This window comes from Mirounga leonina, unplaced genomic scaffold, assembly GCF_011800145.1.
Source record: "Mirounga leonina isolate KUSES-001 unplaced genomic scaffold, KU_Mleo_1.0 Mir_82, whole genome shotgun sequence".
Taxonomy (NCBI): Eukaryota; Metazoa; Chordata; class Mammalia; order Carnivora; family Phocidae; genus Mirounga; species Mirounga leonina.
This window is the reverse complement of record NW_023270825.1, coordinates 38,986,527-39,058,615: the sequence shown is the minus strand read 5'-3', so window position 1 is coordinate 39,058,615 and position 72,089 is coordinate 38,986,527.

The window sequence follows — 72,089 nt, the reverse complement described above, 5'->3', positions numbered from 1 at the left end:
CATAAGTTACTCTTAACTCTAGGAAACCAACTGACGGTTGCTGGAGGGGAGGCAGGTGGGGGGATGGGGTAACAGGGTGTTGGGCATTAAGGAGGGCCTGTGATGTGATGAGCACTGGGTGTTATATGCAACTTATGAATCACTAAGTTCTATCCCTGAGATTAATAATACAGTGTATGTTAGCTAAATTGAATTTAAATAAAGAAAAAAAAGATTAACAAATTTATTTAGGACAATGGCTTTTTCTTCCTGCCTCACCTGACACTGGGCATAGGCTGGAGACAGAAAGCTTACAAACTGCTTCTTCTCCCTGGCTGGTGAGGATCAACCCCAATTTCTACAGTAAAAACTGCACTTATGGTCCCCATTTAAAATTCCCTGATTAGCAGAGATGAATGGATCTGTTGTTCTTGCTACTAGCAATTAGCCTTTACATGCCTGTCTTCTCCATGAGGCTGGTAGATGGCTCTGAGAATTGTTGACGTGTATACAAAACACCTACCACAGTGCCCACCACATAGCGGACAGATCAGTCAGGGCTCTTCCTTTCCAGGCCATAGATCCTGACTTTAGATAACTTAAGCAAAAAGTGAAATTTATAGCAACGCTCTCAGCAGCTCACAGACCTACAAGAAGCTAGAAAACCAGGCTTGGAAATGGGTGGAAACCAAGGTAATTAGAGGAAAGATCTATCATCTTAGCTTCATAGTAAGGCAGATGCCAAAATTTAGATGCACCAAGACCATACATAAGGCTGTAGAGGAGATTCCCTAAAGGAAACAGAGCCCAGGACGGGGAGTGAATATTGGGCCGCTACTGACAGCAACCGTCTGCTAGAAATCATCTTGCTGGTCTCCCAACATCCACATCCACGTCCCTTTCACTCCTATATTTCTCCAAATGCTCCTGGCCTTACATAATGCAATTTTCAAAAAATGCAGTAGCCCTGAATACCTACCATTTGCATCAACATGGATGGAACTGGAAGGTATTATGCTAAGTGAAATAAGTCAAGCAGAGAAAGACAATTATCATATGGTTTCATTAATATGTGGAATATAAGAAATAGCACAGAGGACCATAGGGGAAGTGAAGGAAAACTGAATGGGAAGAAATCAGAGGGGGGGACAAACCGTGAGAAACTCTTCACTCCAGGAAACAAATTGAGGGTTACAGAAGGGAGAGGGCTGGGGGGATGAGGTAACCATGTGATGGGCATTAAGGAGGGCACGGAATGTGATGAGCACTGGGTGTTATACACAACTGATGAATCATTGAACACTACATCAAAAACTAATGATGTACTATAGGTTGGCTAATTGAACTAAATAAAAAGAAAAAGAAAAGAAAAGAAAAGAAATGCATTAGCCCTTCCCCAGAGGGAGACAATACAAAGAGTCATCAGTCACTGTTCCAGGTCCAGGAAATCTCTGTGATCTCTACTCTTTAGTCCTCGCCTGTGGTACCTGACATACTCAATGGTGAATTTGACCAACAACCGGCAAGAGCGTGTGGGCCAACAGTGGCGCCATTTGTCGTAGCAGCAATGCTGCTTTCTGAGCTGAGAATGAGCTGCAAACGCTGAGCGTCTTCTGAATACACACACACACCTCTGAATACTTCCTCATGTGTTTCCTGAGAACGAGGATGTTTCCTTACAGAATCACAGCCCAATTCTCACCATCAGGTAATGTCACATTCCTAAAATACAGTTCCCTAACGCACAGTCCATATTCGAATTTCATCACTTACACCAAAATGTCTTTCTAGCTATTCTTCCCACCCCAGGGCTCAAGCGGGGATCACGCATGGCCATCAGCTCTCTTGTCGCTTTCATTGCCTCCTTAGCCTGCCTTTGTCTCTAGTGACTTTGCCACTTTTGAGGAATAGAAGCCAGTTGTTCTGAGAATATCCCTCAGCTTGGGTTTTTCTAGTGTTTTCTCATTACTAGGTTCAGATATTATCTCTGATCCCTCAATTAAGGTGGTATCTGCTGGTTTTCTCCACTGTGAAGTCATTGTTTTTCCCTTTGTAATTAATGTGTACTTGGTGGGGAGATTATCTGAGACTGTGTAAATTGTCTATTGCTCATCTAACTCCACCCACCAGTTCTAGCATCAGCTGATTTTAGAACTCCATACTTTCTATATTCTACTATGAGGAAAGGCTTTCTCCAATCTCTCCGACTTTTAGCTTTTTAAAAAATTAATACACACGTGTATTACCAGCATATTCTCACTGCAGCCTTGATTTCCTTATCCTGAGCTCCAGCCCACAGTTAGTCCCTGCCCCAGTCCTGAGCTTGGTCTTTGACTGCCATCCCATCCTGCCTCCTTCCTCATCTCTGAGCTAGCCCATCCCCAAGCCATCCCCCTCCCCCCACCCTATGTTCGGTCTTGAGTCTGGATAATGTGCCCTGGAGAGTAGACTGGACATTGATAATGTGCTATTAAAAGCATTTATCTCAGAGAGCACATTACGTCAATCTTTACCTCAAGATTGTATTCCCTCTCTTACATCTTGCAGATTTCTACTATTTTCCATCAGTCCTAAACGTTTTAGACATACTTTCATTGCTAATCTTTGTCTCACTGGCTGTTCTAAAAGTCAAAACTAGAATTTTTTTTCTCAAAACATGAGTCCTGGTTTGGCGATTTGTTTTTGCCTTATTCTCAAAGGTAGTTTTCAAAACTATACCAATGACTTTAAGAGAAAGATTGGGGATTAGGGAAAATACAATGGGCTAAATGTTCAAATGTCTCATATGTTCATAAATAAAAATGCATATGTTGAAACCCTAATCTCCAATGTCATGGTATTTGGAGGTGGGACCTTTAAAAGGTGATGAGGTCATGAGGGTGGAGCCCTCAGGAGTGGGATTCATGCCCTTAAGAGAAGAGGCCAGAGAGCTGGCTCCTTCTCTTTCGACCATGTGAAGATACAGGAAGTTGGCAGTGTATACCCTACAAGAGAGCCCTCACCAGAACCCAACCATTCTGGCACCTTGACTGCAGACTTCCAACCTCCAGATTCGTGAGCAATACATTTCTGTTCTTTATCAGCCATCCAGCCTATTGTACTTTTGTATGGCAGCCCCAACTAGGACAGGAAGCAAGAATAGCAAAAGTAAGATTAAGCCTGGAGCAAGGCTAGTAATATAGAATGCATGTCATAGGGGCTTTGCTTGGTTTGGGGCTTTTCAGTAGCCAGGCAAAAGGGAGATTTATCATTACCTAGTCATCTCCATTCATCAAATAGAGGGTGATACTTTTTAAATTCTCTACACCCAAGTCACATTCAGTTGCTCAGAAGACAGTGGTTCCTGAAATATGGAATATGTGGAATACTTATACATTATCCAGTGCTGGGTGGTTCTGTAGCTGACTTCTGTGGTTTCCTCACATGGCTGTGCTGGTTGGAGCTCAGCTGGAGACTTGCAGGAGCCTCTGTTGCTCCCTAGAGCCCTTTCTCTTCAGGTTTCTCAGAGACTCTCTCCTGAGAACTCCTGAGCTCCCCCGACTACAAACTCTGTCTGCCCGGTGCAGAGGGGTCACCAGGCTCCACCTCGTTCCCCTCCCTGTGATGTAGCCTCTTCCCAGGCAATGAGCTGGCATTCATGGGCTCATGTTTTATGTTTCCCTTCTCTCAGGGATCCCTGTGCCTTCCTGCCCAATTGTCCAATGTCCTGAAAGGCTTTGTTGCATATATTTTGTCGATGTCCTTAATGGTTTCACGTGGAAGGATAAATCTGGTCCCCAATACTCCATCTTGACCAGAATCTGAAGTCCCTTGCTTCTTGACAACCCTGCATTTTAAAGTCCTAGCCTGGATACACCAACCTGTGATCAGAACTTTCAGGAACCACTGTCTTCTAAGCAACATTTATATAAAAATATCCTAACAGAAACTCCATGACATTTTATTTCCTCTAACTGCATTCAGGTGGGATGTCCTCACATCCACAATGAGTTGGGAAAAGAGATTTTGTAGTCTTACAAAATCACATTATGTTATATAGACTTGCCAGACTGTACGTCTGGAACTAATGTAACATTGCATGTCAAGTATACTTCAATTTTAAATAAAAGACAATGCAAAAGCAATGGATGCATGCATTGTCTATGGGTAGGAAATTCACAGGAGAAATATGAATTTCCAGTGATGATGGAAATATTCTGATCTTGAAGCTAAAGTCAAGTCTCAGCTCCAAATCTGTTTTCAACTGTTTTCAACTCCACCTTGTGATGCTAGGGCTCCAGTCCCTTCGACTACTTTTCTCCTTTGCCAGCAGATTTTGTTTTGTTTTGAAGTTACTTCATACAAATGATAGGAGATGGACTAGAAAGTGGGAGTACATTTTCCATTTTCCTGACTGGACTATGACTGATAAATCTACCACCCATTAGGAAAGGGACAACTAATGGCTGCTCCGAAGGGGCTCTTTGTCACCTCTCAGATCAGCAAAAACAAAAAGGAGTAAGATCCTGTGTTGGTCAGTGTGTGAGAACATATGAACTTATACACTCTTGAGTGTAGGTTAATATAGCCATGATTTTTGTGGACAATTGGCAATACATGTTGGCAATGTGTATGTGTTTTGACCAATATATTTTACTTCATGGCAAAAAAAATCATGTTATGTTATTAGCTGGTCATGTTATTAGCTGAACCCCACACTTATTTTCTAGAATGTAGTTATTATTGTTGGTTATCATGTCACATTTGTTGGTAACGCCCATCATGTAAACATGTCTGCATCTTACATGGATGTATATGGATATATGTAGATTTACTGAGAATACTCAATTCCCCGCTATCCAGAGACAAGTAAACTATAATGAGGATAGAAAAAGACAATGCACATTGGAAAAATAAAATAAAATTACCTAGAAATTGACAAAAAGCACCTACTAGTTGGAAGGCATCTATTGTTTGGTACTACACGGGAACAGCAGACCCCAAGCGAGATCTACCACATCCTGGGAATGCCCCTCCCTGGCCAGCCAGAAACACAGCAGTCAGGCAGTCTGATTTCTCAACCCACAGCCCCTCTGGAGAACAAGACGGTGACCCACAGTCTGGGCACAGCAGCCCGCGTGGCCAGAGACCCCATTCCAGTTAGCCACGTGAGGCCACGGAGCTGCGCAAGGAAGGGGGGCAAGAAAGCAACTGCAGATGCTGGGCAGCGCTTGGCCTCGTCCTGAATTTCTAGACAATGGGCTCAGCTAAGAAACTGGCTGTTTTTCATTTCAGCTTATAGTTCCAAACTCTTTTACAATATTCATATGTTGGGATGGTGGTTGTAGAACAGTAAACATGTTCCTAAGTACAGGATTTAATTTTAGCTAGACCTAGCCTCCGACACCATCATCTGAGGACATACCAGCTCTAGCCCCTGACACGCGGGCAGCCATCGCTGCTCACTTCCAGGATTCCACCGTGTGTGTGACTCAACTTGTTTCTACTACTTTTGCTACCACCAATTGATGAACTCCATAGACCTTTCATCCAAACTCCCCAGGAGAGGATCTGACGGGCTGGCTAGTCAGCATCCATTCTCAAGAGTTGGGTTGGGCTGGGCCCCCTCTCTGGGCCAGCCCTTCAGAGACCACAGCCAGCCTGTGAGACAGGGGACTTCCACTCAGGTGCCGACCTCTGACCTAGGACAGTAGAGTCATGAGGGGTAGGGCAAGGTCATCTGTGGGTATGGCAGGCACTCGGTAGATGACCTCCAGTACATAAGTGGAGGATTTTAACATTTCCAAAGGTACATGCCAGCCCCTGAGCTGGTCTCTGTGGGAGATAAAAATGTGAGAAAGACTTGATTCTTGTCACTGAGAAACAGTGATGGATGCTGCTCACATTTATGAATGAACAGGGGAGTGGAAGAATGCAGCATTCAGCTGATGCATAATGTTGGCTCCCCCCTGAGTCGAGCATGTAGGTCAATTGCTTAACTCGGATGCTTCCTAATGACAACTCAGTGAGTGACAGCTATTACTAGGGAGACAGCAGATAAAGCCCTATCCTGGAGGCTCCCAGGCATGTGCTTGTGTCCTACCCAGCTCTGCTGGACCAGGAACAGTTGGGGAGCGGGCACAGCCAGTCTGTGGGGGTGCAGCTGCTTTTGCAAATGGGAGAGAGCAGGACAGGGGCAGAGACCACGGGGCCTGCCACTATCATTCCAGAAAGCTCCTAACTGTTGCCTCAGGGCTGCCCTGAGGTTGGCGGGGAGGCACCTGGACAGGGCTAATGGGAGGAGCTCACCTGGGACCTGAGGAAGCTTCGAGTACATACAGTTCTGTAGTCCCCACACCCTACCCCTGGCTTGTCAGCAGGCAGCTCCTTTCGTGGGCACAGCTCCGATGTCTGTCTTGGAGTTTGTGTATTCAGATAAATTTCTGCCAGGTTTGTTGGGGCACCTTCAACTTCCTCAAAGCCATAAACCACAGCAGTTGGCTGGAGGTTCCTCCTGAACAGCAAGTGACTGTGTTTCCCTGGGTGTCCGCTGCCCCTACAGAGCCAGCCCTGCGGTTCCCCACTGGCAGGATGAAGGTTCACATGGGGGCTCCCACCGACCACTTCGCAGGCAGGGTGAGCTCTTGGTTTCAGATGCATGCTTCCCATGCAGAGTGAGTTGAGTTTCATGAATAATAAGGAATACTTCATGGAGCACTGCAGACACTGCTTGTAAATTCCATTTGGGTGTTACCCTCAAATTGGCCAATTATTAATCCTTTCACCACAAAAACTCAAGATCACGACATAAGCATGACTTTTGAAAAATCACCTTTGAAATATATTTAGGCAGGATCTCAGCCTTTGGGAAGCACAGGGGCCAGCCCTGGGGTCTCCCACCCTGATGGAACTGGGAGGTGAGAGGTGGGCTAGCAGCCATCCAAAGTGACTGCCCTCATGGGCAGCTTTTCAAGGGCCACAAATATGAATTGTATACCTATGACTAAATTTGGCCTAATTTCTAACTTGTGAGCCATGATTATTTGTTTTTTAAGTGTTTTTAAAAGTCTTTCCGGCTGTTGCCAAGGGTTCAGATGAAGTCTAGTTCAGGAAGGGGGTTGGGGCTGATGATCATCATGCTTCTCATCTGTGAGCAGGTGTCTGCTCCTTCCTCATGGCCTCTCCTTCCCATGTGTCCCACATCATTACTCCACCTTATTCCTAAATCCTTGCCTTGCTAAATTCTTCCTAAGTCTCTCTCAGAGAAATGAAGATGCCTGTAGAACTGGTATTCCCATAAACCCCTCAAAGGCAATCTAGCCCACAGAAGAGCTGACGGGAAGGGGTGGTAAGGAAACCTGGTTACCAAAATAAGATTTTAAATCCTCCAGAATTAGCTCCTTAGAGAATGCATTGGTCTGGAAAAGACTGGAGGTGCTACCTGGGACCCTTGGGGTTTGTACCTTCTTCTCCCACCCTCTGGGAAACCCCAAAGCAGGGAGACACGCTGAACACACAGCTTAGAGTCCCTTGTATTTGAGTCACAATCTGTAATTCGTTCCTCCGTCATCCAAGATGGAAGTTATTTACCAATGGCTCTTTTATCTCTTTTAGTTCACTGGAGCAGACTTCCCAACCTCTCAGTCTGGAGCAGTAGGTCTCCGGAGCCAGGTAAAGACCTGAAAGGAGGAAGAGTCTCTGTCAGTCTGCCTTCCTAAGGAAAGAGACTTACATACAGGCCCATAGAAGCAAGAGATACACAAAACAATGCATCATTCTCTTCTTCAAGACACCGAATATGATAGGCGTTGAGGGAGATGCCCCCAAAACACGGCCTCTGTCTTAGGACTACTCTGCATGGGGCTGGGCAAAGCAAATCCGACTAGCACCACCACATGGTTGACACTACTGTGTGTGTATTCTGTCAGGTACTGTGCTAAGTGCTTCCCATGCAACATCTCCCTTTAGTCCTTAGAACACCACCATGACAGAGGCAGGATAATTGTCCTCGCACTCCGACGAGCAACTGAGGCTCAGAGAAGGTGCCTGACTTGTACGAGGGTGCACCACTACTAACTGGCCAAGCCCCGGTTGGAAACCAGGAAGTCTGCCTTCCAGTCCAGCCCCCTAACTACTCTGTGGTCTTCACTGGCAGTCTGTTGAGTGGATAAACCACAGCCTTTGGCTTCCTTGCCTTAATCTCATTTTGGCATCAGGGCAAATGCCTCCCTCGGAGTTACTCAGCACCAACCCCAGGAGCTCCTCCCGCCACAACCCCTTCCTGTTCTGAGTGCAGTCTCCGTTCTCCCAGAGCCCTGCAGCCAATCCCACAGTGTTGTCTAGGCCTAAAGAGAAGTGAGCTGCAGACTGCTTTGTTCCCTGGGTAAATTCCATTTCCTTTTCTTTTGTCTAAGGATTCTTAGTGATGAAACATTATACCCAGGGTATTCTGCTTTTAAAAAGAAACTTCCATGGAGGTGGGCAAATGACCACTCGAAGCTCTGCAAACGATAAAGTCACAGGGGATGAGGGGAAGCAGTGCACCTGGTGTCAGTAATTATAGGCTTGGACAGGGAGGAAAGAAGGGATGAGGGCAGGCCAAATGCAGCTGGGTGTGGAGACAGGCTCTGGAAGGTTTTCAGAGTGCTGTGGGAGGGGAAGCAGGCATCCCAGGAGGTTATATCATCTCCCCCCCACTACCCCCGCCCCAACCTTGCTTCTCCACCTTTTCTTCTCACCTTGGGTTTCTTTTTTGATCTGTGTGTTTTCCTCATCTCAGATCTCTTTGTCCATCTTCCCACACCAGTTCCAGATGGCCTGTGAAGATCAAAATACAAGCTCTTGAGGCATCTCATGTCAAACAATCTGTGTTTTGCTTCTTCATTTGGGTTCTCTAATCTGTATTATGTGTGAGAACGTGCCAGGAACACTCTAGGAATTTAATCCATTGACAAAACTGGAGGGATTAGAAAACAGACATCACAATGTCTACTAGCCCCCAAACTGGATTTCTTCAGTGACTCCTTTTACTTTTTACCTGGAAGATAATCTAATCTCTTAGACCTGAACTGTGGCTATTTAAACTATAACATAAATTAATAAATATCAGATGCAAGTAAAAAAAATCAGTTCTTCATTTGCACAGCCATACTTCAAGCACTCGATAGCCACATGTGGTTCGTGGCTGCCATATTGGACGGTGCGATATAGAATATTTCCACTACAGCAGAAAGTTCTGCGGAACAGTCCTGTCTTAGACACCACTATTATTGTCCTAATGCTGACGACATTTCATTGGGGCAGAACTTCTGACGAAGGAGCTAAAAGCTACTGCTAACAGCGGGAGCCCACTGCCTTCCAGGCAGCCCACTCACTTTTTGGGAACCACTTAGACCATGATCCTAGCTTCTATCTCTTTCTGTCCAAGGAATAATCTGAGTTCTGAGGGTGAATTAGGGGCTCCAAGAATTATGCTGGCATTAAGGGTGAGGCATCTAGGACATGTAACATCCTCTGTCCTTGGTAGCATTTGGATATTGGCTCAGTCTCTAAGCAGGCTTTAGTCCTGCTGGGGTCTCCAACATATTTGGTCCAGTTCATTTGTTGATGGCATGCCCATGTCATAACTGAGAGACATCATCCAGGCTATCAGCCCTCTCAGTCACCTCCAAGCCCTTTTTAGGAGACACAGGACACTTCTGGAAACTCCCATAGACCACTCGGTATTGAGGTTGCTGCCAGACCCTTCATGGGGTCACCTGCAGGCAAAAGTTTCTCTGCTTCCAATTCAATCTGTGGTTTTTATTTCCCACTCCCTCTTTTGGACTTTAGCTCAGGATGGTGGGCTCTGTGCCCAGTCCACGGGGCCCAGAAGTCTCTAAGCTCTAGTGATCCATCCTTAAATTTCTCCCTTCCTCCTGCAGGTCAAATCCTTATCTCGTTTGGCACGGAGAAAACACCACCTCTTCTTATATTCTTCCTCCTTTTATGGTTTATGCAGAGGTCAGCAAATTTTCTGAAAAGGGCCAGATAGTAAGTAACGATTTTAGGCTTTGTGTTCCATACAGTCTCTGTTGCAATCACAACTCTGCTGTTCTAGAACAAAAGTAGCTATAGACAATTCATAAAGAAATGGGTGTGACTGTTTCAATAAACCTTTATTTATAAAAGCTTTACCCCTGCAGGCCATAGCTTGCTGACCTCTGGTTTAGAGAATAAAGTCTGGACTCTGGGTACTCTTGTCTTTGGCCCTTAGTTTGGAAACAAGATTTTAGAATTAAAGACAAAAATTAAAAAGTACCTGGCTCTTACATTTGAAAGTCTGATATTTGCTGTAAGTTTTTAAAAATCTACCTTTGAACTCAAACAGCAAGAATTTTCTTCTTTCTGCTAGGATTTTAGTCCTATCCATATAGAAAGTCCCCATGGATGCTTGAATAATAAGAGAAAGGATATGGGTAAAGGATCAGAAAATAGTTAAAATCATAGTATTTCTCAGCTCCATTACAAAATGAACTAGAGTTCTTATCTGTGATTGTAATGATTATTTTATAAATTGTGCCTCACACGTTGTGAGGCACGTTCCATAAATGCCCCTCCCTTTCCATTTCTAAACCTTTAGGGTCAACACTGTGATGTCATGTGAACAACAGCTGGAAGATCTGCTCTTTCCTAAAGTGTCTGCACTCATCAGCTGATTGAGTTGAAATGCATTCCTTTTTTTTTTTTTTGAAAGATTTATTTTTTTTAGGAAGAGCGTGAGTGAGTGGGGGAGGGGCAGAGGGAAAGACTCTCAAGTAGACCCCCTGCTGAGTGGGGAGCCCATTGCGGGGCTTGATCTCACAACCCTGAGATCATGACCTCAGCCAAAACCAAGAGTTGGATGCTTAACCGACTGGGCCACCCAGGTGCCCCCTTTATCCATTCTTAAAGAAATTGTGGATTTTCCCCAAAGGAGAAATTCTGAAATTCTCAGCTTGTTCTTAAAAAACCACAGAAAGCTGACGGTTCGATCCTCTGGGAAGGAACCATCAGCCTGCTGGTTTTGAAACGGGAGAAAACAGTGTCCCCTGCAGGAATGCACTGCGTGTCCATTTCAGAGATGACACTGAAAATGAAGCGTAGATTTTCTAAAATCACATTTCACACTTGCTCCGTAGGAGTCAGGACATTTCTTGGTGACAAGTGTTAGAAACTTAACTAAACTAGGTTAGGCAAAGGGGGAATTTGTTACTTCGCAATATCCACTGTTGAAGCACTAACTTGGGGCTGGTCAGGACCAACCGGGATGGGGCATCTGAGTGCTCTCCCTAGCCTTTCTTACCTTCTATGTCAGACCAGCTTCCTCCTTGTGGGAAGCACAAGGGCTCGGACAGTCCTTCCCCTGCTGCCACTGGGAGGGTAAAGGTTCCTTTTCTCACTTCCAGTTTTAAAAATCCCAGGAAAGGACTCCGATTGTTTCCGCTGGGGCCATGCATCCACCCAGCCAGTGCTGGCCATAGCTGGTCCCCATCCTAGCCTGGTGGATGAGGGAGGCAGCAGGCTTGGGGTGGGTCAGCATGCCCCTCTCTCTATCCTAGCACAGACCCAGGACAGCAGTGCTTGGTTATGTTGTCAGGTATAAAAGTTGTTACCATGTTGACTCGAAGCTGATAGATTTTGATGCTTTTCAGGCAAACACTGCATTTTAGGTTGATATCTTAGAAACCCTGACTGTCCTTAGGAAAGTGTTATATGAACTGTGGGCCTTTGCTGTCTTGTGTTGTTGGTTAGGCTTTGCGGCGGAGACAGGCCAACAGGCGTGTGATGAGCCTGCCCTTTCTGGCAATGTAATTCAGCCCCTGTCACGCTCTGTTTCTTCTCGCGGTCATTGAGTCGGCCTAATGCAGCCCCTCAGTGGCCAGCCTGGTGCTCCCTGGGGCTGAGGATCTAATGTCAGTAGGACACGATTCGATTCACATTGAGGATGGATATTAAGTCTTTTTACTCAGGGTCTTGTCAAGAAAAACAAATCGGCCTGCTATCAAAAGCACAGAAAATGCCCCTTCCCATAACAGCAGTTGTCTGTGTTCACTGATATTGAAGGGCCTGTCTGTCCCCAAGCCTCTGAGGCGGTTTTGTCAAGGTCAATTCAGCTGATCTTTTTCAGTGATAACCCAAAGAGGATTAAGTTAACATCTGACCTTTAAAGAGCTTTATCTTTGGGGAACTGGGCTAATTAAAAAATTAAAAGTCTGCTTTTTAAAAATATTTGGACCACAGCCTAGGGAAAACATGAACACACTGCATATAGCGGCAGAAATAGCCATAGAAAATTCCAAACAGCAAGCTAGATTTATCGATACATGGATGAAATTAGTGTGGGGACTCTGGAGTCAAACAGAAATGGGGTCCAATCTTGATTCCGCTACTTGCTAGTTGTATGACCTTGGACAAGCATCTCACCTTTCCTAAGCTCTGTTATCTTATTTGTAAAATAGAGTGGGATAATAATAGTAATCACCCCAGAAGGTTGTTGAGAAGATTAAATGAAATAGTACACTTAAAGCCCAGTCATTTAGGCTAGCCATTACTATCACTGTGGACATGTTTACATTTAAAATTTTAAAAATTTGTTTAGTTACTTGCCCTATCATGTTGACGGCTGAATGGAATCTCATGACAAAGTGGCTGGTTCTCCAAGGCCAAGAACTCAGAGACACCTAAAGGTTTTGAGATGACTCTGCTTTGGGCCAGATGTTCCTAACCCAGATGCAGCAGCACCAGCAACCCCAGCCGCCCCTGAACTTGACCAGATACCACTGGGATGACAATGCTACTAAAGCCATTTTGAGGAAAGAGTAACATGAGATTAGGGATGGTAATATTGTCCCCCAAAGCTAGGAATATTTCTGTCCTTTAAATTCTGTAGATACCTTCCCATTCAAGGAGATACTGATCATTGTTAAATATTTTCATCCAAAGCACTGTTCTTGATGTTGCTTTTCTTCTCATTGGTTTATAAGATGCCTGAAGTGATCTCTTTTGCATGTTGACAAATGTCATATAGTCATAGGGACTCTGGGATAGCCTGAAAATAAGATCAAGGACTCTTCCCAGGAAGGAGATTGGTCTAGAGGCCCCTGGCCCCTTACTCAGAGCCTGGTGCACAGACTGGAGTTCGGCATCACTGGAGCAGAGTGCTTGTTAGACCTGCTGGAGCTCTGGCCCTGCCCTTGACCTGCTTCATCAGAATGTGCATTTTCCCCAACACCCCAGGTGGTGCTAATGCACACTACAGGTGCTCTCTTCTCATTTTTAGCTGCAAATCAGAATCACCTAGAGAGCTTTAAAAAGCACGATGCCTGGGTACCATCCACAAAGATTCTGACTTCATTGGCACAGGGAGTTTTAAAACCTCCCCAGGTGGTTGTGATGTGCAGCCACGTTGGAGAACCTGTGCACTGGAGACATCCCTTCCTCTTTCTCTACTTATTCCTACAACGCCAATTTCTCTACATGTGAAAATCTCTCAAGGTGCAGTGAAGGCTCATTTCATGCTGTTGATGTCAATGGATGAATGCCCACTTTCTAGATAATGCCATGCAATTTGAAGATTCACTTTGAATTTTTAAAAATAACCTTTAGGAATTTCTTCTGAACCTTTGCCAAGGCCTCCACATCCTTCTCTTATTGTAAAGTCCAGAAGGAGACACAGTCTTCTAATATAGCCCTGAACAGCACTGAGCATCAGCATAAAGGACTTTTGTGTCCCTCTGAATGAAAGGTACTGTTATAAGTAAAGTCAGGCCATTTGAATGGGGAGGGGGCAGTTTTAGTGGCCAAGCAAAAGATTTTCTCATGCCTACACTCAGTCTGGAAGTGAATAAGCCAGTTATGCGGGGAGAAAACCCACCTTCTCGGTTTTGAGCTTTCCTAATGGAGCAATAAATATGTTGTTATGCAAACAAAAAATTCATAAGCTTTATTGCATCTGTAATTCACGGACGGCCAAACAGATAAATCCAGTTGCACCAAAAGACACCAAAGACAGTTCTACGGATTCAAAACTTTGGCTGATGTCATGAGCATAAAAGTCACCTGAACCTTAGACTTTTGTCGGAGTGACCTCCACACCTGACCACTCCATGTATAAGAATCATGTGGGCTGCTTCCTCCACACATCTAGAAGTTTGGGCAAAAGTATTTGTGGCTTTAAAAAACTGAATCATTTCTTCCCCAACTTTAACTCGAGGCCTTGTTAAAAGTTTAGACTCTCAGGACCTACCTGCATAGGTCTGAGGTGGGGCCTGAGATTCTGCGTTCTAACCATCTTGAAAGTGATGGTGTGTAGCTACTTCACCGACCACACTCTGAGTAGCGATGCCCTAGAAAATGCTAATATTCAGCCCCTTGGAGAACCAGAACGTTAGGCATTTCATATGGTGTTTAAAATACGAGAAAGCTCATTTCCAATTCAGTGTTCTTCAGCAGCTTCCGGTGTATCAATGAGAGTGGGACATGGGCTGGTAGAAAATGTCAGTGGGCAAATTCAATTCCAATGAGTGTTAGAAACCTGGGTGAGAATGTTTAATTGCCTCGGTGCTTTGCCAATACAAGAGGAAAGCGGCATCTGAATTGCTTTATTTCTTTAGGGCTCTATTCTTTAGAATTCACTAGCAAACACAAAGGCAGGAGGAACCGTTACTTTAAATTCATATTATTTTAGCTGATGGATCTGGAGCACGGTGATAAATTAATCATGACGTCTGGTCTGATTCACAATCATACTCTAGTCCAATTTACACTTCGCATTTGCAGAACTGAAATGCGATGCATTAAAAATGGTGCACACACATCACAGATTTTTCTCTCCACTGAGCCCGCGGAGGGAGGTGTTCTCTCTGCCTTGGCCCTGAGGCACCTGCCCGTAGGCCTAGGCCCACGCTGCAAGCAGCCTCCTGCAGGGAGAAAGGAGGATGGGTGCTGAAGACAGCCAGCCTCTGCTGCCTAGTGGGCGAAACCTGCCTGCGAGAGGGCGTTGGAGTCGTTGAAAAAGGACTTCCCGGCTTAATGCCGGACGGGCAGGCTTATTCACCGGGAAGGGGGAGCGGCGTGGGGTTGTTGCTGAACATAACAGATGGCAGCTGTCTGCCGCTATATAGGGCGCACTGACAAATCCCCAGGACGGCCCCGGGGCGCTCGGGGGTGCGCTCGGGGGGCTGCGGGCCTGGTGCAGCTGCCGGCCCGCTCACGGGGCGCTGCCTGCGGAGGACTCCGGAGGAGGTTGCCCTCCTATGAGACTCGGGGCAGGACGGGTTTGGTCTAACCCCGGGGTCGGGGGCTGCGTCGGGTAGGGGAAGCCTCTGCCTTGTGTACCTGCGGGCGCCCAGCCCCAGGCGGCATTCAGGAGGTTCCACCGCCCCTGCCGTGGACACGGACACCCCCGCCCAAACTCCCGGGGTGGGGGGTGTATGTTAATGAACCACGCAGTGATCCAGGCCTGCGCATTCTCGGCGCCAGGGAGGTGGGGGCAGATGAGCCAAGACGGGGTCTCCCTCGTGCAACCCTATAAAGCCGAGTGTGGCTGGTAAAGTGGCTGGTCCGCACACACTAACGATGGTACGGACCCACGCCTGAGAGTTAGTTTTGTGTGAAAGTGTCATAGCCATGATTTCCCTCTGTAAACCTATTTCCCAACCCCCAAGTCAGTCATCCATATACTACCTTTTATATCTGTCAAATGACTTTTTTTCTATGATTTGGATATTCAGATGGGGAAAACCTTACAATGCTAGGCAAGTTAAATTGTTTTTAGAAATACATTAAAATACTTTAATTGAAAATAATAAAATAACATTGGACAGCACTAGCAGTTGGGGATGATTGCTGAAACACAGGACAGGAGAGTGAGGCTTCTCAGTTACCGCTGGGGAGTGGGGGATGGGGGAGGGCAAAGGGAAGGGATTTAAGGGTTCTGAGGACCCAATAGCCTTGTAGCGCTGTGATTTTCAAGCTGCAAAGACCAATGAAGAAGGAAGTCCTGACTAATTGTATACATCAGACAGTTTATCTCTAAATCATGGGAACTGTCCCCAGAGAGGGAGCAGAGGAACTTTCTGGCTAAGGTTCTAAGTCCCTGAAATGAGCTTCAAGAATGACCACGTGGGGTCCGTGGTGCATTTCATGTGTTTCACTCTGGTCTGTGTGGCAGGGAAAAGCCTCCTCACCTCAATCCTCATGGACTTCCTGGCTCCTCCATCAACAAATGTCAGGGACCAGGCTTCCTTATTTTCTTCTCAATCGCTTTGCAGTGCTTTTCATTGAAGCTGAAAAAGACCGAGTTTCATTCATTCATTCAGCAAATGTTTATTAAGTGCCTTCTGTGTGTTGAGCCCAGGTGCTCAGACTCTGAACAAAACAGGTGAGACTCTCTGTCCGCTTGGAGGTGCAAGAAGCAAGATAAGTTGATACAATTATGGACAATGTCAACCTGACAATGGTCTGGTACTCGTTTCCTATAAATAGATCTTCTGACTTGATGAGAATTGTGACACACTGAGGGTCCTCCATACATATGAAGCTCTCGTTGTGGTTAGTCCATAACTTCAAAGAAAAAGGCATAGCTGGTGGAGGAACCCATATGTTTGAAAGAAGAGAAAAGAGTTCTAATTCCTACTTATGAATTTGATGAAGTTGGTACCCAACTTCACCACAATCTATTAACCTGTTTTAACTCTCTCTCCCTGACCCTCCTCCTGTCTTCATTTCCCTCCTTCCTCACCTTCAGTTCCGTGGCCACACATTATATTTTTTCCCTTGTCTCTGCCACAGGATCTGTTTCAATGGTTTCCAAAGCCTAAAAGAAACTGTATGTCCACCCTACATAAGCCGAAACAGACTAACACACATGTCAAATTTCTTCGCTTTTGGCTACAGCATCCATAATTCAATGTGGTAACGCTGACTGTTTGACCAGTTACCTATTAAGGAGTATTTGGAAGGTAATACCAGAATGCAACATAAGGCCACAAAGAATATTAGATATAACTGCATGCATGCACACACACACACTCACACATTCTAACTCATGCTTAAGTCAACTTTATCATAAACTTCTATGTATTCATGTTACAAACATGGTTTATTTATTCTCTTTTAATCCCTCTGTTTTCTTTATAGGATCTGGATTTTTAAAGCTCCTTTTTTATTATTATAGGTTATGGTTATAGTTACACTTACTGGAGGTTATTTGAGGTAATATATGGGTGAACTTTAAAAAATTTTAAGTTATGCACATATTTTAAGGTATATTTGAAAAATATAAATAGCTTATCAAAGCGTCATTTCATAGAAATTATTTAGGATGCAAACAAGTTTTTAAAAAGTGAGTTGATAAAAAATATTCAGTTAATTATAACACACATGGTAATGAGATACAACAAAAATAACATAAGCTGGAAGGAACACCTAAAATTTAAGTCATTATGTTCATATATGATCCAGGAGGACCAAAAAAGGCAACTGCAGTTGGCCCTAAAGAAAGGGCCCTAAACAGGGGCACCTGGGTGGCTCAGTTGGTTAAGCATCTGCCTTTGGCTCAGGTCATGATCCCAGGGTCCTGGGATCGAGCCCCACGTCGGGTTCCCTGCTCAGCAGCCTGCTTCTCCCTCTCCCTCTGCCTGCCTCTCTGCCTACTTGTGCTCTCTGTCTGACAAATAAATAAATAAAATCTTAAAAAAGAAAGAAAGAAAGAAAGGGCCCTAAACAAGGTATGCTCCAGTCTGACTCTGCCAACATTCCATTAGTCCTCACTAGCAGACAAATAAAATCAGGTACCAGTGGCTTAAGAAAAACAATGCGCTTTTTTTTTTTTTCTTCTGCAATTCAAGAAAATTCTACCATACAATTTATCAGCAGAACACTTTCTGGCTCATAGGACATCTATGTTTAATGTGATCATCGCTTTAGATCTTTAGAGTTCAGAGGCATTAGAAACATGCCAGAAATCGTCCAGTCACAGCAAAGTTGTTTCCTTTAGAAAATCACCCAGTATTTAAAAGTCTGTTTGGAAAGCTCCATATAAATCATGAGCTGTTTTTTCACTTCCCTTCAACATTTTAACTTTCAACTCTAAGAAGCCTATTTAACAGAGCTGCAAAACTTAAAATGGCTTTACTTCTATTTTTATAGGAAGGAACACCTGTATAGCCTCGGAATCACCCAGTGTTTCTCGGCTCCTGGGTGCTAGACGCCTGTAGCACCCCCTTCATCTTTTTTTTTTTTTTTTACAATCAAAACAGCCCCCTGCCTCCATATGCACACATTCCAAGTGTCTTCGGTGGGACAGTATTGTCCTCACTTGAGAACACAACTGCCTAACTTACTGAAAAGAAATCTGAGACCCAGAAGGGAGAAGGCATTTGCCCAAGGACCTACACTGAATTGGTATTGTGTTAGCTTGCTGGGCTGTAAAGAAGACAGATGGACTGCCTCAGATCCCAGGGGATGACTGAAAGTTTACACAGGAGGTGAGGACGTGGGGGAAACCTCTCTGAAGCTGCCTCAGCGGGCCCCCCGGGGGGAGGCAGGGCGCTGTGTTCCCACTCTGACAGAACAAGGGACTCGGCCACCATGTTGTCTCTCCCAGCAACTCAGGGGTCCTGGGGCTCAGCTTTCTTCTGACAGCATCACCCTTTGCCTCTGTTTTTCCACTGTGCTTCCCCTTTATTGCCTCTGGCCCCAGTATCCTCTTTCTGACCATCTTACATTCACACTTTTCTCAAGAAAATACAAATGGGAATCATTGGATATCACCAATATAAAGCATGCCTTTGGGGCCAAGTTTTCTTGTCTGGCCAACCTCCAGGCCACCGGCGCAGCCCAACTGGCTGCTTTGGCTTAGGCCAACAGCCTATTTCCCCAGCTGGGGGCAGCAGAGTTCATAGGCATCTTGAGGTCCTATCACTTAATGTGGATTTTGAAGACCCCCAGGTTTGAAAGCCAGCTCCATCCCATAGCCCCTGTGTAACTTCAGCTATCTGTGCCTCAGCTTCTCATCAGTAAATTGACACATTAATAGTATAGACCTCAACAATAGTGTGTGTGTGTGTGTGTGTGTGTGTGTGGTTTAAATGAGATAAGGCATTAAAAGTACTTGGCACTTAGTAAGCATTTGCTGAACACCAGCCTGTTGCTACTATTGCTATTACTATTAGTAAGTAGAAAATAGATTATTGCTTTTATTAAGTAGAAAGTTAAAATTCCTATCTCCTGACCACCACCCCACCTCTCTGCCCAGCAGTGCTTTTCAGTATCTCTGTGGGCCGAAGGCAATGAAGATGAAGACCCTGGGAGGATAGAGGTGAGGTGAGGTTCTAAGTGTCCTAGTGCAAGCCTGAAATCACTTTGTTTTCTCTTTGTTTCATATTCCGTTTCACACATCACTTATACAGTATAAAGAGACTCAGTGTGATTTTTAATATGGTGTTTCTTAATACAGCCATGACTGTTCTTTTTAAAGATTTTATTTATTTATTTAAGACACACAGAGAGAGGGGTGGGAGAGAGAGTGCACATGAGCAGGGGGGAGGGGCAGAAGGAGAAGCAGACTCCCCAGTGAGCAGGGAGCCTGATGCAGGGCTCGATCCCAGGACCCTGAGATCATGACCTGAGCCAAAGGCAGACGCTTAACCGACTGAGCCACCCAGGCGCCTCCAGCCATTCCTGTTTTTATAAAAAATGTCTTAAATTACTTACCAGTTCAAATGTTTAATGTTTGTCCAAAAACTCTTCAGAAAACTCAGTGTCCCAGCAAGTTTCACCATGTTTCTCTCCAAGCACATGCCGAGGGGTACACATACTTCATTCTGGTCACCATAATTCTCCTGTCTTCGTGGTTACAGGTTTTCCTTTCAGAGAGATCCAATAGAAAAACACGCAGTCAGTCAGTCATCAGATTGTCAGATATTTATGAAATTTCATTATGTGCAAGACATGTAATAAGTGCAACAGAAGATTCAACCACACACTACTTCTATGAAACTTCATCTTCAGCCATACTAGTGATGCTTCTGGGATGTGACCCACATCTCTCAGCTGGCGAGGAGGGATGTAAACTCACTCATGCCCAAATTTCAGTGGCCTTAAGTCCCTTTCTCCCTCCTCAACCACAGAAAACACCTTCTTTTACGTAGTTCCCTCTCGCTAAAGTATCTCTAGGAACTCCCAAGGTCTTGACAGGAATCCATGAATTAGTCCCAGTCGTCCCTTGCTGCTGCTGGCCAAATCACAACTCTGTCTCAGGATCCAACAAATGCATGGAGGTTTCCCTTGGAGGCTGGCACCTGCCCTGTTGCCATCGCCTCCACCAGGGTGACAGGAGGGCTGAGAATGTGCTGTGCCCAGTACCAGGGGGCATTACTGTTCTTGTGAAGACAGGAGAATCTACTTTTACTTTTGCCCATTGGACTCCCCAAAGCAAGTTGAGCTCCCAGATATTACATACGGAGTGATACCTTCTTTCTTTTGCCACCTGAGCCAGGACTCTGCAGCCTCAGGCCTCTAGAGCCCCACAGAGGTCCTGCCCGGGTGTTACCTTATTCTCATTCTTCTCTACCATCACCACTGCCTGGGTATGGACAGAGCAGAGAACCTCTGTGGCTCAATGCAAGCAGATCAGGACTGTGGCCTCCCTGAGACTGAGAGAACTTGAAGGTGGGGCTGCACTGCAAGGCCAGAGGCCCAAGTTATTCAGGAAAAGGGAGAAGAATGCACCTTCTGTGTTGTAGTCAGTTTGGAGGCAGAGGAGGTGTTCCACTGCAAGTCTGCTTTCAGCTTTTCCTGTGCATGCACAGAACCCCACATCTCATGACATGGGATGTAAACAGAGCTCTCACCTCATTTTCTGCAAGCATTCCTACAATTTGGTTTTGATTATGGCTGTATAATTTCCAAACCCCAGTTGGACAAGGATAAAATCTTTTTTGTAGGAGGTTCCTCGGCCCTTATGTAAAATCAGTAAACACATAACAGTTCTGGAAACCCCTCCCAGTGTCATGGACGTGCCATGTTCCCTCTGACTTCCCAGCCTTCGCCACGCTATTCCCTCTCCCTGTCTTCCCCTTTCCCCTCTCCTTCCTCAGGCCATTTGTTCTGAGTAATTCCTATTCTCCCTTCAGGTCTGACATCTTTCCTCTGAGAAAGCTTTACCGATCCTGGACCCCCAGTTCTGAATTGGGCGCTCTTCCCCTGTTCCCACATAACCCTGTCGGCTTTCCCTTCTCATTGTCACACTGCATTGTCCTGGCTTGTTTGACTGTCTCTCTCCCCTGGAAGATTTAATCCTGGGAGGGGGGTGGGATTATAACTATGAAAGGCCAGCCCTTGCCTAATATTCACCAGAGATGCCACCAGCATCTGTTGAGTGTGGCTTAGTTCCTCTCTCCAGGAGCCTTCTGTGTCTAAGGTGAAGAGGAGAGAAACAGCTACGTGGGCAGGATACTTTCTTTTGGTCTAAGTCACAGTCAAACAAGGAATATGGCCAAACTGTGGTATAGCCAATCTGAACCATCGTAGCAAATGATTCCATTCATCTTGTCTCCAGCCATACCAATGACAGAGAAACCGGCTGATGACGCAATCCTGTTCTGCAAAACGGAAGGTCCTTCAGCTACTTAACCAAGGGGTGACGGTCCCATCTGTGAGAGCTAATGCTTCACATAGAGGGACTTGAACTTAGGAAGCCCTTATATTACAACCAAATAGTGAAGCTCCCCTTACAGTAGCTTTGCCAATAGTAAAACTGTTGGGATAGCTGCAAATAAAATCGGCACATTTGTAAAGAGCAGAGCAAAGTGTGACAGAGAGGAGAGCCGGAGATGAAACCCCAGCTCCACCACTCACTTTTTTTGTGTCTCGCCTCTGGAGAAAGGGGAGCAGGCTGGAAGGAGCTCTCCTTGTTGTACCAGCACTGACATGGGGTTTCTACTGCAGGCAAACGCCCACCCCAGGCCGGCACCGGCCAGTAACAGAGGCTACCGCACCTGAGATTCCTGGGATGTGGGGCTGCACAGTAGTTAGGAGATGGGGTCTCAGAGAAGCAAAGCTGGGTTTGATCCCCTGAGTGAGCCTCTTACTCACTGTGCGACCTTGGACATTTCTCTTATGTAAACCTCAGTTTCCTCATCTGTAAAATGGAGATCATGATAGAACCACCCTTATCAGGTCATTACGATGAAGTGAGAAAAGTTCTTACACATCAAGTACTCAGAACAGTGCCAGGCACACTCTCAGTAAATGTTCCCTATTCTTCCTAACTAACTACATGGTTCATAACACATTTTTATTCTCATAATGTGTGTCTGCTTCTTGTTTGTTTAAGTAGGTTCCACACCCAGCGTGGAGCTCCACAGGGAGCCTGAGCTCATGACCCTGAGATCAAGACCTAAACCGAGATAGGGTGGGATGGGACACTCAACTGACTGAGCCACCCAGGCGCCCCCTATATGTCTGCTTTTTTTAAAGTTAGAACAACAAATAGGCCATTAGTAATAGAACTTTTCTCACAGTGCAGCATGTTTCTGTCCCCATGTTGTCCATGGTCCTGTGAGGCTCCCACTTCTCAAACACACGTGACAGTAGCTATCTATGGCAATGGGAATCCTGCCTCAGGAGAAATATGATCAGCTCCCAGTATGTCCATTTCAAGGGAGCATCTGTGGAAGTCAGGTGACTGCACGGCATTCTGAACTCGCTCATAAGCTGTGGCAGTTGACGGTGAAAATTGAAATACCTATAAATTATTTCTTTTAAAGAAAGGAAACCATGGTGATTATTTTTTTAGAGCATTAGAGTGCATTGTAAATATACGAACTCCTTTTGAAGCTCATTTTTAAGAAGAGATATTTTTCTTTGTCAGTGAAGCTATATACCTTAGGTTATCACAGACTTCCTAGTATGTTTTCTAGCATTTGCTGATGAGCTACAAATAATCCTTTGTACGTTCGCTGGGTAACACCTTGGAAATGGAAATAAGCAAGATCTGTACTTAGCAAAATCCAGTCTTTCAGATTTTCAAAACAAACTTATAGTGGAGTAAAATAAAGAGCTTTTTAAAAAAAATAGTCCACCAGAGCTGGTGCAGCCACTCTGGAAAGCAGTATGGAGGTTCCTCGAAAAGTTGAAAATAGAGCTACCTTACGACCCAGCAATTGCACTACTGGGTATTTACCCCAAAGATACAAATGTAGTGATCCGAAGGGGCACCTACAGCAATGTCCACAATAGCCAAACTATGGAAAGAGCCTAGATGTCCATCAACAGATGACTGGATAAAGAAGATGTGGTATATATATACAATGGAATATTATGCAGCCATCAAAAAATTGAAATCTTGCCATTTGCAACGATGTAGATGGAACTAGAGGGTATTATGCTAAGCGAAATATGTCAATCAGAAAAAGACAAGGATCGTATGATCTCACTGATATGAGGAATTTGGAGAAACAAGACAGGATCATAGTGGATTGTGTGAATTTCAGAGTTTTCAAAGATGTTGCAAGGACTATGAAGAACTTAGCTTACTATTTAAGGCAATTTGCCTATGTTTTTGTTAGATGATAACCATCATTTGTCACATGATAATTATTTGCCATGATAATTTAAAAATAAAACTAATTATCAATTCAAAGCAGCATCTCAAGCCCTTGTTTTCAACCTCTCCCAACCCCCTGCCTACCTCCTAGAATAGAGATGAGAGTCGGTGAAATGCTAGGCAGATTTGCCACTGAGAGAACTGAGTCACTCTCACAGTGTCCTTGGTGATGAAAATCTTTCTTACGTTTGTATTGTAGAGTTGTAGCAATAAAAATGATTATCAGCATTATTAGAAAATTTGGAAATTATAATGGAATTAAATTTAAGCTATAGAGTAAGTCTATATTGCTTTTTTACTCTTTTTTGTTTCCAGAGAAGTAAAATAAAAACTTAATATTATTACAAGTTTCAACTGTTAGTGGCTTTATTACTTTGTACTACAGCCGAAACAGTAAAATTGTGTGATGGTTTTGATCAGTTTCCCTGCTTTTACTCTCTCCACAGGGCCTTCTTAGAAACAAGCATGGTCTTGTTGGTCACCTTGCCCAATACTCTTTTCCACAGGATTAAGCACAAACTTCTCAGATGCAACTTCTTTCTCTACAACAGATCCAAACCACCTCCTTTACCTGAACTCCTCTTGCCTCAACTTTGTACTCCAGCAAATTGGACTGTTCACAGAATCATCTCTACCTGTTGAAATCCTAGCCATCTTCATTGCTACTAGCCACTGTTTTCCCTATGCTTACTGTGTGCCAGATAACGCCTTCAGCACACCCCAGGGCACCTTCTGGTGTAACCCCCATCACAACCCAGGAAGTGAGTAATAACACAATACCTGAATCTAAAACATAGAAAGGTAAAATGACTCGCTTCAGGTCACACCTCTAGTGCATGGGATGGAGCCGGGAGTAGAAGACAGGTCTGTGAATTCCACGCTCTAACCACTTCACTGTCTGGTACTTTACAACTTTCTCAAGAGCAGCCTCAGCTGTAAAGTCTTGCCTAATTTCCCATCTGGTTTTGATAGCTCACTCTTTAGAACTGGAGACCGGGGACTATTTTATCTCTGTGCCCCTAGCAGCACCTCCCACAGGCTGGATCACATAACGGGGCTCCCTATGTATCTGTTAAATCAAGTTTTCTGGAGAACAACTTGTCAGAGAATGTCATGGTCCTGATAGTAAATTCAGTGGAAGTTCAGAGGAGAGTAGCAAATGGCTTCCTGGGGGTGGAGCTCTTTGAAAACCGGGGCTGTTTTGGTGGACTCCAGAAGTGTTGATAATGTAAGTGAAATCAAGGGAGGAGGAAGGACCGTGGCATCCGCGAGGAACTATGAAAGAAGCAGTGCCTGGTAGAGTCAGTAACTTAATGTGCTTTGGGGAAGGACATGAGATTAGATAGATTAAATGGGCTTTATGGGTTATGGGACAACACGAGTGCCAGGCAGAGGAATGTGCTGTTCCTTTTATATTCTTCTGTGACACTATGTTCCTGATATTCATCTATGTTGTTGTGTGTCGCTTTAGTTCATTCGTTTTCAACATTGTATAATACTCTATTGTATGACTAATACCACAGTTTATCTATTCTAACTTGGGTGAACGTTTGGGTTATTTCAAGTTTTTTGACTATTATGAATTTTCACCTATGAATGTCCTTGTACGTGCCTCCTGGTGCATACAGCTAATGGCTGGGTCACATGGCGGGTACCTCTTCAAGTTTTTTAGATAAGGCTGAATTGTTTTCCCAAGTGGTTATAACAGTCTACACTCCCACCAGCAGTATATAAGAGTTTCTCTGCCTCCACATTCTTGCCAACACTTGATTTGGTCATACTTTAAAATTTTTGCCAATTTGGGGAGTGTGAAATGTTATCTCAAATTTTCTCTTTATGTATTCTGACATTTTTATTATTGGACTTTTCACCCACAGTTTGTGCTTTTAGTGTCTTGTTTAAGAAATAGTTCCCCATCATCAGGCCACAAAGATATTCATCTTCTAAAAGCTTTATAGTTTTGCCTTTCACATTCAAGCCTCTAATCCACTTGGAATTTCCATTTAGATGTGTGTTTGGGAGTGTTCTCTTTTTTCCTATGCTCCTTCCCGTGTTTGTTAAACTGTTAAAAATGAAGGCGTCTGGTGTTTAATCTCTATAGCATTTTTTAATGACTAAATTTAATTTCTTTAATGGTTATAGAACCATTCAGGTTTTCTATTTTTTCTTGAGTCAATTTTATGGTTTATATATATACATATATATTTTTAGAATTTGTCCATTTCTCCTAAATTTTCAAATGTATTTGCAACAGTTCATAATATCCTCATAATTTAAAAAAATCTCTGCAGCATCTGTAGTGGTGTTTCCTTTTTATTCCTGATTTTGTTTATATATGTTCTCTATTTTTTAATTGATCAATCTTTATGTAAATTTAATTTATGCCTTTTCAAATAGCCAATTTAGGACTTTGTTGATTCTCTTTATTTTCTACTTGTTTTCTATTTCACAAATTTATGCTCTTTATTATTTTCTTCCTCTTCTTTCTCAGTTTATCCTGTTTTTTTGTAACGTCTAATGTTTAGGCTTTTTCTTTTCTAACGTAAGTATTAAAAACTGAATTTAGGGGTGCCTGGGTGGCTCAGTCGGTTGAGCATCTGCCTTTGGCTCATGTCATGATCTCAGGGTCTTGGGATCGGGGCCCCATATTGGGCTCTCTGCTCAGCAGGGAGTCTGCCTCTCCCTCTCTCTGATCCTCCTCCACTTGTGCTCTCTCTCTCTGTCTCAAATAAATAAAATCTTTAAAAAAATTAAAAAAAATAAAATAAATAAAAACTGAATTTATCTATAACTATCAATTTAACTTTATCCCACAAGTTTTGATATGCAGTATTTTTTTAAAGATTTTATTTATTTATTTTTGTGAGAGAGAGAGAATGCGTGTGCATGAGCGAGCGAGTATGAGTGCGGGAGGGGCAGAGGGAGAAGCAGACTCCCCACTGAGCAGGGAGCCCCACACAGGACTCAGTCCCAGGACCCTGGGATCATGACCTGAGCTGAAGGCAGGTGCTTAACCGACTGAGTCACCTACGCTCCAGTATGTAGTATTTTGTTATCATTCCATTCTCAATATTTTCTCATTTTCATTATAATTTCTTTATTGATCTATGAATTAGATGTTTCTTTCTTTGCCTTATTCTTTGATTAATAGTCAATTAATTTAAATTTAAAAGATCAAATTCCCCTAAATTTCTATAACATTTACATAGTTATTCAAATTCCCTTTGATATTTTAAATTATGATTATAAATTCAGCATATCTGATTCTCTCAAACACTTTGAATATCTAAAATGCAGACTTAAACATCAAAATCAACAAGAACTTTCTAAGCATGTGAGTCAGACTTATCAACTGTGTAGTTCAAATTCTCTTAACTGGTTCACATATCTAAAAACACGGGCCAAGCCACACTATGATAGCAGAACTCATTGATATATAAAAGTGTAATTGTTATTTTAAAAAATACCTTTCCTAAAATTGTAAATTTATTTATAAATAATGGAATAGAATGCCCTTCTTAAATGAGCAGAATTTACTCAAAAGTAGGATCAACAGACCAGCAGCATCAACATTACCTAAGAACTGGCTAGAAATGCAGACTGTCAGACCCACCTGAAACCTCCCGCATCAGAACCTTTAACAAGATCTTTTAATATGTCTCACGGAGCGCTGTGAATTGTATAAGACTGTTGAATCACAGACCTGTACCTCTGAAACAAATAATACATTATATGTTAAAAAAAAAGAAGAAGATAGTAGGAAGGGAAAAATGAAGGGGGGGAAATCAGGGGGGGAGACAAACCATGGGAGACTATGGACTCTGAGAAAAAAACTGAGGGTTCTAGAGGGGAGGGGGCAGGGGGATGGGTTAGCCTGGTGATGGGTATTGAAGAGGGCACGTACCGAATGGAGCACTGGGTGTTGTACACAAGCAATGAATCATGGAACACTACATCAAAAACTAATGATGTAATGTATGGTGATTAACATAACATAATAAAAAAAAATATATGTCTCACAGACCTCCATTCTAAGGTGACTTCAAGGAGGCTGGAAAATGGGAGAGGCAGAGCCAGGCCTAATGGAAGGCTACGTCTGGGATTTATCAGGAAGTGAAGAGAAGTTTCAGGCAGTTCCCGATGGGGAGTCTCCCCCTTTCCTATTTCCACACCTCCATTTCCTGAAAACGCACAGGTGAAAATGGGCAGGCAGAAAGGAAAGCGGAAGCAAGAACTAAGGCTCCCTGTCTGAGGCTAGAATATTGACTTGTCAGACTCAGCCAGTGTTGACACCTGATTTCCTGTGCCAAGTGAGCTTGTGTCGGCGGCTGCCTGATGAGAACCATTAAGTCGGTAACAGACTGTATTTCCATTTAGTGGCCTTTTCACCAACACACAAGACGTCAGTCGCACGGCAAGGTCATCAAATTGTTGGCCTAATTGATTGGTCTAATTATCCTCACCTAAGGAAGAAGAATTTGTTACTGGGGATAAAAAGGCACTGGCTGCGAGAGGCAGTATTTCTGGATTATAATCTTGCACCAGACTCTGACCCTGCTGTGAAAGCTTGACGAACTCTCCCTTAATTTCTCTGGACCACAGATTACTTATTGAGCAGGGGGATTAGTTCCAAAATAATGGGTTTTCCAAGATTTCCTGATTTCAGGCTACCCAGGCTATCCTGGAGTCCTGTGCTTTTCTAGAATCTTCCCATACCATTTATTAAATAATACTGTGTGTGATCTGAGCTGTTCTTACGATTTGGCTCGGCAACAGAACCCGTTGAGCTTTTTGCTCAGCACTGTAAATTCTAATCCCTATATTACCTCTACCACCCTCGAGAATCGAGAAGAAAATTTCCTGGAGAACAGTTCAGTGTAGGGAGACTTACTAGCTACTGACTTCCAGTGAATTCATGATATGAAGGGGAGTCGCAGACTCTGGATCTTGCTGTCTGAGTTGGAATCCCTTCTCGACCACTTACTATCTGGTTTTGGGTAAGTTAATTAATTTCCCTATGCCTCAGCTTCTGCACCTGTAAAGTGAGGCGAATAATAGGAAATACCTCACAGGGTTGGTGTGAGGGTTAAATGAGACAAAAAATGTTTGGCATGTGGTAAGCACTCTTATAAGCCGTGCTTATGAAAACATTCAAGCTGAATGTAAAGTACCCACATTAAATGCTCATTTTGGTACATAGGTTATCCCAGCATATTTTAAAAGCAGATTTTTTTTTCATGCACTCTAGGGAAAACAAAACTACCTCTTGGTACTTAATTGTAGTGGCTATATGTCACACAACATGGAGAATTCCTGAATCATTGATCTGGGTTTTCTTTACCTGAACTCATTGCTCTGAGAAGAAAACAACTACATTATGGCTGACAATTGACTCTGACTTTTTCTTTTAACAGCAGTAGGACTTTTAATCCTTGCATTCAGAGTAATACCTGCCAATCACCTTTTTGCCTAATTAAATTTACCTGGAGTTCATTTTAAAGAAAATAATTTGTTCAGCCAGAAGTGGTTGCATATTTATGCTACAATTAGTGAAAAACTCCACAAATGAACCCTTCCCCCTGAGCCTCAGTAAAGAAAGGGGAATGCAGTTGAGAGCCTACAAGATTTCAGAGCAATTAAGCCTAGAAATGCAGGTGTTGGAAACACCTGTTTCCCCCTTCCTCCCATGCGGACTGCCCTGGCCACCCCTCATCAGTAGGTTAAAATAATTAACTTACCCTATTGGCAGAAAAGCCCAAGAACTGCTAAGGGCAACAAGTCTCCTTTTCTCCCGTTTCTCAGATTAAAAGAGAAAAATAAAAAGAGTCATGGGTGGTCTGCAAACAGGAGGGGGGAAAAAAAACTTTCCTCTTCTAAAAAAAAAAAAGGACAAAATCAAGTGACAAGAAAGACATTGTCTCCCTCAAGCAGACTAAGTGGCTTGCTTAGGTTCAGAATTCTATGTTTGTTTTGTGAGAGTGATTGCAGTGCTGTTCAGGAGCATGAAAAAGCCTGTTTTAAGGGATATTTATGTGAAGAAATAAAGCAATTGGGGAGGATGTGATTTTGCCTGACCTGCCTTTTGTGAATACCTGCAAATTTATATTAAATCTCAACAACAGAGTTCCTCACAAAGATAAACTGTGGAAATTTTATTGGGGCTTTAGAAAATGGATCGTCTATAGCAAGGAAACCAAGAAATTGTTGGATGGGGGAAGAAAGTTCATTTTGGCAATTTGAATCAATTCAATTTTAGCCTTTATGCTTTGTGTGTATCTTGGTTTTGTTTCCCTGAGTTCCATTAAGGCCACCTTTGAATACTATTTGCCATAACTAGAAAAGATTGGGAAGGTAATTTTGTGTTTATGATCACTGGCACTATATCCATTGGAAGCACAAATTTTGGAAACTTTCAGCATTTTAATTGGAATAGGTATTTTTGGAAGATGGAAGGGATGGTACAGGTAAGGGATCTGCTGAAGTTGGAAACTGGTTCAGTATACATGCAAATATGCATAGGCATTTATACTTTCCATTTTTCTAAAGATGATTTAAGGTGACTTCAGTTAGATTTCGGACTTTAAAAGTTTTCTCACAATGTCCACATGAAATACAGATTATAGGGGCACCTGGCTGGCTCAGCTGGTAGAGCATGCAACTCTCCATCTCCCGTCGTGAGTTCAAGCCCCATGTTGGGTGTGGAGCCTACTTAAAAAAATAAAAATATTAAAAAAAAAAAGAAATACAGATTATAGGAAGCCAAGAGACTACTGCATACTGTTAATTCAACCCTTACTTCTGACCAATACATTTATTTATATAATGCCTTACAGTGTTAAAAGCATTTTTCCATTTGAGGTATGTAAGGCAGGTCTCGGGACACCTATCCTGGGGAGGAGGAAACTAAAGGGATGGGTAGAGCCATCCATGGAGAGGGGAGAGCGGCTCTCCTTATGCAGGGAGCCCTAGGCAGCTGGCCATAGATTAAGTGATAAAACTGAGACTCCTGAACCACCGCCGCCACCGCCCCCTATCTTCTCCCCACTAGCACAGCATTTTCATAAACCAGGGTTAGGCTCCTCATTCACGGGGCAAGCTCCTGAGAGCGGCAGTATTTTCAAATGACCAGCAGGTGGCGGAGTAAACCCTGTTCCCAAATCCATTCCCGGGGATGTTTAAATTATTTGAAAACTAACGGATTAAAAAATTCAGTATCAGCCCAAATAAATTTAGCATTCAAGGTTCCATTAAAATAATAATATTTAATATAAAGACTTAAGTCCACTGTCAAGCTAAATGCTGACTATAAGGCACACTGGCATTGTTTTTTCTTAGCATTGTAACATATTCCAAAGTCATTTTTTTAAAATTACAATTCTTTCCTTTCCTTTCACTGTACTACTGAGTTGGAGAGAAATGATGGCTTCTTACTCATCTGAGTTCATTTTCTCTATTAAGAAATCTCTGTAATGGTTGTCTAAGTGTGACATGAATCCACCAAACACTACAGCTCTGTCTGAGTTTAGGGATGTCTTTATTAAGTGTTCACTGTTAACCACTAGTTTCCCAGCTCCTCCTACCCTGGCACTATGGGAGGCTACATTACACTCCTGTCTGCATCCTGAGCTGCTCCACAGGCAGGTGGATTGAAGAAGCCTCGCTCCTCACCAGAGCCTTCCTCTCCTTCATAGTGTCTTACTTCACAGTGCTATGACTAGGGTTTGTAAACCTTGAGAACACACATTGTTCCTAAACTCTTTTGTCAAATAGTTTCTTCAGCTATTTTCATACATTCTTGGCAAGCACCAGTAATGATTAAAAGGGGTTTCCATCCAAACATATTCAGCAATTTTTACTTAAAACACAGTCATATACAAGTATTGTACCCATACACATTCTCATTTCCACACATAGATGCATTTGCCATTGCATACAGGTGTAGATATTTGCATACATTTGTATAAATATCAAATCTCATTGCAGTGAATTTCATTGAATTATCCAACTCCCCATATTGTGTTGGAATTTTATGCCTCAAGTATGTTTTAACTAAATGAAAGGAACTAGATTATAAGTAATAGGAACTAAGTGATACCACCTACTTCCTATCATGTATAACTTAGGGACATGGAGATATTTTATCTGCAGTTTGTTTATTTATTTATTTATTTATTTATTTATTTTTAAAGATTTTATTTTTTAAAGTAATCTCTACACCCAGACATAGGGCTTGAACTCACAACCCCAAGATCAAGAGTCATACGCTCCACCACCTGAACCAGCCAGGTGCCCCTCTGCAGTTTGATTTTTTGATATGAACTTTGCATATTTATATAGACATCCACAAGTGAATTGATTAAAGAAAATGCACATTGAAAATATACATGTTAATATCTATTTATATAGGTTTTGTCTTTTTTCAGAAAAAGATTTCAAAAGGATTTACAGAGTTACATGAGAGTTCATAGAGAGTCACTAGGGACTTCAGAGATTTTAAGGATGAAACGCCAAGAATGGTTAAGGGCTTTGCTCAAAGGCATAGAGTTAACTAGAGATTGAAGAAGGACTGGAATAGGAAGTGTTCATCAAATGTTTGTGAATTAAATAAGATGGAAAATAATTCAGTGAAACTTTAAAAGATGCATAGCTGCTCACCTATTGTGAGCAGATATTATAGAAGTCAAGAGAGGTGAGCAGCTATTATAGCAATCAAGAGAGTAGAGAGGCTTATGAGAAGAGGTAGAAATATATATGTTTGTGGTCTTCTATAGCTGGTAGATGGGGCAGGCATAGTTCCTGATCATGGTACTTGTTACTGGATATTTAGAACAGAGCATTCTCTTTGGAAACTTGAGAGCAATGCCTTCCTCCCAATTCCAGAGCATTTTGGAGAATGAAATAGAGTTCAATGAGAGCTGGGAAAAGAACCCAGGAATCCTTGCATTTCATCTCCTTTATGTATCAAGGAGATAATTCTAGCTGAGGACAAAAATCCAGTAACTATTTCATTTATGCTATAAATATTTTAATGCAATTATCTGCCAAGATTTATTAAAATTTATTAATAACTGACCCTTCTATAATTACATAATACCTTCTGTGAGTTAATATGTATTTAAGCTGACCAAATAAAGGTAAATGTTAATAGTGAGCCTTAGCCGTCTACTGGTTGTGCTCCAAGTCGCCTTAGTTACCATTGAATACTGGGGCTTATTTAGTATACTTCAAATCCTGTCATTTTTAAATGAAATCAAGAGAATCAAACAGTACAAAAGAATCCACCAGGAGTGGAAAACAAGTGTGTTGATGGTGACTTCAGAAGTCATTTTGCCTTTCCCTGAAATAGAAAATTCTATTTCATAACCATGTTAAACTCCTTCTGTGCCAATTCCCCCACTGACAAGTACACACACACACACACACACACACACTTTACAAAAACGCTGAATTCTTCTCCCCAGGGTTATTTTTTATTTTGGAACAACACTAAACCTACATAAAATCTGCTTTAAGACTGTACACATATTGTTTGCTTTTCCAACGTTATGTGTTTCTTTATTTTACAGATTGGGTTGAGAGCTGGAAGATTTTTTTTCCCCTGTTTCATCGTAAAAGCCTAAGGATCAATGCCAATTGCATACTTAGATATCAAGGCAACTTTTCCAGCTGTGCTCCAACTGTTTTCTATTGTGCTCACTACCATGTTCTTGGTGCCGTTTTTCTGATTTGAGTGAAACCTATGCAAGACATTAACTGTGTCTCATTACTGGTCCTTGCTCTTCTTTTCAGTTCTGGTATATATGAATGCTCCAAAAGAAATACAACTGATAAACGAAACAGCAGTGTATTCTTCTGTACATTGTTCATGAGGCAAAGAGTAAGTGAGAAATTCATATTTGCCAGTGTATTTCAGGGCATTTTGTGGGATCCTTTAAAAAAAAGTCTATTGCTTTATTTCTACCACAATACCACTTCAGATCTAAATGTTGGAGTTTTTTTAACCAGAAGGGTAATAATTCTTTTGATTAAAATATTGCAGAATTTTGTAGAGTATTATCCAATACTAACAGAATAAAATATGCTATTACAAAACTGGGAGAAATGCAAAATAGAAAAATATAGATGTCATTAGAATAGTTTCTGATAATTTACTACTAAAACAGTATTTTGGCCTGTGTTATCTAGTCTGGATTCAAAGCAGTCAAAGGAGTGAGCTAGTAGAACCCACATTTCAAGTCACATTTAAAGCATTTTCTAAATCTTTGGCATAAAAATGCTAATTTTGATTTTAAATTTGATAAATTCTGCTTTAATATGGAGGTCATAAGAGAACAATTACTAAATGATGGAAAAATCATTTATTCAGAGAACCCTTATAATCTCCAGAGGCAAATCATGAATATCAGGACCAAACCCTTCAAGCATTACGTAGCACCACCTTAAAAGTAACTTTCTCTTTTGTTCAGCCAGAGGATACCAGATATTATAAGAAATGTGAAGTCCATCAGCTATTAATTTCAGGCCTGACTAAATAAGAGCTAATATAATTGGAGTACTTTTATCAGACAGCAATTTCTGGAATAAAATACACATCATATAGCAAAGTTTTAAGAATTACAGAGAACATTAATTCAAAGTGATAAAATTTTTGGATTCCAACAGAACTTTTAAAATTTACATATATTTCCATATGTCCAAATGATTGATAATCTCACATTGTTGAGTAGGCCATGGCAGAGTACAATACATATTTGACATTTTGTGCATCACCATGAACTTATTTTAACACTAAATTTTTTGTAGGCTTAAGTGTGTTTCCTGCAGTTTTATTCATGGAGAAAACAGAATACTTGTAGTGGAAATAAAAATTCATCCTCAGAGATAACATCATTAAGGGGAAAAAATATCTTGATAATTACTAATTGATTTTCATAACACATTCATTGTATAAGAGTATTTTAGAGGGCCAATGGCCTGAAATTATACTTTCTTACATTGAAAAAGGTTAATTAGGAATTGAGCTCAAAGTTAGTTTTTTGAAGGTCAGCTGCTATGCTGTTGGGTCCTGTGACCCTGTCTCAAGTAATCATAGCATTAACATACAAGTTATAGCTTTCCTTTCACTTGATGACATAATCTCTTTAATTGGTGTCGGGAAGCCTGCATGTGAAAGAACCATGGAAAACACCTAGAGACTATAATTTTACTCTCTCCATTCACAGGGCAAATGAAACAAGCCTTAAGAATGTACGAAAGACTCATTACAATCCCTTGGCTGTCAACACAAAGCCCTCACATTTCAACCAAGAGTTTTAGGAATGATCAATTCTGTTTAGTTCTAACTTTGGCTGGTGAACTATTAACCTTTTCAGAAAAACCGTTGAATGCTAAATGTCAGATAATCTTCTATGAGAAAGCTAAGAGAGTAGATAATGTGGTTTAACTGATTAGACATCAATGTGAGAAGGTAATATTTGCAAAGTTATTAAGCATGCTCTCTGAAAGAAACTATTGGAGTGAGACTCCCTAACCCTCGCATTTCTACAACCTCTGACATCATTCTCATAAATCCCCTGCGCCTCATCATGCAGACTTGATATGGCCCATTTTCATTTGAGAGTTTAAATTCACCTTTTACAGAGAACTGATCAGCATTGTTGTGATCCTGTTTTCCCAACAGATTCTGCTTAGTAATAAAGAAAGCTACTGTGAAGTAACCCTTGAAATACCCATTATGAAACTTTTGCAAGGATAGGCTTTGGGAGAAGGAAGAAAGGAAAACTAAAGTTTGCTAAGCCTCTCAGCATCAGTTTAACAAGTGCTCGCTGCAAAATGGAAGGGCCCTGGGTCTGTTGTTAATGGAGTTCCTGTCCTTACAACACTATTTCAGTATTGTCACCTTTTATGATCCTTTTACCTCTTGAGTTCTGAGATGACTCTTTAAAAATTAGGTTAACCATCCAACCAAGAAGTACTATGCCTGGACTGCTTTGTGCTAAGGCCTCAATTGGGTGCCATCAACAGTCTGGCAAATATGGGGATGTGCCATCTAGCAGAGTTATGAAATCATCAGTTGGAACTCGTTCATATTTGGTTCTGATATAAATACTGGACTCTGCCTCTTGTGCCCTGTCTAGAAAAAAACTGTACCCTGAAGGTGTGGGAAGAGAGAATGTGGGTAGAAAGGACAGGCAGGTGTTTGTGATTGCAGACAGTACCGTACTGCCTTCCTATGACAACTACCAGTCAATCGCAACACTGTGTATTGACATGTCTTTAATCATGGCTCTGTCCAGATAATACACTGGTCTTAGGGCATCTGTTTTGTGTTTTGTATAATCTTCTATTTTTCTGCCCAGATGCATAGTACACCCACTCAAGGCTGGAAAGCCAGAAAATAACTTATTTGCTCCATTATTCTAATTTAGTCACTACCACAATTTTATTAATCAGCAAAATAATGATGCACAAATGCCTTAACTATAATTTGCTTTGTTTCACTCTGTGCCAATTTGGTGCAGTCTCAGTAATATCATAGTTTCATTATGCCCTGAAAATTGAATTATTTTTTCACCTTCAACCACTCAATAAAACCAACAATCTTCTTTTCCCATCAAGAGTTTTTAGCAAAATCTGAACTCTATCATCTAAGTTAAATGGTAACTTATAATGGGGAATTTGCATTCTTTTATTACCTGGGAGCTTTCTGCAGGAAGAGGAAATAAAATCACCTATTAATGTCCCTGCATATCTAGTGCCACTGCATCCTAAGATCTATCAGTATTTGTTCACTCCCTTCAAGAAAAGTCCTAAGAGTGATGTCCCTGAGATAGCAACATAGGTCATTCCTGACTTCACTCCCCCTCACAAGAACCAACATCTATTCAAGAACAAGACACCACTGAGGGAATCCTAGAACATGGGGCTGAGGCTGAGGAATACCCTGCACCTCAGAGACCAAGACAGACTGCATTAAAAGGGTAAGAAAAGTGACCTAATGTATACCACATTGCCCCTCTCACAGGATAGCACAGTACTACACAGAGAGGTCTCCCCTGAGTCACTACTTCCTCCAGTGGAAAAAGAGAACCAGGGGTACAACTAGCCTCCCCCAGTATGGTGGGTCACTTTTTGGGAGCCCCTACTCTGATCTCAAACCCTGAAGATTGCAGGGAAATTTGTGGGACTAAGCTGCTGGGCATCTGACTGTGACAGAGAAGCAAAAAATGGCTTGCAATGACCATCATGTGGATCTTGGCAGACTGAGTTCATACCTGCAGTGCCCAAGTAGTAATCCCAAGCAGCAGTTTTGCTCATCTGCAGAACCAAGTGAGGAGGACACTCTGACCAGGGAACTCAGTGGGATGCAGATCTGCATGATTCAGATCCTCAAATATAGAGTTTTGCTGGCCCTAGAGTTTGCCCATACCCAGGCAAGGTGCTGAGTCACAGACCCACCCACTGTTAAGAGTCCTTCTAGGAACATCACCAAAGGCAAGGGAAGCAAGGGCAAAAATGAACGATTGGGACTTCATCAAGATAAAAAGCTTTTGCACAGCAAAAGAAACAACAAAACCAAAAGACAACCAACAGAATGGGAGAAGATATTTGCAAATGACATATCACATAAAGGGCTAGTATCCAAAATCTACAAAGAACATATCAAACTCAACACCCAAAGAACAAAGAATCCAATCAAGAAATGGGCAGAAGACATGAACAGACATTTTTCCAAAGAAGACATCCAAATGGCCAACAGACACATGAAAAAGTGTTCAACATCGCTCGGCATCAGGGAAATCCAAATCAAAACCTCAATGAGATACCACCTCACACCAGTCAGAATGGCTAAAATTAACAAGTCAGGAAATGACAGATGTTGGCGGGGATGCGGAGAAAGGGGAACCCTCCTACACTGTTGGTGGGAATGCAAGCTGGTGCAACCACTCTGGAAAACAGTATGGAGGTTCCTCAAAAAGTTGAAAATAGAGCTACCATATGATCCAGCAATTGCACTACTGGGTATTTATCCCAAAAATACAAATGTAGGGATCCGAAGGGGTATGTGCATCCCGATGTTTATAGCAGCAATGTCCACAATAGCCAAACTGTGGAAAGAGCCAAGATGTCCATCGACAGATGAATGGATAAAGAAGAGGTGGTATATATATACAATGGAATATTATGCAGCCATCAAAAGGAATGATATCTTGCCATTTGCAACAACATGGATGGAACTGGAGGGTGTTATGCTGGGTGAAATAAGTCAATCAGAGAAAGACATGTATCATATGACCTCACTGATATGAGGAATTCTTAATCTCAGTAAACAAACTGAGGGTTGCTGGAGTGGGGGGTGGGGTGGGAGGGATGGGATGGCTGGGTGATAGACACTGGGGAGGGTATGTGCTATGGTGAGCGCTGTGAATTGTGCAAGACTGTTGAAAATCAGATCTGTACCTCTGAAACAAATGCAATATATGTTAAGAAAAAAAAAAGAAGAAGATAGCAGGAGGGTAAATCGGAGGGGGAGACGAACCATGAGAGATGATGGACTCTGAAAAATAAACAGGGTTCTAGAGGGGAGGGGGTGGGAGGATGGGTTAGCCTGGTGATGGTTATTAAGGAGGGCACGTTCTTCATGGAGCACTGGATGTTATGCACAAACAATGAATCATGGAACACTACATCAAAAACTAATGATGTAATGTGTGGTGATTAACATAACAATAAAAAAATTTTTAAAATAGAGTCCCTTCTAGGGGTGTCTGTGTGGCTCAGAAGTAACCCTTGAAATACCCATTATGAAACTTTTGCAAGGATAGGCTTTGGGAGAAGGAAGAAAGGAATTCTAAAATTTGCTAAGCCTCTCAGCATCAGTTTAACAAGTGCTCGCTGCAAAATGGAAGGGCCCTGGGTCTGTTGTTAATGGAGTTTCTGTCCTTATAACACTATTTCAGTATTGTCACCTTTTATGATCCTTTTACCTCTTGAGTTCTGAGATGACTCTTTAAAAATTAGGTTAACCATCCAACCAAGAAGTACTATGCCTGGACTGCTTTGTGCTAAGGCCTCAATTGGGTGCCATCAACAGTCTGGCAAATATGGGGATGTGTCTGACGGTTAAGTGTCTGACTCTTGATTTTGGCTCAGGTCATGATCTCAGGGTCATGAGATTACACCCCACATTGGGCTCTGAGCTGGATGTGGAGCCTACCTGGGATTCTCTCTCCCCCTCTTCTGTCTGCCCCCACCCCTCTAAAAAAAAAAGTCCCTTCTAGCCCTATCTAACCAGAAAGGCAGTGACAACTTCTGGAAGCTGTGTGGCCCAGTGGTGCTTGAGCTATGAGGTGGGTGGGCAGAACTGATCACCCCCAGAACAAAGCCAATACTGGACATGAAGTCTTCCAAAGCTATGCACAGGCAGGGGATTAATTCTTAGCCAAGGCTAAAGGTAGCTCCTAGTCCCTTCGAAATGGAGAGCCTATTTGGGAAATGGAGAGTAGCCTAGGACATTCCCCCCTCCATCCTGCCCAGGAAAGAGCACTGTGGAGCATATTCTGGTCTTATCTGCCCAGAAGGGTTGGTGACAACTCTTGGGAACTATGTGGCCTAGTGGAGCTCCAGCTAAGAGAAGTATAGACAGAGGTGATAGTTTGCAGAGAAAAGCCAGTGGCCCTGTTTGGCCAGGAAACTTGGGGTGTGAGTCAGCTTGAGTTAAAACAACAAAGAACTTTAGAGCTGCTTCTCCTGCTGTATCTGAGCGGGGGATCTGATTTGTAGCCCTGCTCATTGCTGAATATAGCTTTAGCCTGTCTGACCAGGGAACTTAACCAGAGCACACAGGAAGCTGTGTAGCTCATTCAACAGCCCTCTACATAATAGCACTTGAACAGAGAGCACAGCTTGTGGCTTCCCCTGTCTGCAGAGCAAAACCTCACCAGACCAGGAAATTCAGTGCACATTCAGGCCTGATTCAGACCCCTAAACAATGACCTCTATAGGACCTGAGCCCTGGCCTGCTGTTCTACCAGGGCAGGGAAGCTAATTTATAGCCCGCCTACTCTTGAATATAGTACCCAGTCCCAACCATCTAGTCAGCCTGACCAGGGAATTCAGGCAGCTGTGGAGCCCCTCTTACAGCCCCATTTGACTAGTAGGGAACAAGCCTACAGTTCATTCCAGCTGTTCTCAGCCAGTGGCACATCCCTGCTCCCTGTCCTCAAAGCTCAAACAGTTGCCACACCCAAAAGTAGACTATAATACTGGGCCTTACCTGCCCAAGATTACCAGCTGGAATCTGAAACCAAACTGAGCTGGCCAGTGAAGAACTGTCTCTTCCCAAGCAAACCTATAAAGTCTGGAAGAGGAGCCCTGTTATCTAAATGTCAGATAACAATGTAAGGAATCAAGGATCACAAAAAATCAGGTAAAATATGACACTTTCAAAGGAAACTAATAAAGCTAATCATAACTGACTCTAAAGAAACGGAGATCTATGAACTGTCAGACAAAGAATTCAGAATAATCCTCTTAAGGAGGTTTAGTGAACTACAAGAAAACATAGACAACTAAATGAAATTAGGAAAAAATTAGACGAATAAATCAAGAAGTTTGACAAGGAAATAGCAACCATCAAAAACAAAAATAAACAAACAAAACCCCAGAAATCCTAGAGTTGAAGAATATAATAACTAAACTGAAGGATTCAATAGAGAATTTCAAAAGTAGACTTGACCAAGCAGAAGAAAGAATCAGTGATCTGAAGGATAGCACACTGGAAATTACACAGTCAGTGGATCAAAAAGAAAAAAAGAATAAAAAAAGAGCAAAGAAAGCCTGCAGGAATTATAGGACACAATGAAAAGTAACAATATTTACATCTTAGGAATTCCAGAAGAGGGAGAGAAAGAGAGTATATTTAAAATGATAATGGCTGAAAACTTCCTAAATCTGGGAAAAGAAATGAATATCCAGATCCATAAGGCCCAAAAGATCCCAAATAGGTTGAACCTGAATAGAGGCACACCAAGGCATATTAAATTAAATTGTCAAAAGTCAAAGACAGGGGCACCTGTGTGGCTTGGTCCGTTGAGCCTCCGACTCTTGGTTTCGGCTCAGGTCATGATCTCAGGGTCCTGGGATTGAGCCCTGCATCAGGCTCAGTGCTCAGTGGGGAGTCTGGGCTTCTCTGCCTCTCTGTCCCTCTCCCTCTGCCCCTCCCCCTGCTCAAGCACTCTCTCTAAAATAAATAAATAAGTCTTTAAAAAAAAGTCAAAGACAAAGAAAGAATTTTAAAAGCAGCCAGAGGAAAAAAAAGAGAAGTTACATGGAAGGGAAACCCCATGAGACTATCAGTAGATTTCTCAACAGAAACTTTTCATGCCAATAGAGAATGGCATGACATATTCAAAATATTGAAAGAAAATAACAGTCAACCCAAGAATTCTATACCTGGCAAAGCTGTCCTTCATAAACAAAGGAGGGACAAGACTTTCCTGAACAACCAAAAGCTGAGGGGATTCATTACCACCAGACTTGCCTTACAAGAAATGCTAAAGAAAGTTCTCTGAGTGGAAGTAAAAGAATGCTAATTAACATCATAAAAAACACAAAAAGTTAGAGTAAATCTCACTGTTAATGGTAAATATATAGTCATAGTTAGATTCTGCAATATGGTAATAGTGGTGTTGAACTCACAACTCTAATTTGAAAGTTTAAAAAAAAAAGAATATAGAAAATATAACCATAAATGAGAAAATCTGTTATTAGTTACACAATAAAAAACATGTAAATTGTAACAGAAATAACCTAAAATGTGAAGAGGAGGAGTAAAAGTGTTAAGAATACAAATTCTATTGAAGTTAAGTTGTTATCGGTTTAAAATAGGATGTTCTAAGTTTAAAATATTTTATGTAAACCTCATGGTAACCAAAAGGGAAAATCTTGTAGTAATTACACAAAAGATCAAGATAAAGAAGTCAAAGCATACTGATACTAAAATACATCAAAACACAGAAAAAGACAGCTGGATAAGAAACAAGGAACAATACATATACAAAACAGGAAAATAATTAACAAAATGGTAATAGTAAGTCTTTACCTATCAACAATTACTTCAAATATAAATGGATTAAATTCTCCAATCAAAAGACATAGAATGGTTGAATGGATAAAAAATCAAGATCCAACAATATGCTGCCTACAAGAGACTCACATTAGCCTTAAAGACACACATAGACTGAGAGTAAAGGGGGGAAATACACATTTTAAGAGAATGGTAACCAAAATAAACAAACAAACAAAAAACAGGAGTAGCCAACATACTTAAACAAAATAGACTTTAAAAATGGTAAGAAGCGGGGTGCCTGGGTGGCTCACTCAGTTAGGCTTGATTTTAGCTCAAGTCATGGTCTCAGGATCGAGCCCTGCATCAGGCCTATAGTGTGGAGCCTGCTTGATTTCTCTCTCCCTCTGCCCCTCTCCTCTCTCTCTCTCTGTCTCTCTCCCTCTCCCTTAAAAAAAAAAAAAAAAAAGGTGAAAAGAGACAAAGAAGGTCATTATATAATAAAAGGAGGTCAATACATTAGGTAGATATAATAATTGTAAATATTTATGTGTTCAATATTAGAGCACCTTAAATATATAAATAAACAAACAGAGCTAAAAGGAGAAATACACATAGCTAAAATACACAGAGCTAAAAGGAGAAATAATTGGGGACTTTAATACCCTTCTCTCCACAATGGACAGATCACCCAGACAGAGAATCAATAAAAAAACAGTGGATTTGAACAACCCTCTGGACTAAATGCATCTAACAGACATATACGGAACAGGAGAATACACATTTTTCTAAAGTGCACACAAAACATTTTCTAGGATAGACCATATGTTAGTCCACAAAATAAGTGTCAATAAATTCAAGAAGATTGAAATCATACCAAATATCTTCTCTGACCACAATGCATACAACTAGAAACCAATGACAAAAGGAAAACTGGAAAATTCATGAACACATGGAAATTAAACAACATTCTCCTGTACAACCAATGGATCAAGAAGAAATTAAAGGGGAAATAAAGTTTCTTGAAACAAATGAAAATGGAAATGTAACATACTAGAACTTACGGGATATAGCAAAAGCAGTTCTAAGAGGGAAGTTCATAGCAATAAATATGTACATTAAGAAGTAAGAAAGAGCCCAAATAAGTAATCTAACTCTATGTCTTAAGGAACTAGAAAAAAAAGAACAGAGACTAAGGTTTGCAGAAGAAAAGAAATACTAGAGATTAGAGCAGAAATAAATGAAACAGAGAACAGAAAAACAACAGAAAAGATTGACCAAACTAAGAGTTGGTTTCTTGAAAAGATAAATAAAATTGGTAAATCCTTAACTGGACTAACCAAGGAAAAAAGAGAAAGGACCCAAATCAACAAAATTATAAACGGAAAAGGAGACATTATAATTTACCACAGAAGCTCAAGGAGTCATAGAGGTTATTATGAACAACCTATACACCAACAACCGACTTCTGGACAATCTAGAGGAAATGAAAAAATTCTTAGAAACCTAAATTTGGGGTGCCTGGGTGGCTCAGTCAGTTAAGTGTCTGCCTTCAGCACAGGTCATGATCTCAGGGTCCTAGGATCAAGCCCTGAGTCGCGCTCCCAGCTCAGTGGGGAATTCTCCCTCCTCCTCTCCCTTTGCCCCTCCACCCCCTACTCATGTGTGCGCTCTCTCTCTCAAATAAATAAAATCTTAAAGAAAAAAAAAGAAACCTACAACTTACCAAGACTGAATCAGGAAGAAATAGAAAATCTGAATAGAACAATTGCTAGTAAGGAAACTGAATCAAAAATCTCCCCAGAAAAAAAAACCCAGGACCAGATGGCTTCAAACATTTTCAAAGAAAACACCAATGTTTCTCAAACTCATCCCCCCAAAATTGAATAGGACCAAAAAAATTGAAAAGGAATATTATTTAGCCATAAAAATGAGGAAATCTTACCATTTGCAATAACATATATAGACCATTATGCTAAGTGAAATATGTCAGAGAAAGACAAATACTGTATAATCTCACTTATATGTGGAGTCTAAAAAAACAAAATAAAGCAAAACTCAGAAGAAATCAGATTTGTAGTTATCAGGCAGGGTGTGGAGGGTGGTTAGAGGAAGGTGGTCAAAAGGTACAAACTTCCAGTTATAAGATAAATAAGCACTAGGGATGTAATGTACAACATGATGACTATTGCTAACACTGCTGTATGATATACAGGAAAGCTATTAAGAGAGTAAATCCTAAGAGTTCTCATCATAAGGAGAAACTTTTTTCCTTTATTCTTTTCTTCTTTTTTTTAAAAATTATATCTACATGGGAAGACAAGTGTTAGGTAAACCTATTGTGGTAATCATTTCACAACATATATAATCAAATAATCATGCTGTATGCCTTAAACTTATACAGAGATGAGTATCAATTATTTCTCAATAAAACAAAAAATAAACAAAGTCCTTAGCCTGGCATACAAGTCTATGTATGATTTGGTCCTCTAATACATCTCCACCTCCACTCTCCCACCATATCAAACTTCTCTCAGTCACTCAAAGCACCATGGTCTTTCTCTTTTTTAGAATCTTTGTATAATGTTCTCTTTACCAGAACTTCTCTTTCATTTGGACATTCTCTAACCAGCTTAGGAGTTAGCTCTGGTGTCATTCTCCCAGAATATCTAACCAGTATGGACAACATTCCCCTACATTCTGGGCCTTATATCACTCAAGGTGTTCCCTTACATGCCCAACTCAATCTCAATACACCATGCTGTAATTTTATGATACTCCTCAGTTTCTCTTGAGGGCTAGGACTCTGTATTTTTCATGTCTAGAACCCCAGCATCTAGAACAGTGCCTGGCATAGGTAGGTGTTTCATAAAAGTTTGTTGAAACTTTTGCATGTTTTGGTAAGAGCATTTTGTTAATGTGTGGAAAATCATTTATGTTTTGTAAAAGTCATATATTTTGTATGATAAAATCCTTGAGTATAGGAACCCAGACAGATATATTATGTTTGCTGATCTATTTAAAAATAATTTCAGTATTATTTCAAAACTAATTTAATTAACTGGTTTTAAAACAACTGTGACTATGCTGGATCAGTCCTTTCAAAGATCCCAACATAATCTTTTATAGGAAATCAACCTAAGCCCTACACAGGTCACTTTAATGGTGTCCTCTAGATTAAGAAGATGAGCTATTCTGCTCTCTGCTTATCTCTGCTCCTGACTCTGAGCCAGGTTAAAATTTTAATGTGTTTGAAATGATGACTGAGTTTTGACCAGCAATTTACTGTCTCTTCACAAGGGGATAATCAAGAAATCAAAATTCTCTCTACTATTTTTGTCCAGTTGTTTTGCAAATGAATGAGCATGCATTGCCTGTGTGCCTTCAGCAAAGCAAGCATTTGTGAGAGCAACTCTGAATAGAAGTTTTCCTGTTTACCTTCTTATCACTTGTTTAAGTTCTAAGGAGAGAGACCTGGCCATTTTGTTATAGAATGGGTATTTTCAATGCAAAGAAAAGAAAAAAAAATCACAGTTTTGAGTTTTTACAATGTTTGCCCCTTTTCCCAGCAGGGATGTGTTTTGAGTGCCAGGAGACAAAAGTGTGGCCTCAACAAGCCGAATTTTAAAAAGAACATCATTTTCATTATGTAGTCAATCTCAATTACAAGCAAATGTTTTCTCTGTGGAGACTCTTCTCCTTTCAGGGCATTATGTGAACCTCTTTTGTGGATTGAGAGAAAGGATCAGTGGTCAATAGGGAGCAGAGTGCTGTGTACAGTGGATTTTTGTATCCCTCAGTCTCCTACATAATGCGTTTTGTCAGGAGAACAGCCTGCCATCCTGAGCAGATTTGCTGAATTAAAGAGCACAGCGGGGATAGGGAACTTGTTGCTAGGTGACTGACCACTGCTGCTTGGCGGGTCTGGGCCGAAGGTGACTCTCTGCTTTTCTTCCACTACTTAATCTTGCCTTTTAATCTGCATCTATAATTAACTCTGTTAATGCCACACATCCATTTGTTTCTTTTTTACTGCACTTCAGGCAACCAATTTATCATTATTTAGTCTTTACACTCAAACAACAAACTATTTTTTCTCCATTAGCGTCATATGAGGTGAAACATTCTACAGGCAAAAAAGATGTAGACTCAGTAGATATTGCCTGTGATTACTCACTTCCTCTGAGGATTTTCAGAGATACTTTTTGCTAACCTAAATGGAAAATACATCCTTGAGAAAACACTTCTGTTTTCCATTATCTCTACAAATTGATTGTGCCTAATTAGTGGAAATGTTCTTGGTGACTTTAAATTCCTCTCAGTGGTGACACATATCGACAATTAAAAATTGCTTCCTTTCTCAAAGGTTTACATAATTGTTTCACCTGAAACATGTGTTGCCTCCATTGTCTTTGCAGGACGTATTCTCTGTGGTCATTATCAGCCATAGAGGCTGGACGTGGATGCAGGACCTAGGAATGCAAAGAAGTGGGGACTTGGCAGAATCAATTCTGGTGAAGTGATGGCTATGTTCACTGTCTGGGGGATGCTGTAGTAGATTCTGGCAGCAGCATCCAGAATCCAGCTTGGCTGATGTTGGCGGTTCAAGTGTGATGTTGTATGAAGAGGGAGAACTAAGGTAGTTTTGAGGAACCAGGTCTATGGCATGATTTTCAACACTGTTCCAGACCAGAGGGCCCCAAGCCTGGCTCTGACCCTCCTCGACATCTGAGAGTTAAGATATCCTGCATGATACAATAGGCCTTGACTTGCATTTCTACACCCCTGTAGGCATTCTGGTATAATAGTTAAAAGAGCCGACTTAGAGACAGACTGCCTGGGTTTAGATCTCAGGTCTACCATTTACATGATGTATGGCCTGAGATAATTTAATCTCTCTATGCTTTGGTTTTCTCATCTCTAAATAGTGATAATAATAGTACCTTCTGATTAGGGTTGTTACAGGATTAAATAAACCAACCCTTGTAAGGCAATTAGTGCTTATTAGCCATTATTGTTATACTGATCATATGATAAAACAATTATCTAATTTTCCATGTCTTATTAAGACAAAACTGCATGCCCACAGTGAATAAAAATATTAAGACATGGAGATTAAATAATGCCTTTTGGGGGCACCTGGGTGGCTCAGATGGTTAAGCGTCTGCCTTCGGCTCAGGTCATGATCCCAGGGTCCTGGGATCGAGTCCCACATCAGGCTCCCTGCTCCTTGGGAGCCTGCTTCTCCCTCTGCCCTCCTCTCTCTCTGTCTCTCATGAATAAATAAATAAAATCTAAAAAAAAATGCCTTTTGGGGTTTTCATGGCAGTTTACTCACATGATCTCAATCCTCGAACTCCTCTAGTTTCACAAATTCTCAGTCTGTGTACAGAGACAGGTTACCATAGCAAAGATAGTTTAAATGCACATTTTCCTTAAGAATGTATATTTTGTGTGTACTATAGGGTTATACTATAGTTCAGGCTTTTAAAAGTGCTCGGTCTGACCTTTCTAAGTTAAGAAAAGGCAAGTTATGCAGGCTTTTATGCCAGACATATTTGGAGAGCATTAGGCTGTAATTAGACTAACTGGGGTTAGTTAGAGGTTGTGATGGCTCTACTTCAGTGGTGCATAAAAGCATCTTGTGCACAGAGAATTAGGAAGCCAGAATAAGGACCATTAGGATGTCATTTACTACATTTTCATTTAATCAATTTATACTCTTTAATGTGATGGCCTAGTTTGCATCCTTTATGCAGGTGTTAATTCTCTGCCTTTGACTCTCTTTAATACATGTCTATGAAATGTGGCTGCCTGCAAGTTCTATGCATGTGTGATGGTGAGGGAAAGTGGGCCCCGTCCCGCACTCCTGACCATCACCAAACACAATGGGACGGCTAGAAAACTTTTTATTTCTGACATTCTGAGAGTGAGCTAAAAGCCCCAGTCTCTTATGAAGGGTACCTGAACCTACACAACACAATGAACTTGACTTTATTTCAGGATAGTGCTTCCTTATTTTTCCTTTTGACCATCAGTGATAAAGTAATGTACAATAACAGTTTGAAGTAGCGGCCCTTCTGAGCATTCATATATGATCTCACTTATCTTAAAAATCTTCATAGAAAATTCCATTTTATAAGTGAGAAAATGAAAGCCCAGTTGTTGACTTAGTTGCCCAAGATGATTCACTCATTCTATAGCAGGAACACAGTGAAGCATAGATACATTTTCCTTTAGGTCATATTCCATGCTGCTTCTCTGCTAGTTTTGCTGATTCAAGTATGGTGTAGACAGAACAATAAGTTGTTCCTCTTCTTGTCTTTCAGAAAGACTAGGTGATGACCTCCATTGAACTTACAGGATTGTTTCACATTTTGACACTTTTATAAGATTTTCCCTCCTAAGACAAAACACTCTTTAAAACTGCAGTCAATTTGTGAGGCTCCATAGCACATTTCTTAATTCTCAGATAAAGCATCTCTGGAAGCTGAAGCTCCATGAGGGCAGGGATCATGTCTTCTGGGTTCACCACTATATCCCCAGGATTTAGCACAGTGTTCAGTACATAGTAGGTGTTCGCATCATGTCTGTTGAACAATAAGTTGGTGAACGAATGAATTACTAAATATACTTAAAAGGAGAAGTTGATGTCTACCATTAGTTCCCGAAAATCCACTTTTACAGTAGTTTTCTTTTTTTATATATTTTATTTATTTGAGCGAGAGAGAGCACGAGCGGGGGCAGGGGGCAGCAGGAGAAGGACAAGCAGACTCCCTGCTAAGTAGGGATTATGACACTGAGATCATGACCTGAGCCAAAGGCAGACACTTAACCCACTGAGCCACCCAGGTGCCCCTCCAGTAGTTTTCTTAAAGTGATTAAAATTTAACACTTTAAAATGAATTTCAAGGATTACTTCATTTTTTTTGAAGGATTGCTTAGACTTGACTTAATTTTCTCATTTTGATTCATGTTCTCCTTTATTTATTTATTTATTTATTTATTTATTTATTTATTTATTTATTTATTTATTTAGGTGTGGGGATGGCAGGAGCAGAGGGAAAGAGAGAATCTTAAGCAGGCTCCACTCCCAGCGTGGGAGTCCTACTCGGGACTCAATCTCACAACCCTGAGATCATGACTTGAGCCAAAATCAAGAGTCCAATGCTTAACTGACTGAGCCACCCAGGTGCCCCTGTTTTCTTCCTTTTAAAATAAATTCTTGGCTTTTCAATGGGCTGTGCAGAGACTTGGTCATTGGTTTAAAATCATGGAGTAAAATGAGTTCAGTAATGGTATATCATTTTAATTTCTTCATATCCACAAAAAGATGGGGAAAAGTTAAAAAGGTAAGTTTAGAGCCTTTTTATCCTTTGCCTTTTCCTGAGAAGTGACTAAAATTTTGAATTTAAAATGGGTAGATAAAAAGCTCAAATTTAAAATTTGAGTTTGAAAATATGGAAATTATCTTTTCAGTCTAATGAATTTTTTAAGAAATGTAATAAATAGTTATATTTATGTACCAGGAGCCATTATTAAATTAGTTTGTCATTCTAATATAGAGAAAATTATCATCAAATAAAGTTCATTAATAAACTTTGATATTTGGTGGCTGATTATCTCTGATTTTGTAGCAGAGTCTGTTTTTCATTGAGTGCTAAAAACTCACCTTCAGTTAATAAGTTCTGCTAAATGACGTAAGTATGCATAATGAAAGCTATACACTAATAGGTTCACATTCATATCCCTTTTGCATCTGCTAAAAACCTAACACTAATTATTAATTATTTTTCTGCAATAATCCTTTGCAGTTTTTCCAGAAATTTGTGGATATATGTTTGGAACAAGCTCTCTATTTTGCTATTTTCCCCATATTTTGTGTCTGTTTTGTATTAACTTAACTACATTCATATGATTCCATGTCTAATAGGCAAGGATTATTTAAATACAAAAACTGCAATCAACAGGAAAGATGTTTTATAATGGTCTTCATTTTAAAAAGGAATATATCCTATAATTAGATCAATCTCATATTATGAACGTTGGTCCCTAGGATTTGGTAAAAATCAATATAATTTTAAAAGTACTTGGAAATCACCAAACAAATTAGATTAAGCAAGTGGTATATCAACTCAAAAGAATATCTACAGCATTAAGGGACCTCATGTAGCTTTATTACAAATAGAATGATATGCCGACTTGTTCTATCGTCTTTAGTACATAATGCTGGCATCTAATCAAATCAAAAGTTCAATTGCCTTTGCTAAATGTTTCTTTTGGAAAGTTATTTTTTTAATTTTTTTAAAAATTTTATTTATTCTTTGTTTGAGAGAGAGAGGTAGGGAGAGAGAGCACAAGATGGGAGGCGAGGGAGAAGCAGGCTCCCCGAGAGCAGGAAGCCTGATACGGGGCTTGATTCCAGAACCCTGGGATCATTACCTGAGCTGAAGGCAGATGCTCAACTGACTGAGCCACCCAGGTGCCCCTGGAAAGTTATTTTTAAAAGGTATAATTCTGTTTTCCTTCTGTTTGTGTGATGGTATTTCATAGCTAAAAGACCTTACTGATTTCTCAAAAATTCTAGTTCTTAGAAAACCTTGCATGTTGATCAATAGATTAAAGTGCCTTTTAAATTTAATTTTCTTCTTTGTTTACTCCTCAAAGTGTTGTGTTAAGTATGTTAGACAAAGTGTAGTGATAATGAGGCATCTATTGTGATATAAAACAGATTGTGGTCCTGTGTAGACAGTATAATTCATTCATTCTGTACCTTCCTCCCTCCCAAGTATTTATTTGTGCCACATGTGTTAAATTCTGAGGTTTCTCTATATATAGAAAAGCAGCCTCTTCATATTTTTTCCTGAGCATCTTTAAAAAATAAATGTACTGTTTTTATAACATTTCTTCCAAAACGTTCAAAACACTTAAAAAGTGATAATTCCATTTTTGAACACAATGCATGTAATAATGAAATTCCTTTGGCAAAGCAACAAGTTTTTAAACAATTTTTAAGTGAAAAAAAAGAATATTTACTTAGGATGAGGAAATAAATAACAATAAAGTACAGATACCTATGGCAAACATCATGAAATCTAGAAAACATAATTTTTAATTAATTGCATGAAAACCCTCTATAATACATTTTCTCCAATATTTTTATTGAAAAAAATTTGAAAATTCCTGTGAAATTTCTTTCTAATACCAGCTATAAAAGATGTATTTGCTGTTTGTATGTTTCTTTTAGGCTTGTGGTTAAGAGCCTATGGAATCTGATAAATTCTATTTCACATGATTACTATAAAAAAAAATTGTTCCTTTCCATGCATGCCTCTACACTGAGTATCTTACAACCTGGCAGCTGACTTGATGCAAGAGGAAGCACGTACAGGCAAGAGGGCACCAGAAAACGCTGCAGCCAGAGAAAACAAGCTAGCAAGAAGCCAGTCTTCTTGTAACCTAAACACAAAAGTGACATTCCTTCACTATTCATTTGGAAGGAATCCCTAGGCCCCACCCACACTCAAGGGAAAGTAATTACACAGGGTGTGAATATCAGGAAGCATCATTCTATGAGCTGCCTGTCACAGCACCATAGGACAACTTCATATGGTACTGTGGGCTCTGGTCTTATACCTTCCTGTCACGCTGCTGGCTAAGCAGGCTTAGTGGGCCGTGGGAGCATATTGAAAGCCATTCCAACACTATTCTGACATCTAACAATGCCTTAAATAAACATGCAAGTAACTGCAAGCTACCCAAATATACCCCATCAAACTCAAAGAAGATGTACCCCCAGCTCATCTGTCCCTCATCTGAATCCCAAAATTGCTACTGGCTCCTCCAATACTACCTCACACAAGTGGCCTTAAATGATTACAGTTAAAATACCTTGGTCTTACAAATTTTACAAAAGCATAAGTATGTGCATACATCAGAAGGGGTCAAAGAATTGTTTAAGCTTTCGTACTTTCTCCATAAATCTGCCTCTGAATGGAAACCATCATTATGGACTAGGTTGACACAGAAAAATGACATAAAGTTGATAGAATTTAGATATAGAAGACCCAGTTTCCACTGTTGCTTTTAAGCCCCTAAAAAATCACTATGACTTTAAGTTTTTATTTTAATTCCAGTTAGTTAACATACAGTGTTATATTAGTTTCAGGTGTACAATATAGTAATTCAACAATTCCATACATCACCCAGTGCTCATCACAAGTGCACTCCTTAATCCCCATCACCTATTTAACCCATTCCCCCCACCCCTTCCCCTCTGATAACCATTAGTTTCTTTTCTATAATTAGGGTCTGTTCTTAATTTGTCTGTCTCTTTCCCCTGCTTTGCTCACTTGTTTTGTTTCTTAAATTCCACATATGAGTGAAATCATATGGTATTTGTCTTTCTCTGACTGACCTATTTCACTTTGCATTATACTCTCTAGCCCCATCCATGTAGTTGTAAATGGCAAGGTTTGATTCTTGATTATAACCTCTCCTGCATATAGCAGTCTATATTAAGTTGATGGTTGCTCAAATTTGAACCCATTCTTTACTCCTCTCCTCCCCACATTTTAGGTACATGTTGTTATATTTTGCCTTCTTTTATTTTGTGAGTTCCTTGACTAATTTTTTACAGAAATATTCATTTTTACTGCTTTTTTGTTTCCTACCTTTATACTGTCAACTTTTGGTGTCTCCTTTCCACTCAAAGAGTCTGCTTTAATATTTCAGGGCTGATTTAGTAGTCATGAACTCCTTTAGCTTTTGTTTTTCTGGGAAACTCTTTATCTCTCCTTCTATTCTGAATGATAGCCTTGCTGGATAGAGTATTCTTGGCTGCAGATTTTTCCCATTCAGAACTTTGCATATATCATGCCACTCTCTTCTGGCTTGCAAAATTTCTGTTGAAAAAGTTCCTGCTAGCCTTATGGGTTTTCTCTTGTAAGTTACTGTCTTATTTTGTCTTGCCGTTTTTAAATTTTTTTCCTTTATCACTATATTTTGCCAATTTAATTACAATATGTCTTGGGGTGGATCTGCTTTTGTTGATTTTTATGGGAGTACTCGTGTTTCTTGGACCTGGATATCTGCTTCCTTCCCCAGATTAGGGAAGTTTTCCCATATTATTTCTTCAAATAAAGTTTCTGCCCCCCTTTCTTTTCTTCTTCTTCTGGGATTCCTGTAATATGAGTGTTATTACGTTTGATGGAGTCACTGAATTCCCTACGTCTATTTTACTGTTGCATAATTCTTTTTTCTCTCTTTTCAGCTTGATTACTTTGCAGTACTCTGTGTTCTAGATCACTAATTTGTTCCTCTGCTCCTTCCATCCTACTGTTCATTCCAACAAGATGTTTCTCATTTTGTTTATTGAGCCCTTAATCTCTGCTATGTTATTCCTTATTTCTGTGTTAAGGGTCTCACTCATGTCTTTCACTCTTTTCTCAAGTCCAGTGAGCATCCTTATGATCATTATTTTAAATTCTCTATCAGGCATCTTACTTACATCAGTTTTGTTTAGATCTCTGGCCGTGGCCTTGTCCTGTTTCTTCATTTGGGATCAATTTCTCTGTCTTCTTATTTTGTCTCAGTCTCTGTGCCTGTTTCTGTGTTAAGAAAGTCAGCTATGTCTCCCGTTCTTGAGGATAAGACTCCTTTCACTCACCATAATGTTTTTGAAATTTGTCCATGGTGTTGAATATATCCATAGTTCATTCTTTTGCATTGCTGAGTAGTGGCCTATAGGGATACATTACAATGTTTATCAATATATTTGAGTTGTTTCCAGTTTTTGGTTATTATAAATAAAGATTCTATGAACACTATTGTTCAAGTCTTTGTGTGGAGATGTTTTCATTCCTCTTGGACAAATAGAAATGAGTGAAATTATTGGGTCATGGGGGTAGGTATGTGCTTCCTTAACATAATGGGAAACTGTCGAACAGTTTTCCAAAGTGATTCACTATTTTGCTCTCCTATCAGCAATGGATGAGATACTCTTGTTTCTCCACATTCTCATCAACATTTGGTGTTGTCACAATCTTTTTAATTTTAGCCATTCTAATAGGTATAAAATAGCATCTCATTGTGATTTTATTTTGTATTTTCCTGATGACCAATGATGATGTGCACCTTTTTATGTACTGATCATCTGCACATCTTTTGAGAAGGGTCTGTTCAGTCTTTTGCCCATATTTTACTGAATTGTCTTTTATTATTGATTTGTAGGAATTCTTTATAATTCTGGATAGAAGTCCTTTGTCAGATGTATGCCTTAAAATATTTTCTTCTTGTCTATATCAGTCAGGATAGAGAAACCACATAGTTTGAACAGGAAAAGTTTAAATACTTTTTAACTTAATTCTTATAGTTAAGAATTCTTAAAAATAGCAGGGGACTGAAGACCAAAAGACTGGTCAGTGAAAAATAAAGAGAGCTTTAAAGAATATAGAAATAGTAGTTATAAAAAACAGATACTATCCCTAGGACTGAGATAAAGTATCCAAGGAAGAAGCCCCGTCAGAGCCGAGATGCAGATCTTGTTGAAGGTACCGGCTATGCCTACCTTATGGCTGACAGAGATTTCACTGTGATGCCACATCAGTGAAACTTGCTAGAAAAAGTCTGTAGCTTGTCTGTTTATCCTATTCACATGGTCTTTAACACAGCAAGGTTTTTGTCTTCCTTCCTTCCTTCTTTCCTCTATTTCTTTTTTAACCTATTGAATTCACTTTATCATAGAGAATCTCAAACAAGATAAGCACTTTCTAGGTAATTTTGTGGATTTGGTTATATATAGATATAGAAACAAAGATACATAGATATGTGTGTGTAATTTGCTTTGTTTTAAAATAAACATTGAATGCAGAAACTTTGTTTCTCATTACATGGCTTGATTTCAGGTACCATACTTCTGACTGGGTACTTGGACTGCATAACCTAAAACACAGTTTATATTCATTGAGAATATGTGCAAATATCCAATAAAACAACTATATTTATTTCATTCTGTTTCTTGTTACTGTATTTTTCTTCTTATCTTAAAGAAAATCAGAATATTTCTATTCTAATGAGTTAAAAAGAGGAGGGTATTTATTTTCTTGAATGTTAGGCACACAGAGTAAACCAACAAAGACAGTACTGACAAAAGATTTAGTGCATGTCATTTGAATGTGCTCCAAAGTGAATATTAATAAAACAATGCTTATAAAAAAAGAAATGTTTAAATATATTAGTTAGCCTAATACATTATTTACCCTAAAAAATATTAATTACCCTAATTATGACAATCATTTGTCAGTACTAAAAAAAAAAATACGCATATTCTCTGAAGTTTTTCTAACACTGGAATTTGCCATCAAAGCCAGAGGCAATTACATCCTACTGAGTGCACATTAAAGCAATCTAGAAACAGCTATTAAAATACATATACCCCTTTGCATAAATACCAAGAGATGCAATTGCTGGATCATACAGTAAGACTACATTTACTTCTATTTAAAAAAAAACAAAAAACTGCTAAACTGTTTTCCAAAGTAGCTGTACAATTCTGCACCTAACACTTGGGTAAAACAATAGAGGCTATTAAAAAAAAAAAAAGGAAAAAAATACATATACCCCAGTTCTTTTTTTTTTTTTTTTTTCATATACCCCAGTTCTGCCAAGATGGAGTACTTTTATTCCTCCTAAGACCTCCTTGCAACTAAAAAACCTTAGGCATATACAACAAACAAAGATAGGAAGACTCTGTAAGATGTTAAACCGCCTAGGGACCTCAGGACTTGAGGAACAACATAGTGATGAGTTCCTGAGTTTCCTTGTTGCCTCCCACATATCCTGAACAAGGAAATGCAGAAGCCTCCAAACTGAAACCATGAATAGGCATAGGCAAAAAACCAAACACTTCCAAGAAAAATCTGTTTCCCCTAGCCAAAGAACTGAATGGCCTAACAAGAGAAAACCTCCGGGCAATACATATCCCACTCCAGCCAAACATCAGTGGAAAAACCCCACTCTTAAAAATATTCAAATAGGGGTGCCTGGGTGGCTCAGGCGTTAAGCTTCTGCCTTCGGCTCAGGTCATGATCCCAGGGTTCTGGGATCGAGCCCTGCATCGGGCTCCCTGCTCCGTGGGAAGCCTGCTTCTCCCTCTCCCACTCCCCCTGCTTGTGTTCCCACTCTCGCTATGTTTCTCTCTGTCAAAAAAATAAATAAAATCTTAAAAAAAAAAATTCAAATAGTTCACAGGAAGGTAAGAAAAGACAAACAGAAGAAACAAACAGAAAACAATAAAATGACTGACTTAAGCCTTAACATATCAGTTATTCCCTTAAATGTAAATAGTTTAAATATACCAATTACAAGACAGAGGTTGGCAGAGTGGCTGAGAAAACATCATCCAAAATATACTGTATATAATAAATTCACTTCAAATACAATGACATGAGTAGGTTTAAAGTAAATACCAAAATGACAGAATAGGAAGTCTCAGCCCTCATTCCCACCTCCCCACCAACACAGATTTAACAACATAAATTACAAAATACCTTTATGAGAAGTCCAGAATTCAGTTAAGAAGTTGCAGTGCCAGGATGCCTGGGTGGCTCAGTCAGTTAAGCGTCTGCCTTCGGCTCAGGTTATGATCCCAGGGTCCTGGGACCAAGTCCTGCATTGGGTTCCTTGCTCAGTGAGGAGCCTGCTTCTCCCTCTGCCCTCTGTCGCTCCCCCTGCCTGTGCTCTCTCTCGCTCACGCTCTCTCTCTCTCTGACAAATAAATAAAATCTTTAAAGAAAAAAAAAAGTTGCAGTACTCCAGGTAAATGAAAAACCTGAGATCAGCTGCACTAAAACAAGAAAGAACAGCAATTTCAGTTTTTTTACATCAGTCCCCCAAACCTGGCACAGCTCATCACAGAGAGAGATCGTGACTCCTCCCTGGGGTGGGGGGGAAGAAGAGAGAGTGAGGAGAACATCCAACACCCCCAGCCTTTCTGTGCTGCAAATCTGTTAATGGGATATACCACATTAAAAAATGAAAAATATGGGGCGCCTGGGTGGCTAAGTCGTTAAGTGTCTGCCTTCGGCTCAGGTCATGGTCCCAGGGTCCTGGGATCGAGCCCCTCATTGGGCTCCCTGCTCTGCAGGAAGCCTGCTTCTCCCTCTCCCACTCCCCTTGCTAGTGTTCCCTCTCTCGCTATATCTCTCTCTGTCAAATAAATAAATAAAATCTTTATAAAAAAAAAAAGAAAATACATGGCTTCAATGTTTTTTAATAAAAAACTAATTTGTAAAAAAAAAAAGTAAAATAATAGAAAGAGACATACCAGGGACGCCTGGGTGGCTCAGTCAGTTAAGCATCTGCCTTATGTTATCATAAAAAAGTATGTAAACTCATGTAAATACATACATACATTCACAAACACCTAAGAGTTTTTGTCATTATTTTCCTTTATTAAAAGGGGATTATATTACACACATTTTTCTTCACTTTGTTTTCTTATTCAACTTTGTGAGAATTCTTTCAAGTCAACTGGCAGAGCTTTAATTCATTTTTAATAGATGCATAATATTATATATCATAGTTATTCTATCACTACCAAATTCATGGGTAGTCACTTGTTTCTGGGTTTTGCCACTAAGAACAAATTCAGTAAGTGCTTAAATGTTTTTATACCCTGATGAGTTTATTTCTATGGAAGAAATTCTCAGGCCTGAAATTAATGGGACTATTAATTCCATTATGAGAGATATTGGTCTGTAGTTTTTTGCTTTTTGTGTGTGTGTGTGCCTTGTCTGACTTTGGTGTAATAGCAGCCTTATAAAATGAGTTGGGAGGTGTTTCCTCCTCTTCCATTTTCTAGAACAGATTGTGTACAATGGGTGTTAATTATTTTATTTATTTTTAAAAGATTTTATTTATTTGACAGAGAGAGAGTACACCTGTGTGCACGCACAAGCAGGGGGAGTGGCAGGCAGAGGGAGAGGCTCGCCGTTGAGCAGAGAGCCAGATGCAGGGCTTGATCACAGGACTCTGGGATCATGACCCGAGCCAAAGGCAGACGCTTAATGACTGAGCCACCCAGGCACCCCTGGGTGTTAACTCTTTAAATGTTTTGTAGAATTCTCCAGTGAGTCTACCTGGGTCTAATGATTTCTTTTGGAGGAGCTTTTTAATTACAAACTAAATTTCCATTATCACTGTAGGACTTATTGAGGTTTTCTATTTCATCTTGGTTGAATTCTGATAGTTTGTGATTTTTGAGGAATTGGTTCATTTCTTTTATGTTTTTAAATTTATGAGCATAAAGTTGTTCATAGTTGTGATGGTTAATTTTATGTGTCAACTTGGCTGGGCCAGTGCCTAGATATTTGTCCAAACATTATTTTGGATGTTTCTGTGAGGGTGTTTTTGGATGAGATTAACATTTAAACTGGTAGATTTTGAGTAAAGCAGATTGCCCTCCATAATGTGAATGGGCCTCATCCAATCAGTTAAAGACCTGAATAGCACAGAGACTTACCTCCCCTCCCAAGGAGAAATACTGCACCAGATGGGTTTTGGACTTAGACTACAACATTAGCTCTTCCTGGGCCCCTAGCTCAACTGCGTTCACACTTGAACTGCAACATTGGCTCTTTTCTGGGTTTTCAGCTTGCTAGTTTTAGAAATGAGCTGCAGTACTGGCTTTTCTCTGGGTTACCATGCAGACTTTGGACTGCCAGCCTCCATAACACATGAGCCAATTCCTTAAAATAAATCTCTTTCTAATACATATACATCTTATCAGTTCTGTTTCTCTGGAGAATCTAATAATTATTTCCTCCTAATGGCTGCAGGATCTTAGTAATATTCTCTGTTTAATTGCTAGTATTGGTGATGTAGGTCTTCACTTTTTTTTGTCTTTGTTAGTATCATTAGAGATTTATCAATTTATATTAAATTATAAATTGATAAATTAAAAAAAAAAAACCCAGCCTTTTGTTTTATTGATTTTTCTCTATTGTTTCCAATTACATTAATTTCTGCTCTTCATCATTTTATTCTTTCATCTTGCTTTAGATTTATTTTTGTCTTCTTTTTCTAGTTTCTTGAGGTAGGAACTTAGATTATTTAAGATCTTTTTTTTCTAATATTAGCATTTAATACTCAGCACTGCTTTAGCTGCATCCCACATATTTTCATATGTTGTATTTTCACTTTCACTCAGTTCTATGTATTTTTCAATTTTTCGTTGAGACTTCCTCTTTGATTTATGAATTATTTAGAAGTGTGTTATTTTATTTCCAAGTATTTGAAGAGTTTCCTAATTGTTTTTCTATTATTGATTTCTACTTTAGCTCCATTATAGTTACAGAATATACTCTGTGATTTCAGTTCTTTAAACGTGTTGATATATTTTCTGTGGCCCAGGATATGGTCTATCTTGGTGAATGTTTCATGGGCACTAGAAAAAAAAATGTGTATTTTGCTGTTGCTAAGGTAGAGTATTCTGTATATTTCAGTTAGATCCTCTTGGCTGATTGTGTTGTTTAGATCTTATAGTTTGCCATCTAGTAGTTGTTTAGTAGTAATTGCTGAGAGAGGGATATTAACTGCCCAGTGTATAACTGTGGATTTGTCTATTTCTCCTATCAGTTTTTGTTTCATAGTTTTGGGGCTCTGTTGTTTGGTGTATACACATTTAAGATTAAGTCTTCCTAATGGATTGATCCTTTCATAGTGTGTAATGTGCCTCTTTGTCTCTTGTAATTTTTATTGTTTTGAAGTCTATCTTATCTGATGTTAATATAGCCACTCCTGATTTAAAAAAAATACTGTTTGTATGGTATGTCTCTCTTGCTCTTTTTTTTTTTTTTTTTGGTCAGAGAGAGAGAGATTACAAGCAGGGGGAGTGGCAGAGGGAGGGAGAGGGAGAAGCAGGTTCCCTGCTGAGCAGGGAGCCCGATGCGGGCTCAATCCTACAACCTTGAGATGATGACCTGAGCTGAAATCAAGAGTTGGAGGCCCAGCCAACCGAGCCACCCAGGTGCCCTATATCTTAATATAACAGTGAGATGATATATAGCAAAGAATACTGTACTATTTTTTCATGAAAAAAAAATTAGTTCATTTTAGAAAACAATGATTAGGCATTTTTCAAGCTACCAGATTAACATTTACTAAATTTAATATCACTTTCTTAAATAGATAGTATGTTAATTTGAAAATACGCAGTATAAAAATTTTACCTTTAATTCCTTGGTAATAGCTGACCCACTGGTTTCTAAAATAACCCACCCTATAGTAGTCCTCATAATTGACTTACAGTAGAAAAAATAAAAATAATGACATATTTGAACCACTTGCCTATAAGAGTAAATCTGGACACATTTTGCGTTATTTTTCTTATGTGTTTACAATATAGAATTTGGAGACATTACAATACGAAAGGATTCTTATTAGTAGCTTATAAATCCATGCTTATTAACATTATAATAAAAATACATACATTTGCATCCAATTTCATTTCTTAAATTACAAAGATGTGGTAAGCATTGACCATCAAATGTCATCTCTCATATATTGATAGCCCAGAGAAAAGGTAACTATATTTGAAGTCCTGGAAAAAATTGCTAAGCCTTCAGCATTCCCTTGTCAGAGTAATTTTCATAACTAAAAAGGAGCAATAAATGACAAAAACCAGGAATACAAATAGTTTTATATTATGTCAGTACTTACAATTGATCTACCCACCATGCTTAGTCTCTGATGATCTTAGTTCTGAAGTGTCATTTCCTTGAAGAACTAAAGGAAAATACATATAAGGTCCCATGAAATTCAAATAGTTATTTTAGATTGGTCTTGATTTTACAAACAGGAAGAAACAGATCATGAAACATGTTAAATTGTGTAAATAAAAGAATCATTCCTCTTATACAGCATTTTTGGTATTCTTCCTTGTTATCTAAACCAGAAAATATGCAGCTATGTGTATGGATAGGTGAAAATTCTTAGAAGTAAAATGGCAGTGGTATACCTCAAGAGAGCTAGCCCATCAGTGTATTTCTTATAATCCTTGTTCTGTTTTAGGCCCCCTGTACCTTCCAGAAAGGACTAATCTTTTTCCTAATATAGAAGACTCACTGTATAGTTACAATTTTTCTTCTTATATGGGATAGAAGAGACTGCTACATTATTCAATAAAAAATTTAATGACAATTTCTGAGGCATATTTCCCTAGGTTTTCCAGTAGTTTTCAAAAAGAATTTTAATTACCTATTTGACAAAAATGTATGTAGTATTCTTATGTGAAAAATCCTGTACTAGGTGTTTTAGAGACAGAAGTGAATATGACAGACTTGATCTCTCCCCTTCTGGAACCTTCAGTCTAGTGGCAGATACAACAATAAAGAACATACATAATTCCTTATATAATTAAAGTTGTAATGTTATATGAAGGAGGTATGCAGAATGTTATGAAAGATAGCCTAACAGTCTATGGAAGGAAGGGAAAGCTTCTTTGAGAAATTGACATGAATCAGTGAGTATATTGGTATAACAAAGCCTATGATTCTAATCAGACCTGAAGCCAAACCTATGGTTTCTTTTGTGTTTAAGCTTGTATGAGTTGGGTATCTATTGCTTACATCTGAGGAGTCTAACAGGCCACTTAATGTCAAATAAGATGTAAAATAACTTTTGTCCAAGATACTTAAAGAAAAGGCAATTATTAGATTTTAGGTTGCTATTTGAAGTTAATTTCAGATTGCAAATCATTTTTCTGAGGTAATTTTTTTCAAGTTCGTTCTCTAAAGAAAATGTAATAATTCAACGCTGATTAATGTCAGAGCTACACATATTCTTTTTTTGCTTAAAAACAGAATATACTTTAGGTCAAGTTGATTATAAGATAAAAATATTTCAATTTCAAGTATTTTTAAATAACTTTAAAGAATATCTAAAAATACTTTTCAAATTATCATCTGCACATACATTTACCAAGTATATACTAAATGCTACACTGTAATTTAGTAAACACTCATTGATCACCTATTAAGAACCAGGCCATGGCATTTGCAACAAGGTGGATGGAACTAGAGGGTATTATGCTAAGCAAGATAAGTCAATCAGAGAAAGACAAGTATCATACAATCTCACTGATATGAGGAATTCTTAATCTCCGGAAACAAACTGAGGGTTGCTGGAGTGGGGGGGAGGGGGAGGGATGGGATGGCTGGGTGATAGACATTGGGGAGGGTATGTGTTACGGTGAGCGTTGTGAATTGTGTAAGACTGATGAATCACAGACCTGTACCTCTGAAACAAATAATACATTATATGTTAAAAAAAAAAAAAAAAAGATAGTAGGAAGGGAAAAATGAAGGGGGGATAATCAGAGGGGGAGACGAACCATGGGAGACTATGGACTCTGAGAAACAAACTGAGGGTTCTAGAGGGGAGGGGAGGGGAGTTGGGGATGGGTTAGCCTGGTGATGGGTATTAAGGAGGGCACGTATTGAATGGAGCACTGGGTGTTATACGCAAACAATGAATCATGGAATGCTACTTCAAAAACTAATGATGTAATGTACGGTGACTAACATAACATAATAAAATATAACAAAATTTAAAAAAATTTTAAAAAAGAGAACCAGGCCATGGTGATATGTTAAAGATTAAAGACCAAGTCCCTGCTCTCAAGGAACTCATATCCAGGGTTATGAGAAAAGTTCTCAAGAAAAATTATATTCTATAAAACAGTAGTGCTAGAAACTGATGACATAAAAATTATTAAGATGTAGTCTTTATCTGTAGGATTGACTAGCCTATTGGCATGGTTGGTTCATGCCATTCACTTTTCTTCCAGCAAATATTTATTGAGTGGGCTAGGTACCACACTAGATTCTATCTGAAGCAGCAGTATCAAACAAATTAGATTTAGTCAGGTGGGGAAGGTGGGAATTACTCAAGAATTATAAAAATAATTAAAGCATCATTGTACTTGGGGATACAAGATATCTAGAGCATAATCCTTGTCCTTGTAAAATACAAAGTCTAATTTTACAAATAAATATTGTAAAAGCTATGCTAACAGGTATAACCAAACTATGTTTGGAGCATTTAAGAAGTGCTGAGATCTGGGGTGCCTGGCTGGCTCAGGTGGAAGAGCATGTGACTCTTGATCTCTCCGGGTCATGACTTTGAACCCCCCAATGGGTACAGAGATTACTAAAAGAAAAAACTTTTTAAAAAAGTGCTGAGGGGCGCCTGGGTGGCTCAGTCGGTTAAGCGTCTGCCTTCGGCTCAGGTCATGATCCCAGGGTCCTGGGATCGAGTCCCACATCAGGCTCCTTGCTCAGCAGGAAGCCTGCTTCTTCCTCTCCCACTCCCCCTGCTTGTGTTCCTGCTCTCGCTATCTCTCTCTCTGTCAAATAAATAAAAATCTTTAAAAAAAAAAAAGTGCTGAGATCTGCTTGATGAAGTCAGAGAAGGCTTTGCAGAGGTGTTTTTGAGATGAATTGTAGAGGATAAGTAGAAGTAAATAGCACAGAGGTGGTATTTCAAGCAATGGAAGCAGGTAAAAAATTTCTCCCCCTCATAATTCTCTATTCACAAAGAAAAAAAATAAATATACTAATGTATTGATTTTGGTTTTTTAAGCCTATTAATTACATTTCTGTTTAATTTAGGCTATCTGTTAGAGATACACTTATAATAATTTATTCTTATTGTGTTATGTGGAAATCTAGGAATAAAAAATTTTTGTATTATACTCTCAACTCTATTTTTGAGACCAGGTTGATTTTATGCATGAATAAACTCAGGTTCTTATAGGGAGATTGTTATGGAGGATTAATTTTTGTTTAGCTCAGATAAAATAACACTACTATTTCCCCTTTCTTCTCTTTCTCATTCACTATGCTCTGGCCATACTGACTTCCACCTCCTAGAAATGCCAGGTTCCTGCCTCAGGACCTCTGCCCATTTTGTGCTCATTACTGAGAACATTTTAAGTATTTATGCAAGTTTTGTGTACTGCCTATCATTTCCACTTGGTAGACCTTAACAAGCATTTCTTAAATTAATTATTACTAGGTTAGCCACATTATTAATTTTTGAGATCCTTTTATTTTTCTACCCATTAGGTATAGAGAGTAAGAAAGAGATAGACTAATTCAACAGATACAGAATATTACTAGTTATCAAAAACTTCAATGCATAATTCAAATATTTTTATATCATCAAAAGGCATCCATTAATCATAAAGTTGGGCAAAAGAATAAAAATGAGGTTAGGAAGTAAATATTTTAATGTTACTCCTACATGATGTATTGGAAGACAAAATTATTTCTTCCTTGGCTAGAAAAAACATGCATAACTTTTTAAGTAGTTATTTTTCAGACTCATTTGGACCATGGTGTAACTGAATTAATATAAATGCTTTCTTACTGAATACTTGTTTTATCATTGGATAGACTCTAAAAATTACTTTAAAATATCTTTTGTCTCTATCATTTGATGTATGTAGCATTTCTTAATAAAATTTTAAAAACCTGAACATTAAATTATCTTATGTTTTGCATGAAAATCTATCACCTGTCTCTAAAACAAGTTAGATCACCAAGCACTTACCATGAGCTAAGTCACTTTAATACTCCCAATAATCCTCTTTGATTTAGGATGATCAACCCCATTTTTAAAATGAGGAAACTGAAGCAAAGAGGATAAATAATTGGCCCAGAGTCACACTTTAGCATGAATCTTTCAGTGTTTAAACCTGGATAATAATATCAGGGCCCACACTCTCCACTACTATTCAATACTCTATCCATCATCCCTCTACTATACTCTCTTGTGATTCATCAATCTGGAGCTACAAATCCTTCATGAAGGGATGCCTGGCTGGCTCATTCAGGGGAGCATGTGACTCTTGATCTCAGGGTTGTAAGTTCAAGCCCCCACACTGGGTGTAGAGATTACTTAAAAATAAAAAACTCTTAAAAAAATAAAAACTCCTTCATGAAAAAAATACTTCCTAAAACATGCCAAAAAAAAAAAAAAAATCAAAAGGCAAGCTGATACTTTGGGAAATTTACCCTCTAAAAAGTAGGGGAAAGTTCTAAAAAGAGTATCATATTCATCACAAATCAAAAAAGAAATAATGTTTTAAGAGAGAAATTTTCAGCAAGATGTCAACATCAGAATACAAAGTGATGTATTTAGAAGCAGAACTGCTGCACTGTAAACAACCTGGGTGTGAGTCAGAGAATATTAGGACAGGCCTGTCCACCAGGGATATAGATTTGATTGCATGTGACTTGTGTCAGCTTAGGAGAAATCAAGAGCAAAGTATAAAAGCAAGGCAATGGGAATGGTTCTAAATGAGCCATTCAGCCTCTAAGGCAAGTTATATGGAGCAAATTGAAATTCAAAGGGAAAGCATTAACATGCCAACATGCCGGTTTATACATTGCTTGTTCATTCACTCCTTCAAAAGATCAGAAAAACTTTATTTTAAAAATTGTAATTTTTCTTCACTGCAAAATTACTAACCCTCTCTACTTAGCTAGCAGTAATTAAAGCTCTAGTCAGTCACCTATTTAGGCCCCTGAAATTCTCAATCACGATAAATAAAAAATTAATATTTACATTTTTCATTACTCAAAAGGGATTTACAACCCTGCAATCAGCAAAGCAGTAGAAAGCTTAAAGCTTGTGTGTGTGTGTTTTGTTCAAATTTTTCCTCTATTGATTTTTTTTAATAGACTTTACTTTTTAGAGCAGTTTTAGGATCACAGAAAAATTGAGCAAAAGGTAGAGATTTCCCATAAGCTCCCTACCCCCACACATGCATAGCCTCTCTCATTATCAATATCCACCACCAGAGTGGTACATTTGTACAATCAATGAATGTACGTTGACACATCATTATCACTCAAAGTCCGTAACTTACATTAGGGTTTACTCTTTATGTTGTACATTCTATGGGTTTGGACAAACTTGTAATAACATGTATCCATTATTATAGCATGATACAGAGTATTTTCATTGTCCCCAAAATCCTCTGCTCTGCCTATTCACTCCTTTCTCCCTCTTAACCTCTCACAACCACTGACCTTTTTACTGTCTCCATAGTTTTGCCTTTTCCAGAAACTCAAATAATTAGAATCATATAGTATGTATGTAGTCTTTGCAGATTGGCTTCTTTCACTTAGTAATACCTATTTAAGTTATCTCCATGTCCTTTCATAGCTTGGTAACATTTCTTTTTAACACTGAATAATATTCCATTGTCTGGGTGTACCACAGTTTACTTACCCACTCACCTACTGAAGAACGTCTTAGTTGCTTTCAGGTTTTGGCAATTATGAATAAAGCTACTATAGACATCTGTATGCAGGTTTCTGTGTAGATATATATTTTCATCTCCTGTGGGTAAATATAAGAAGCACATAGCTAGAGCTAGATCATATGATAAGAGTATGCTTAGTTTCTTAAGAAAATGCCAAACTGTCTTCCAAAATAGCTCTACCATTTTGCATTCCCACCAGCAATGAGTGAAAGTTCTTGTTGCTCCACATCCTTTGTAGGATTTGGTGTTGTCAATGTTCTAGATTTTGGCCATTCTGATAGATTTGTAGTGGTATCTCATTGTTGTTTTAACTTACATTTCTCTGATGATGTATGATGTGGAGCATCTTTCCATATGCTTATTTGTCATCTGTATATCTTCTTTGGTGAGGTGTAGGTGTCTGTTCAGATCTGTGGCCTATTTTTTAATTGAGTGATTTGTTTTCTTATTGTCGAGGCTTTTTTTCTTATTGTTGAGTTTTAAGAGTTTTTTTTTTATATTAAGGCCACTTTATTTTTTTTTAAGATTTTATTTATTTATTTGACAGAGAGAGACACAGCAAGAGAGGGAACACAAGCAGAGGGAGTGGGAGAGGGAGAAGCAGGCTTCCCACTGAGCAGGGAGCCTGATGTGGGGCTTGATCCCAGGACCCTGTGATCATGACCTGAGCCGAAGGCAGATGCTTAACGACTGAGTCACCCAGGCGCCCCGAGTTTTAAGAGTTTTTGTATGTTATGGGTAACAATCTCTTATCAGATGTGTCTTTTGCAAATATTTTCTTCCAATCTGTGGCTTCTCTTTTTATTCTCTTGACCATGTCTTTTGCAGAGCAGAAAATTTTAATTTTAATGAAGTTCAGCTTATCAGTTATTTCTTTTATAGATTGCGCCTTTAATATTACATAGAAAAAGTCATGGGGGCACCTGGGTGGCTCTTGATTAAGTGTCCAGCTCTTGATTTCGGCTCAGGTCATGATCTTGGAGTCCTGGATCGAGCCCCATGTTGGGCTCCCCCCTCTGCAGGGAGACTGCTTGTCTTCATTTCTCTCTCGTTCTGCCCCTTCCCCACTTCACACTCGCGCTTTCCCTCTCAAATGAATAAATAAATCTTAAAAAAAAAGAAAGAAAGAAAGAGTCATCACCAAACTCTAGGTCATCTACATTATCTTCTATGTAATCTCCTAGGAATTTCAGAGCTTTGTATTTTATATTTACATTTATGTGACCCATTTTATTTTTGTGAAGAGTATAAGGTCTGTATCTAGATCCATTTTTTTTTTTTTATGTGGATGTCTGGTTGTTCCAGCACCATTTGTTGAAAAGACTATCTTTACTCCATTGTATTGCTTTTGTTCCTTTGTCAAAGATCAACTGAACGAATTTGTGTGGGTCTCTTTCTGAGTTTCTCTATTCCATTCCATTGATCTATTTGTTCTTTCATCAATATCACATTGTCTTGATTACTGGAGCTTTATAGTAAGTCATTCAACTTTGTTCCTCTCCTTCTTTATTTTGTTGGCTATTCTGGGTCTTTTGCCTCTCCATATAAACTTTAGAATCATTTTGTTGATATTCACAGAATAATTTGTTGGAATTAACTGCAATTGAATTGAATCTATAGATCAAGTTGGAAAGAACTGACATCTTGACAATATTGAATCTTTCTATCCATGAACGTGGAATATCTATTTATTAAGTTCTTCTTTGAGCTTACTATCTTTTCAGCTTTTTATGCTGTAAGTCTACACATTTCAATATGTTCTAGTCAGTAGTATTTATATCTCATTCCCTGACTATGCTAAAGTACATTAATGCCACAATATACAAGTAGAAAGTTGTTTCATTCCTCTGAGCTTTAAACTTGATCTAAATTACACTCTTAAAAATCTAACAGAACACTGAAAAAAAGCAGGGTTAGTTAAATGGTGGGTTCCCTTAATATTTACACTGAATCAAACACTAAACAACCAAATCAAACGATTTTTACATAGTGATGGTATGGTTTCAGAACTGTTAAGAAAGTCAATCCAACTTAAATAAATTTTCTTTTAGTCCAGAGTCTCAAAATCCTGCCTGAATTTCATTGCCAAAGATAAATATTAACCCTTTTATAAAGCTTCTTGCTAAACTCACCCACTTCAGATTTTTAAAGTTTTGTTGCGGGCGCCTGGGTGGCTCAGCCGTTAAGTGTCTGCCTTCGGCTCAAGTCATGGTCCCAGGGTCCTGGGATGGAGCCCCACATCGGGCTCCCTGCTCAGTGGGAAGCCTGCTTCTCCCTCTCCCACTCCCCCTGCTTGTGTTCCCTCTCTTGCTGTGTCTCTCTCTGTCAAATAAAGAAATAAAATCTTTTAAATAAATAAATAAAAATAAAGTTTTGTTGTGTTTCCTTTAAAATTTGTATTTAACCTGATTAAACAAGTCAATACTTAGAATTACAGGATTAGTTCTTCTGAAAAAAAGACAAATATGCCCTAATTCCCAAATATTTTACACTGTAAATCTAAAAAAAAAAAAAAAAAAGGTGAATGGGTAATCTGAGACTGCTTAACTTGTAAGAAAATACTAGTTAGCAAGTGGAACACCAAGGATATTAAATGGAGCATATGTAATATAAAATTATCCTAGATTTTCTATGGATTTTCTAACACCATTCACAAAAAACAAACTCAAAGCAGATTAAAGACCTAAACATGAGACTTGAAACCATAAAAATCCCAGAAGAGAGCACAGGCAGTAATTTCTCTGATGTCAACTACAGCAACCTTTTTCTACATATGTCTCCTAAGGCAGGGAAACAAAAACAAAAATAAACTATTGGGACAACATAAAATAAAAAGCTTTTGCATAGTGAAGGAAACCATCAACAAAACAAAAAAAACCTACCTACTGAATGGGAGAAGATATTTGCAAATGATATTCCAATAAGGGTTAATATCCAAAATGTATAAATATATAAAATATATATTATACAAATCAACACCAAAAAAAAAAAAAAAAACCCAATCTGATTAAAAATGGGCAGAGGACCTGAATAAACATTTTTCCAAAGAAGACATACAGATGGCCAATACACATGAAAAGATGCTCAACATCCCTAATCATCAGGAAAATGCAAATCAAAATCACAATGAGATATCACCTTACATCAGTTCAAGTGCTAAAATCAAAATGACAAGAAATAACAAGTGTTGGCAAGGATGTGGAGAAAAAGGAACCCTTGTGTTCTGTTGGTGGGAATGTAAATTGTGTAACCACCATGGAAAACGGTATGGAGGTTTCTCAAAAAATTAAAAATAGAAATACAATATGATCCAATAATTCCATTACTGAGTACTTACCCAAACAAAAACACTAATTCAAAAAGATATATGTACCCCTATGTTTACAGCAGCATTATCTACAATAGCCAAGATATGGAAGAGCCCAAGTGTCCATCCAGAGATGAATGGGTAAGGAAAATGATACACACACACACACACACACACACACAGGAATATTATGTAGTCATTAAAAAGGATGAGATTATGCCATTTGAGACAACGTGGATGGATCTAAAGGTTATTATGCAAAGTGAAATAGGTCAGATTTAGAGAACAAATACCATATGATTCCACTCATAAGTGGAATAAAAAAAAAAACTATGGATAAACAAATTAAAAGCAAAAAAAAAAAAAGAAGGCTGTCTTTAAAAATACAAATTTTTGGTGGCTCAGTCATTAAGCATCTGCCTTCGGCTCAAGTCATGGTCCCAGGGTCCTGGGATGGAGCCCCACATCGGGCTCCCTGCTCAGCGGGAAGCCTGCTTCTCCCTCTCCCACCCCCCCTGCTTGTGTTCCCTCTCTCACTGTGTCTCTCTCTGTCAAATAAATAAATAAAATCTTAAAAAAAAATACAAATAAAAGACGAACAAGAGTATAAAACAAAAATGGCAAGCAAGCACTGACTCTCTTCTCAAAAACCTAAACCTAAAGACATTACAAAACCTGGAGAAAAAGTAAGATATCTGTCAAAATTAATATAAAGACAATTAAGGCTGAATTCTTGCATCAGCCAGAGAAATATGACCAATAGAAAATTTTATATATTTCAAAGAGAGAGAGAGTGATTGATGGATGGATGGATGGATGGATGGATGGATGGATGGATGGATGGATGGATTATAAGGAATCTGCTCTGGATTATGGAGTCTGAGAAGTCCTAAGATCTGAAGTAGGAAAGAGAGACAATGCTATAGTTCCAATATGTGTGTGAAGATCGGAGAAGCAGGAAAGGAAATGGTATAAGTTCCAGTCTGAGTCTAAGTCCAAAGGCAGGCGAAGACCTATGTCCCATCTTGAAGACAATCAGGCAGAGAGAGTGAATTCCCTCTTACTCAGTTTTTCTGTTCTATTCAGGACCTCAATGGATTAGATGAGTCCTACCCACACTGGGGAGGGCAATATGCTTTTCTTAGTCTACTTATTCAAATGTTTATATCATCCAGAAACACCCTCATAGAAATACCCAGAATAATGGGCATTTTGTGGCCCTGTTAAGTAAGAACATAAAATTAACCATCACATGATAGCATTTTCGGGAGCTAGCACTGTTGGCAAGTTTTTAGGTTTATCTTTTTATCTCGCCCTCATAGTGGTGGCAGCTTGTTATTGATGGAAAAAGGCAAGAAACATCTGGGTCTGGAGAACAGTTGAGAAGTACAGGCGGTTAGCTGGCCCCTGAATATTTCCTTCACCTCCACTCCCTTATACAAATAGTTTTCAAAAACGATTCTTTAAAATGATTGTATCTAGTCCAACTTTCATGTAAAAGCAAAATCAAAGGTCTTTGATATTAATTGTTAAGTGGGAAAAGAAAGGTAAAATATATCTTATAATGTGTCTTAAGTGTGAAACAAGGGAAAATAAGAATGTCCTTATTCTCTTTTTATGCATAAAACCCTTAGAAGTATAGGAAAAAAAACGCAAATAACTATGTTTACAAATGAAGGGGTAGGAAACAGGTAAAGGAGACAGAGACGGGAAGGAGAGTTTTAACTGTTTACCTTTGTGTGCGTGTGTGTGTGTCCATGGAAGTATATTACCTTTAGAAAAATAAATTTAATTTTTAAAAATAAATGAAAGAAAATAATGTTACCAGACCTAAAAGGCCTCAGAAGGTTTATTGTTCAAGGACCATCCTGGGAATTACTCTTGAGAAAGTACTTGAGCATAGAAAGAATATATCTAGGAAGATACTCTAAGATACGCTTAATTACTTTTCAATACCCAGTCACTTCTTTTTCCTTAGTAATAAAACCCTGCATAACATGCTCCCTTAAATCCAACATTTCTCAGCTTCCCTAGCAATTAAGGTAGAGTCATTCTGACCAATGAGACAAAAGCCAAAATGTTATGTGGAACTTTTAAAGAGAGTGTGTGCAGAGATTATTACAATGAACTAAAAAAACCAACCATATGCTATCTGCAAGAGATATGCTTTAAATATAAAGACACAAACAAGTTGAAAATAAATGGATAGAAAAAGTATATCATGGAAATAATTACAAGAAGGCTGGAAGGGCTATGTTAATATAAAATTAAATACAAGTTAAGAAAAAGTATTAGTAGAGATAAAGGGAGAGATTTCATAATGATAATAGGTTCAGTTCATCTGGAAGATATAACAATCAAAATGAATATAAACTTAATGACAATGTTTCAAAAGATATGAAACAAAAATGGACAAAATTAAAGGGAGAAATAGACAAAAACACAGTCATAGTTTTGAACAGCCCTTTCTCAGCAATTGATAAAGATGATCTGAACAACACTGCCAATCACCTTGACTTAACTGGTGTTTACAGACAATTATACTTCACACAAATGCCAAATACACATTCTTTTCAAGTACACATATTTTGTTTACAAAGGTAGACTATATGTGGGTCCCATAAGTCTTAAATTTAAAAGGCCTAAAGTTTTGTGTGGAGGTGAGCATGTTACTCTCCTTTAATGATTGGTTAAACTCCTGGACTGGAGGAAGACTTTGGACAGCCATCAAAGATCTTTTTTGGGGGGCTTCTTTTCCTCATAATTTTACATATATATGTTTTTTTTTTTT